Source organism: Mustela putorius, unplaced genomic scaffold (genome assembly GCF_011764305.1).
Source record: "Mustela putorius furo isolate JIRA1106 unplaced genomic scaffold, ASM1176430v1.1 tig00003932_pilon_pilon_pilon:0A:0A, whole genome shotgun sequence".
NCBI classification, from domain to species: Eukaryota; Metazoa; Chordata; class Mammalia; order Carnivora; family Mustelidae; genus Mustela; species Mustela putorius.
This window is the reverse complement of record NW_025422077.1, coordinates 5,462,636-5,534,724: the sequence shown is the minus strand read 5'-3', so window position 1 is coordinate 5,534,724 and position 72,089 is coordinate 5,462,636. Positions and strand designations below refer to the sequence as shown.

The window sequence follows — 72,089 nt, the reverse complement described above, 5'->3', positions numbered from 1 at the left end:
TCTATGTTGAGATGCATTGTACACTTGTTTCCCAGAGTGGGGGAGTGCTTCCAGTGGTGACACGGCTGTCCCCTCCAGAACGCCAGCCCCTCCCTTGGACACCCTCCTGTTGCTCACATCTGCCAGCTTCTGCGCTCGCTCCCGGACCTTCGGTGCCCTTCCTTCCGTCCTCAGTGGGCCCCACATTTCAGCTCTGAATCACCAGCTCACAACCCCTGCCCCAGTGCCCTATTTGGGACAAGCATCTCTGGCTGACCTCAGCCCTCTCCCCTGTACACTGTCCTGGAATATTTACCCTCCGTTCCCAGATGCTGCTCTGTCAAATGACATTAGTCATGCCTCTGTCTCGGGAATGTCAATCTTAATTGAAAATGTGTCAGTTTTACTAACATAAACACCGAGATAGCTTAATCCAGCTTCATTGTTATCAGCCAACTGTTTGTTTTTCCTTAGAAACTGGAGATGCTCTTTAACTCCAAAAGAAAAGTTGTAGTGAATATAGATTTAAGAGGTTCCGTGAGTGAGACAGTATGTCTCGCAGTAAGGGAACTTGTGAGATACTTTTGCAACCGTACTCTTTGGCTGTTTAAAGTTGTGGTTGTCTCTTCTTCCATTACAAAGGAACTCTAGTTTCTAAGGGTATTCTCCTTGGCTGGTTCTGTTTGTAGGCACTGTTCATTACATAAAAATTAACATTACATATGGAATCCAGGCTCCTGGAAGGAACAGTGCGCATTTTTAATTTTTCTCTATTAGTCTGTCTGTATTCTTCTAATCTACCATGCCAGGAGCAAATTTTCTATGATATGTGTTTTTCCTTATAGGCGAAGCTTCTAGTACAAAAAAAGAGCAACCTTCTGTAGAGAATAACTTAGCCAAGGACACTGTGCTCCATCTTTCTGATGAAATACATATTTCCCATTAAAAGGCAAATCTGTCATTTTAAAAGGTTGAATTGGATGTACTTTAAAAATAATTCCAGCTGGTTAAAATGAGAGCATTGAAAAAAAGCTCAATAAGAATGTTCTCTTGGTCTGTAGTATTTTCATTTTCCTGAAGTGTGAATTGGATATATTTTCTTTTATTTTAAACCTTTTATCCTCAGTGTTTGAGTGAGTGGAACAAGTTTTAAAGATGAATTGGGTTCAATAATGCTATTGCTAATATTTCAAGTTTCTATTTCTGTACTATTATCTCTAGGGGGGGGGAAAGGACTATTTGACCTGATCCTTTTTCCCTGATCATGCAGGAAATGTTGGTATTTTCATACATTGTTTTGTCCCACATGCATTATTTCTAGACCTTCTATAGCTCTTCCTTTGACATCTTTGTCTGTTTAATACAATATTTTCATAAACTAAATGTCTGATTACATCCTGGAGAAACGGAGGCAAAGTATAAAGTATATATAACTTAAACTATGTAACGATGTTCTATAAAAGCCATCTATCTATGTTTACATTACGTACGCGCACACATACACTAGTAATATACAACCAGCGATTTGAGATTCACACCTCGATTCTCACATTCATAGTCAACTTGGATGCTGAGCTGTTATTTGTTATTTTTTCCAACAAAACAAACAGAAACATGAACACACAGAGTTTTCCATCAATTTTCAACTCATTTAAAGCTTTGTCTAGGCACATGTAAATTTTCTCCACTAACCACTGATGACTTCTGCGTCTAGGCTGTTGAAGAATGAGACGTGCAGCCTTCTTCCTCCGTCCCTGATGGACCACCATCAATTAACCCCACCGTTGTTTCTGAAGTTTACAGTGACGTTTTTATGGGCTAGCTTTCTCCTCGATGTCCCAGCGCTTCCTGAACTACAGTTAAATTTTTCATGTAAATGTTGGTAATGTGCACTTTCATAGAGTTTTCAAGATGAGATGAACACAGAAGCAGGCAAGTGCCCCCATCTTCCTGCACCTTTTTGGAGCTTAGGACTCTGGTTTCTTCCTCCTGGATTCGACTTTCCTCTTCGTTTCAGTCTAACTTTTTACCACCTCCCCTGGTGCCTGTAGGTTCCATCTCAGACCATGCTCACACCGCTCTCAAATCACATTTTTATCAGGACTCCTTTTCTTCTTTTTTCTCTGTCCTTCCTTGTTGGGTCTTTACTGTCCTCGCAGCCTGGCCCCAACTGAGCCACTGAAAACATCCTTCTACTCTGCACCCCTGATACCTGCCTGCCTCCGCCACTCGCATCCGTCCCCACTGTCCTTGGGGTTGCCTGCTGGCTTCATTCCCCCTGACTCTCACCCGCAGCCACAAGCCATTTACATTTCACGCTATTTGTCTTCCTTTGCTCACCAAGGGGGCAGGCTGTCAGCAACACTCCCTCAAGCTCCCACCAACACCTGAAAGGGCTAGCTGGGTCAAAGCCAACCCGGGTCCCTGCTGACCTGGCTGGCTTTGGCAATGCATCTGGGTGCCCTTCCTTCTCATTTCCTTGACTTCACATATGGCCTTCCCTCCCCTGGCCCTCCAACCATGCCCTTCTTCCCTCAGTAAAAGTAATCTGGCCACCTGATTAAAGTAACTGACATAAGGTGTACATGACTGATAGGTTGATAAGCCATCTCTACAGGAAGTCCTTTTTGGGAAGTGACTAGAGCAAATGAATCTCTGACCTATAGAATGTATGGGGTAACATTCAGAGATCAGGAAGCTACTCTGGGTTTCTGACTGATTCTTTATCTCCTTGCCAAATAGGAGACTGGCTTTACCAAGTCAGCACTGCATTGTTGAGAAAGGCCACCCCAGATTATACGCAAGTATGCAGCTGCTCTAAATATGTTAGACGAAATAATTAAATTAAGGTTACTGTCACCATTTCAACCATTCATATGCAAAAGATACTTCCTTTTACCACAGTACCCACCGGTGACCCTTCATAACCTTACAGGGGGATACCTGAGCTGCAACTTACTATCTCCCTTTGCCATAACATGTTGAGATAATTATTCATGGAATATTTATTACATAGTTAAGGCAGTGGTTGGGAGACTCTTCTTTATCCTCTGGATAATATCCTTTGGGATATTATGACATGAACTCTTAGGAGGTAAAAAGCTCTTGTGCGAATGGGGAGTGTAACTCCCAGAACAGAGTTGGCTGTTCCCAATTCCGACCTCTCCTGGCCGGAGAGGGTCATGGGACACAGTCTTTAGCCCACGGCTAGAGAAATGACTTGGCTCTGAGCCTCAGCGCAGAAGAGGCTTGAGGAAATAGTGATGTGGTGCCTACCACAGCCCACATAAATGCACTCCTCCTAGCCTCCTGCTTCAGTGGGACTCTGTTAAAAAGTTTATAGAAAACAAAAATAAGAAAAACAGGGCTTGCCATTTGTATAGGAAATAGATTCTCAAGGAAAGCCGTAGGAGGCCGAATTGGAAAGCTTCTGGAAGGAATCACAGCGGCTGACTTGTGACACGTTCGCACTAACTGCACGAGGGCTTCTGAGGATGGAAGAATGGCGGCAGAGGGTAGACAGGGGAGAGACGGGCTGCCAGGAGCCAGGCGCGGAGTCCCTTTGCCGTTTTACAGCTGACCAGAACTGATACTCAGCATTTCACAGTGAGAGAAGCGGAAACACAAAGGCCCAAGGCAAGTAGGATATTTGGTTTTAAAGAAGTGATGCGCTAAAGGTGTTTTTGTTTTGGTACAGAGACATGAGACTAACAAGGTATGAGTGTCGTACAAACTTCCTGGCATGTTTCTTTGAAATGCATAGGACATTATCTATATGAAAGAGTCTTCAGGGATCACAATTGTCTAGAAATCTTTAGCAGAAGCAGGAATGAGCCCTCTGCTCTTTTTCCAGCCTGAGGCACTTCAGTACTGGGGGACTCCGGTCCAGATGGAACTTTCCATATCAGACAGCACGATGACCATGGAACAGAGATGGACCAGCTTACCTCCTGCCTCCACAGCCCTTGCTCATACTGATCGCTGAGATGGGGCTCGTCCTTCCCATTTGGTTTATTTCCTGCCTCCCAGATAAGATCTGGCCAGTTCCTGACCCTCTGAATTGGTAATCCTATCAGGACTTTCTGGATACCGCACCATCCACTTGTCCTACAACTGACCTGCTTCAGGTCTTCCTGGGGTATCTGAATGTTACTCCTATTTTATTTTTTTAAGATTTTATCTATTTATTTGAGAGAGAGAGAGAGAGAGAGATCGTGCATGAGCAGAGGGGAGGGGAAGAGGGAGAGAGAGAAGCAGGCTCCCCACTGAGTAGGGAGACTGATGTGGGGCTCGATCTCAGGACCCTGGGACCATGACCTGAGCTAAAGGTAGACACTTAACTGACTGAGCCACCCAGGTGCCCCTGAATGTTATATCTAGTAAATAGATGATCTTCAGCAACTCTGTGCAAAAAGCCTTCAGTTTGGCTTTGCGCCTCAAGGCAGGAGAGACTCGGGGAAATAGTGATGTGGTGCCTGCCACAGCCCAAGTAAATCCATTCCTCCTAGGGGATGCCACGAGAAAGAACGCACTGTTCCCTAGCAGTGCCATTCAGGGAGAAATTTTAGGAGGCTCCAAGCAGAGAGACACCAGAGAAGTAGAGCCCAAACAGGACTGTTAGCTCTTTTCTGGAGTTCAATCCAAGATAAGCTCTCTTTCTCGGGCAGTTAATCTTGGCCCTGAAAAGAAGTTGCCAGAAGGGTTATTGATTTCAAAGCTACAAGCTCCTTGCAGGAGTTGAGGTCTAGCCAGGGCCTTGGGTAGGTTTTCAAGGTTAGAGATTTTTCTGAGCATATAAAGGAGAACCACGATTTCCTTCATAAATAGTAATAATTAGTGTTTGAATTTAAGTGAGTCGATGTTTACAACAAACGCTAATCTTTTATTTTTTTGGCATTTGCTTTTCTTTTACAATGTCTTTACATAGCATAGTGACACATTAATTTAGGGTTATGATTAGTAATTAATATGCAAAATGCAGTGAAGCTGTATTTATACTGTTATTTCAAGAGTTTTAAAAATATTTTCTAAAAGCCATGCTTTGGTGTGGTGTATTCTCTCCAATCCAATTGGAAAGGACGGGTTGACCAGATGACCCTCCCCAACAACCAGGCCATCTAGAAGAAAGCTATCACTGACACGGTAGGGGGCAGGAAGAGACAATTTCCATGGGGTTTTCCTTGCAAATCAAACCCTTCTAAGAGGTGGCAGGTACCATGAAATATAATATATCAGAGATGGCTCATGTTATGTTGACCCCCTTAAAAAGAAACAAAATTTCTCCTATGTGCCTTGTTTGAGCACAACTATTAAAAAGAAGTCCTGAATATATAAATGTAGGAGTTCTTCTGTGAATGTGTAATAGCATTAGTTACATTTTTTTCATCTGTCTTGCAGTTATAACCACAGTCTAAAGCGACTGTATCTATCATGGATCGTCCCAGGGTAAAAAATAAATTTCCTCACAACAGAAAACTTTTAGGGGAAAAAAAAAAAAAAAACAAGAAAAGAAAAACACGCATAACCAGCCTAACCTTTTAAAGGTCACTCAGGAACTCAAATCTTTATTTGAATTCATTATGAAATCAATGGAACCTTTGGTTAGATTCATGTAATTATAAATAACACAGAAGACCACGAGGAGGAAAAAAAAAAGTTTCAGTCATAAATCTTTCATAACTTCTGAAACTTCACTTCTCATTATCACATGGTTACATTTTCCACACCCAAGCAAGACTATTGTGTAATTGTGGATTATTTGGTCTGGCTAGCTGGCATATGGCCCAAGCTTTTATGAGTTAAAAAAAGATCATATAATCTGTCCTTTGATATTTAGGTTCATGTTTTTAGCAAGCTTGTATCTTTGCCAAGGAATGCATATTGAGTTAAAATCTTCCCCTTCACACGTACCGCGGAAGTTGTCACAGGTAAACCAAAAGCACGGGGAAAGGCATTTATTTCTCTTTCTCAAAAAACAGAGTAAATCCCAGTGTCAAAATATATCCTGGTAACTGCACCAATTCCAGCAGGGGAAATGCCAAAGGCCTGGCAACCGGACACGCGTCGGTATACACCAGCAAGCCTGCCGCAGTGATTTTCAGCAGCATTCGGTTTAGTTACCCATCAGAAGGATCACTTAACAATTCTGCTCAGAAACAACGCGGACAAAAACCCTCTCCGATCAAGGATACCGTTTGATTTGCCTTCACTAATAAGTGCCATAAATTATTTACAGAACTTCAAAGTCTTGAAACTGGTGAAGTACACCCGGGCAAAAGTAGAATTTGTTTGTTTATTATCAATTATTTACACAGTATGTTTTACAATATCTGATGTGTAGAAAAGGCATAATCCTGAAGAATGGCGTACAATAAAATTTATATTATGTTAATTCTGTGAAAGCTTAACATGGGCTCTCAAGTTGTAGAGGCCTTATTATGCAGTATTTATAAAGGCTTCAGTAACCGTCTCAATAATACTAAACTCTAAAAAAAAATCCTAAAACATATATTTGTTGATAAAGTCTAGGTAAGTGAGAATCTCTACACACACAATTTCTTGCATAACCATTGCAAGGGGATATCAAACCTATGACAAGACGGTGACTTCGAGACAAAACGGGATTCCTGCCCGACTAATAAAATATTTGTAACACGGGGTCACACACAATAGATGAATCAAACCCACATCTACCCAAATAGGTCAGCCAAAAAATAAACATGTCAATCTTTTTTAATCAAGCCGGCACTTCAAATCTAATATAGTAATTATAGATGAAAATGTTGTTCAGATTAAGAGCTACACCCCTAGGACACAGAGAATGTGTACCAGGCTGCTATTGTTTTTAATGTGCCTCCGGTCAAATGTGGTAAACTTCACACTTTTAACCAGTGCTGTTTGTAATAGATTGAATGAAACAGGTCTACAAAAGAATCAATAAATGTAAAGACTGGAAAGAATTAGAGAGGCTTGCAGACCTGTACCTATTGTCTGGGGGAATTAGATGTCAGTTTCAGTATTATAACTTTGACAAAGGTTTCCGGGCTTTAATTTACTAGAACGTATAATGGGCAAAGAAGGGGCCGGGAAACATAGTCGGTCTGAATATATTATTTAACAAACACTTTAATGAAGGTTACACACTTTTTTTTTTTTTAAATGCTGCTGACATATTCTTCCCATTCATTTTTCAGAACCTTGTTTATCAATGAAACACTCTTCTCTAAGAACAGTCTCCTAGGTTCCCCACATGCCAAGCCCGCGATGGCGTACTTCATGGCGAAGAGCACACTTGTGGGCACATACATTGCTTACCTTAGTGTCATGATGAAAGGAAAACTGGAACCCTAGCGCTAAAGTTAGCAAGCACACAAAAACGTGGTAATGATACGAGGATTAGGTGAGTAATTCTTTGTCTCGTACCTATGTTTCAATAGAACGAGATTTCACAGGAATTCTGTCTCTGTTTTTCTAGTGACAGAGAAAAGTTTTGGAACGCTTGGCAGCTGGCATACAGAAGAAAGATCCACGGCCTTTTTACTCATTTACTTATTATTATTTTTTTTAACCTAAATCCATGGACTTAACCGTGCTTAGCCCACAAAGCAGTTGCTCTGTCCTTATACACATCCCAGATGCAATTTAGATAGGTTACATCCCCCCACACTTATCTTGGGAGAGGAGAAAACATTCCATTAATCAAAAACTAATGCAGAAACCCCCTTGGGAATAAATGGAAACCACATGGCAAAGTGAAAATTAGTGTTTTCTGTAAAACGGAAGAATGACATGTCAGAAAAGTAGCCAAAGTAGCCAGAGAATAATCAACAGATTGCTGGCCAAAAATGACTTGGGTCTCCGCTGACTTGCGCTGTATGCCCGTTGGTAAGGAAAGGCACAAACCTTCTTGAAGTAAATAGCCTTGTCTGCTGTTCCACAGGGCTCTGACCTGACTTCCAGTAAATGTCAGCCAACCCATCAATAAATAAATAAGAGCCAAAAAGCCGTACCTTCGAAGGGGGCAGCAGGAGACAGAAAGACATCCCTTGTCTTCTAAGGGATTACAATCTAATAAAATGTCTTTCAGAGACTCTAAAGCAGGGTGGAAAACCTTTCCTAGGTAAAGACCCAGAGAATTAGTTAGGCTTAGTGGGTCCCAAGGTCTGTCACAATGATAACAGCTCTGACAAGGGACACAAAGCAACCATGGGTAAGATATAAACAAATGGGGGTGGTTATGTTCCCGTAAAATTAGTCATGAATGCTAAAATTGGAATTTCGTGTGATTTTCCTATGTCACAAAATATAATCATTCTTCTGATTTCTTCTCATCTATTTAAAAATGAAAACTGATCCTTAGCTCAGAGGCCGTACCCAGCAGGTGGAGGGCCTGATTTGATCTGTGGGTCATTCTTGCTGAACATTTCCCTAAAATAATTATGTAATACCATAATGATACCTTGGCTCATACAATCATAACATTGCTAGTGTAAGCCATGATGGATGCAAAGGTAGGTTTAATATAGTCTATTCTAAAAGGCCATTATCTCTTTGAAGACAATACGATTATTCTGGGGGCAACCCTGGAAATAGAACCCCAATACAAAAAGGGCTTTGGCTCTTTGGCATATAGGAGGGTCCCTGGCATGCAGGTGAGTATTCAGGCTCAAGTTCAGCCCAAGAGGCTGGAAATCCATACTGATTTCCACTGAAACTGGGAAGCATTTATGGGTCACCATGATGTAGAGGTACACTAACCGGAACTGTTGCTACAGTCTAGGTTTCCAACCATCCTAAAAGGATAAACAGATACTTGTTTCAATAATTATAGATAAACCAGCTGCACGAAGTTTGGCCATTGAGTTATAACATGTGCTGGGAAACGATAATTCCCAGCGGGATGATCTGTCCCTGTATTTTAAGGGAGGCTGCCCTTGAGACCGTCTGGTGACCAAGGGCATGCTCCTGAATGGAGATGACGACAACGGGCCGTCTTAGCAGAGGAAGGGGCTTGAGAAAAAGCAAAGGAATGGGGAGCACACGGTTGTGAGGGGTCAAGGAAGACTCAGAGCACCTCAAAGGCTGACTTGGTCATAGGCAAGAAATAAGAATAGATTCTCTCATAAGAGGACTTTGAACACTACCCGGAAAAGTTTGGACTCAATTTTTACGCAAATGAATGCCAAGAATTTCAAGCTCTTCTTACACAAAGGAAATTTCAGGAGAGTTGAAATCTTCTTTATAGCCCAAGTTCAGTAATACTCTAATCACAAAACGAAAACTTTCATAAAATAATTTAACACCCTACATTTATTTCTAAAATCCTTCTGATACTGCTCTGAATAAAAATCAACTTGGCTTTTATAACACACAGATAAAATAGCTGAACGAAGTGTCGGTGGATTTCTGAATAGGGCCCAACACAGGGCAGGTGCTCGATAAATAGGTCAATGATTTTACATGACCTTTCCCATCTATACCAGTGTCAGGCAAACGAAACAAAGCCTAATTTTGACATTCAGGAGAAACTAAAAGAAATGTATCCTTTGATAGGATATGAAAATCTTGGAACCTCAAATAATCCCCATTCTCAACATATTTATTTGGATAGGCAAAATGTAAGTTATCCCTTGGTTACCTCATTGATGATGTCACTCTTAACTTTCAAAGAACAATTCCATTCAGTAAGACGTGGCATGTGAAAAAAAAATGTTAGGCTTAGAAACAGAACTGACATTTAAACTTGCCACATTCAGGTAACTTTAATTCTCAAATATCCACTGGTCTGTTCATTGTCATCAGAGTACAGTTATAAATGGATTATTGGCTTCAGCCGCCTGGTGAACCTTATTAGAGCACTGTACTATAATAAACCATATGAAATGACATGTTTTAGAGGACATCCGATTATAACTCTGCTGAATGAGGGGCCAGGAATTTTAGTTGTGTTCCTATGTTTCCTACCTCAAGCTTTCAGAGGTCAGTGTACGTACGAAACAGTGAATATTTGTTCAGATGTCTGTGTGCTGATTTGTGACACTGTTTTCTGTGCTTATCCGAGTCACTGATATACCCAGAGCTATACTAGAAATATCTGTACTGTCAGCGCAAATTAATTTGGGAAGTATTTGTTGAGCCTATTCTAGGTGTCTAGAATTAATGTTTAGGGGAAATAAAATTTAAGGAGTCAAGTGAGGGAATGACAAGTTTCTTCTACTTGAAATTTGTGACTACACTCAATTTTTATTAAGACGTGTATATGCATGCAATGTTATATTTATAGAAAAAAGAAAAAGGGAAACAGAACCCAAAGCACAGTATTTGTTGATCTTCCCATCTCATTAGTTATTTTTAGTGATTTTTTTAAAAGGAAACTACAAATCAGTTTTTAAGAATCACTAAAATCTTTAAAAGAAAACACCCTCATGGTAAAACCCCCCAAAAGTGAACTTGAGAAGGTAAGATACTCACCTTCTCAATTCATAAATCTGACTCTGAGTAGGGGACAGAATTCTGGATGGAGAGGACGTTAGCATCACTCGGTTCTCAGTAGGGCCCCCTGAAGGACGAGCCTACGTGTGGGCTGCGTGAGCACAGTCACGCAGGCGGGCATACGCGTGCACACACAACACGCACACACAACATGCACATACCAACACGCGTGCACGCACTCCAACTGAATTGCAGGCATGACTAATGATGCAGCTTCAGAAACTGCAGTTCACACTCTTTTGGAAGTGTTCCAGACCGCCAAACGCACCAGCTTCTGAGACGTTTGGGGGGGGGGCGATCTGAAACCATGTTTACGCAGACCTACGCTTAGAAAATCCTCAGTAATAAATCTGGGGCGAGTCTGAGACTTCGGTGCCACATGCAGAATTGGTCTCGTCTCCAGGTCACAGACTGCAAAGTCCCCAGGTCTTTTTTTCTAGTGGGTCTTCTCCCTCAACTTTTGACTTTCTTATCTATGTATATCTAAAAAAATCTACACCTTGGTGTGTCTGGTTGTGCTGTAATAATATGGGTGTGGTGTCTCGCATTAAAATCTCCCACTCATTACGCAGTCTATGCATCATAGAACTTTGTTGTTGTTGTTGTATGAGACAAATTGTAAAGCATTGATGTATGGTGACATGTGAACGATTATACCCATTAATCCAGAAAAGCCTCACCAAGTTTGTTTTTTTTTTTTTTACTGGACGTAAACAGTCCTCCAGTACAAGGGAAAAAGAGGGCCCCCAAGAACTGCGCATCAAAGTCACTTGTTAAAGTCTAGCATGTGAAAAAGTTGAATAGCATGATATCTCACAATAAATTTTGGTGGGTTTCGAACATACATGACAGAACTATATCAGTTTCAATGTTTTGATTTTTTTCATATAACAAGATGCTCAACTGATTCTCATTCTCGCAGTCTTACAGTTTTTCCTTAAATATGCCTTACCATTTAAATACTGAACATAATCCTCTCTTAATTATTGTATCCAGTTTTTGAAAAGCTGCTGAGGGATTAGCAATTAAGTTCCAGTTTCACATGGACGTGACATATGGACATGTGACAAGCAAAGCGGGCACGAGGCAATCAGCAAATAGTCATTCGGCAAATAGTCATCGCACATCTAGAATACTCAGCGGGACTGGGTGTTTTGGAGAAGACTGCTGGCTTGCTCCGAGAAGCCCTAATCATTAGAGGACTCATGTACCATATCATGCTTTCCTCTTTGCAATTACTTAGTTTCGACACCCTGACCATTTGATACTGTGAAGTCATTACCCTTTATTTCTTGTCACTTTTGCTTTTTTTAATTGCTCATTTAGTTATATGCAAAAGCACAGCAGCTCACAAAGTCATACTCAGTCCAGTTCAAAAGAGCTACCCCTAGCCATTCTTTGCAACTTATAAGTGATACCCACCTAGAGTAGGTTACACACCTCTGGGGGACAAGCACAAGATTTTACTAGGGCATTAAAAGTCCTGAGAGATATGGAGCCATTTCTGGGCTTTTAACTTAATGTTGGAAGATGACCTGAATACTAATAAAAATCTGGAGGTATCCTGAGATTTTTCAAAGAGGCATCTAAACCTCTCATCTACAAAAATGGAAACTGAGGCCCAGTGAGTTTAATCGACTTAGCTAACAGCATACATTTAGTGACAAATTCTGAGTTAGAATGCAGTTTTCCTGACTCTCAAAAAGTTCTTCATCTTATTTATCTAAGTTTTAAAATACCTATAACAAATCCTGTGAGGCAGAATGAAAAAAACATATTTTTCCACACATATATATTATGCGTGACTTATAACATGTATATAATACATGCTTACATTTGGTTGTATCTCATTTCACTTCTCCTAAGTTATCGAGGCTTTTACAATTATATTTTAAAACAAACTTTCAGAGTGAAACATTTAAGTATTACATTACGGTACAAAAAAGCCTTGGAAACACAAGCTTAATTTTTGGTGCTATTTCGCATAGGTTGTTGTTAACATGCCACAAGCTGTAGACACTTAAAAATACTGTTTAATTTTCTTTAATCCATTTCGTTTTATGGATCTAAAATGGCCATCAGACAATAATACAGCAGTTTCCATAAGGAATAAATTGTTACTGCTTGACAAAAAACTCTTTTTATGCTAGAAGAGGGAAATATAAAAATGTCTTTTTCATATAATTATATTAAAAAATGTGTTAGTATGTTCTCTCATATTACAGCTGTTGGAACGTTTTTTTTAAGCCCCTGACTTAAGAGCTTTCCTTTCCTTCCTCATTTTTTCCTAATTAATTTCTGTTCAACCAAAGAATTCTTTCCTTTTATGGCTTCTGCTATCATAGCAATGCCTTCGTAAAATGAGCAAGCCCATTTCTGAGCTCTACTCTTCAAATAAATAAATAAATAAATAAATAAATAAATAAATAAAATAAGGCAGGCACAGAAGGTAAAAAATGTTTCTAAGAAGGGTCCCCTTTAGGTGTTACTCCTCATTTCAGGGGAGTTGACAAATAAGTATGATTCTCTGGAAACACGTAAGTCTTCTGCTCTCCCAAGAGGGACACAGTGTTCAGAAACAGAAATGTAACCATTTTTAGATATTAACAGCTTCACAAACTTTGTCCTACAGGGAAGCATCTGCTATTAATAAATTTACTATATGACTTGTGATTATAGCCTTGCTTTTGTTAATAATTATTCATTAAAGTGTTAAAAAAAAACCTAGAATGAATTTAGAATGTCATTTCTTCAGAAGATTTGTATTCTTGTATTCTCTCGTATTTATTTTAGATTTTAGATTATAGTTTAAATATCCAGAATTAATGATGTTTCCTTATGTACTTTGCAAAGTTTACAGACCATTACTTTTAATCTCTTTTTTCTTTTTATGCTTTGAATAACTGCTTTTCTTTTTAAAGAATAAGGGAGGAAAATCTGTTTAATTAAATAATATAGTCAAACAACTGCTCTTTTTATACTGCAATTGCATCACTATTGAAGAAAAAGGCGAGGCATAAAACTCAACTAATTAATTTTATTAAAGATCTGAAGAAGCAGTGCTATCTTTGCCAATACCTCCTACCTCCATCCTCACACCAACTGCCTAGATATTAGAAAATCTGGAGAAACGAGATGCCTAACACAAATTATTCAACAGGGTAAAATTCTATATAAATATATACAATATTTATGAGATACATTAGTATATTTCCTACCCAAGCTATCTGAGCTCATATAAACAGAATTAAAAAAAAAAAATCTCACTGGCATGAATCAGCACTCAGTTAACACAAACGCAGTGATCAGTATCGATCAAGATGTCAATAAATTGGCCGCACTGAGATCTACTCCTTCCGTGCATGTATGTGCGGTTTAGCTTTACGTATATAAGCAATAGACAATAAATGTAACAAGTTCCAGAGAAGTAATTTGTTATTAAAAACATGCAAGTGATCTCCTATTATTAAAATAGAAGCCTATTTTCCTGCAGCATAAATTCAACAGTATCGATCAGTAAATATTAGAAGTTATTGTTTGAAATAGGCAGATATGTAGAAGGAGTAATCAAAACAATGTACATATTTTAAAGTGATAATCAATCAATTTTATCACAATATTATCCCTTGCGCACTTAAACCTACCAACTTTGCCTACCTTCTAACACATACTGACAGAAAGTTAGCACAAGTGTTATATATCCTACGGACTATCCACACACACACACACATAGGAAATTTGATCATCCTAATACTTGAGGTCAGAAGCACCATCTAACAAAGAAAGTTTTTCTTTTCTTTGAATTAATTGCAGCATTTTCCCATTTCAGCTCCCATATATAAAGGAAGCTTAACTGTGTGCTTACAATTATAGTTCAGGCTAGACTCCATTACTTTAATTATCTTACAATGAACAGAAAAATCTAATGTACGGTAAATGTAGCTCTCTTAATAGAAAAGCAGATTTTAAAGGCATTTCCTTTTTGCAAAAGTAGCTGGACACACTCTAGTCAGCTTTTGTATTTTCTGTATACAACTGGTGTTTCATTTTGAATTACTCGAGCACATTGCAAAGTGTACACACTGTAACAGGAGGTCAAGTTTCACTCGGTGAATCAATTCAATATGAGAAGCAGAAATTTCCACGGAGGGAAGGAAATTGCCTTAAAGTCCGTTGGCATCATTTGGTTTCAGCCTCTCGCCCTGAGTGCTAGGACCAAACGCGTGGAGTGTTCCAACCCTGCCCCGCGCTACTTCGCAGAGCACGAGGCTTGAAGGGCTGTTAGAAAGAGTAAGGGCAGAGTTGCCCCTGATGAGCTCGCTCTCAGTCTGGTGAGACTACCCAGGAAGGACTAACAGGACTGCGGTGGCTAAAAGGCCTTTGTTGTCTAGGTAAGAAAAGGAAAGTTGTTTTGTTTTCCTTTTTGATTTCGTTACTCAAATGCTGACCTCAAGTTCAGAAAAGCCAAAGATTCAGTGTGACTCACACAGCCTTTGATCAGCTTCCCAATATAGTCTGAATAACAGATCATTGTAAAAAAAAAAAGAAATATGTAAAACAGTTCTGTTCAAACAGGGCTAAGTGTTTGGAAAGAACTCTATGTTTCTGCAACTGTGCCATCCACTTAAAACATTGTTTGGGGGCTGATCAGAAGCCAAAGATGGCAGTGAAGTTCATGGAAGTGAGGAAATGAGTTATTTTGCTTCGAGGACCAGATAGATGCAACAAAGAGTAAATTAAATGATATCGAGACTGCTGGAAGATACGGCGCCCCTGGGTGGCACCATTAGTTGAGTGTCCGACTTTTGATCTCTGCCCAGGTCTTGATCTTGCGGTTGTGAGTTCGAGGGTTAGGCTGGGCTCTGTGTGGGGCGAGGGGCCTACTTAAAAAAAAAAAAGAGAGAGAGGCACCTGCGTGGCTCAGTCAGTTAAGTGGCTGCCTTCAGCTCAGGTCATGATCCCAGGGTCTTGGGATTGGGCCCCATGAGGGGTTCCTTGCTCAGCCGGGAGCCTGCTTCTCCCTCTCCCTCTGCCTGCCTGTCTGCCGCTCCCCTGCTGTGCTCTCTCTCTCTCTCACGATCTCTCTCCTTGTCAAATAAATACGTAAGATTAAAAAAAAAAAAAAAAGAAAGAAAGAAAGAAAGAAAAAGAAAAGGAAAGGAAAAAAACTGATGGAAGATAGACCAAGACATATTTGCAATCCTTCTTTTGACAGCTTCTGCCTTTCCAAAGATCTGAATGGAATAGTTTCCACACGATTATAACACACTTAATTCTAAATCAAGAGAGAAAAGAGACTAATATTTCCATTCACTGAGACCATATCATTTCTTCCCTGCGAGGATTCGTCAGAAAGTTCAATCTATACTTCCTCCAAAAGAGGACAAAGAATACTGGGTAATATAAAGACAAATAAGAGAAATAGACCAGCTCTGTTTATTCTGAAAAGGTTTGTTCAACTCTTCAAATACACTTTAATCTCTCAGACACTAAAAATCTGCATCAAAGCCATAAGAAATCGACTCCTTTTCTAAAATACATTCAACCATACATCCCTTTATTGTCCTAATGCTATTTTCAGCATCATCGGGTATGTTTTTTTTTTTTTTAAGTGCTTACATCTTTGATATAATGGTCATTTTTAGGGATTTTTGGTGCCTTTGTATGATCTTATCTTGCTTCTATAGCCAGTTGTAAACTCTTTAAGGAAAGAAACAGCCCACGTTAAGTCCCCAGGGGCCCGGTGGAGTGATTTGCATACTCAGTAAAAGGATTTGATTAACTTCTATCCCAGAAATTTCAGTCTTAAAAACCTGGGGATCTACTGGGAATGCACTTGTAATAACCTTCTAGTACAGCCTGTTTAAAAATCTTTGTTGTACAAAAATATTCTGCTTGTCTAACCTAAAGCACTCTTGTAATTTCAAACCATTTCTTACAATATTGAACTTTTTGAAGTTGGGGAATCAAACTGCTGGTCAGCATTTTACAAAATTTATGAAACATTTATTTTGGAATAATAAAATAGGCAGAACTACCAGTCTGTATCAAGATAAAAACTTATAACTATTGGTTTTTTTATATAAATGTAGCAAACTACATTTTTAGTTTTAATACAGAATATATTTTCAACTTTACTACAAACTTGGATACTGGAGGATACTAAGGTGTTTTTTATTCTCCACAAAAGATCAAGTACACTAGACCACTTGAATGAAAAAAAAAGAAACAAATATTTAAAATAAATGCATGTTGTAGTAATTATAATCTGGATAAGCTTTGCTGCTTAAAAAAAAAAAAAAACAACTTACAATCTTGGCATGTTTCTACTCAGGATGGTTCTGTAAATATGCCCATGGTTCAGGACATGGTAGAAATGAAAATGCTGATAAAAAATGGACATATGTTATCTGGTCTCTCAGTATGTTAAACTTCAGCTGAAATAACTAGAAAAGAAGGAAAGGAAATTATCCTTCCCAATCCATTTCTTATCATTCTTGGAGACTTCCCCTGAGTTCATGGGAGTAGAAATTATTTCTATCAGAGTAGTTCTTGGCTCTTCAACTGCATATTAATGAATTATAATCAAGGTCCTTTGCTCAAGCAAGAAATACAGACAAGGACCTCTAGCTCCATCCTTCCTGAGCACAAAAGCACTGAATCCTTTAAATAACGAGCTGGTTAGAAACAATGCAGTGTCTCCTAGCTGGGTTCTCTGGTGACAAAGGTAGCTTTTGATTATTTCTCAGGAAATTCTGGTTTCCTCCAAACTGCAGTTCTAATCTTTGAAAACCGATTTCACCCTTAATCTTCTGCAACGCCACACTATTTCAGTGGTTAATGTAAGTTAACTATTCAAGTTCCATCTAATATTCTCATCAAACTCCTCACGGGAAGAAAGACTCAATTCTACAAACATGTTTTTCTTCATCCAGTCTTATTTTTCTATAGATTACAAAAACAAACCAACCCAACATTTAATTCAGATTCCACAGCTTTTTGGCATTTCTTATAGCAATTGCTATTATTTCTTTCTTAGTCTCCTGAAGTGAAAACATTTTGGAGAAAACAAGAAGTCCCACACCATGAGGCAAATTGCTTCTAGTTGGGTTTAAGTTAAACATGTCGTGTTTAGAGATGTGATCACATCACCGATTCCTCGTTTCTTTTTACTTTAGGCTAATCATTTAAACCCTCAAAAATGTTAATCATGATACTTAGGTAAAAAAATATTGAAAGAAAATGTTTAGGATATTATAATTGGTAAAACTGAAGAATAAAGAAGCTATCTCTGCCAAGAATCCTGAAAGAGTTGCCCCAAAGTCAGATGAAGTCCACCCAATGAGCGAACCTCTTGTGGGAAACGTCCAGAAGTCTGACTCTGAGCAGCAAGTTTGTCCCCGCAGGTATGATGAAATCTAATATTTCCGTGTAACGAATCACAACATATGTAGTTTTAAGTTATCCCATTCTGGAGCACGCTTATTTGATTATCTTTGGAGTTCAGTCTTTGGTTTGTCCTAATTAAAATAATTCCATTAAAAAGAAACATGTATGCAACGGTGAAAAAGGGTTTGGCTTGGGTCCTCTTCAGCTCATCGGAACAGATGAGCGATATGTTGGGTTTACATTATTCTGCCTGTTTGTTCACAACGTTTGGATAATCTGAAAACCCAGATTTAAAATAACTAACCATGTGCCTTCCACAGTCTTTTCACATGTACGATCTCACTTCGGTCTTCCAATGATCCTAGTGGGTAGGTATTTTACAGAGGTGGGACTCAGGCTCATAGATGTTACCTGCCTAAGAACACACAAAGATAAATAATACAGCTGAGCTCGGAAGGCACCCAGGGGTTTCCGTTCAGAATCGTGCTCCTGAAGATCATAGTTTTAGTAGGTGAGCTCCTACTGTTTGCCATTTGGAAGAACTAAATCAACTAGAGATGCACATTATCTGAAAAATAATCCTGTCAGTCTAGGAATACACTGTTCCTATGCCAAGGACTTGCCACAACAAAATTTTCTATGATTAGTGATTATCTTGTGATTAGTGATGGTCCCTTTGTCCCCTTTGGTAACCCTTATTCTACCTCCTAGAACGTCCACATGGACTCCTAGAAATCTGTGCCTTCGTGTTCTCTGTACTGTGTCACCCTGAAGTTATTCTCTCCTTCACACAGGACAAAATTCAATATTTAACAGTTCAAACCTTAGAAATAAGTGACCAGAAGATATTACATATAACTGATCAGGAGATATTAACATTTTAATAAGGAGTAGTTCACTCACCCAAAATAGGAATGAAATTCTATTGGGATAATTTAGGTAGCACAGAACAAGTGGTTCTGAAAGGAAAGTGTTGCCCTTCAAATGATATCATAAAAAAAGCCAAAAACCAAAAAACAAAAAACCCAGCCATTTATTGTTAGAACCAAGTCTAGAATTTTCATATCCTTTCTCACTGCTGAACTAGGAGCGTACCAACACCCAATTGTACAATGCAATATTTTTCATCAGCAATAATTCTTCAAAAGGAGAAACTGCATTTTATACACGTCTGCTAGGATCTCCTTAAATCCGTCAGATAACTGTTTACATCTGAGCACACAGACATGAGACCCCGATTTACATTCTAAAGCCAAAGCACATGCTACCCAGTTAAATCTCTAATTTTCTTTTTTTAACAACCAAATTAAAACAAACAAGCAAAAACATCGGCCCAAATCATAATGGGACATTTACAACTGATTTATTTTTAATGAAATAATATTGGTGATTGAGTATGCATTGTATATATTTTTACACTTGTCAAAGGTGATAGGAAAATAAAGCAATGCTGAGCATAAATAATCTGACACAACCTGACCACCATCTTGTAAACAGCTGCCTTAAATTCATAAAGATGGTCTGCACATAAATGAAGGAGTCCATTTAACTACACTGACCTATTGGCTCCGCTGAAAATCAGTTATTTCTTTTTAAGTAAACGCCCTCCACAGGGTCAAACTATTGGAATTTTATATTATATTCTGGAATTTCCTTCCTGAATATTACATTCTGCTACTTTACTTTTTTTCTTAACAGGTTTGATTAACTTTATAAAGAGGTGGTCAAATGCTGACCATATTAGAGGTTTGGTTTTGATCTCCTCACTAATACTGGTTTTGTTAAGAAGTTGAGCTCTGCGGCTCCCGCAGAGAAAAAAGAGGAAAACAATTAAAGACTCCCACAGGAGGCCCCATCTTTCAGCAGAAGATTTGGGGAACATTCTCATTCATATCCAGTCCCAGCCAAATGTCTTTTAAGGATGTTCGTTTAGTGAGCCATAGCAGGCTTTGGTTTTCTATTATTTCGTATTGTTAGGTTCAAGGTTCAAGGGGAATCGTAAAGGAAGAAATGAAATAGTCCTGATTGGTTTATGTATACAGAATACTTGATTGCAATTCCTGAAAAGTTGTTTCATTCTTTCAAAATCTTAATTGCTTTGTTACTTTCTCTGGTTGCCAGGTTTTGATTTGTTTCAATGTTACAAAGCTGGCTCGTTCATATACCCATGCGGATTTAAAAAATGAGGTTATCCCTCACAAATTAAAAAAAATTCCTCAAGAAGTTTTCTGAGACTAGATGATAGTCCCTACGTGGAACAACAGTTGAAAATAAAATAAAGTAAAATAAATAAAAATAAAACAATTTATGTGTTTCAGGAAGATGAAAAACGAGATTTCATTAAAATGAAAGAACCTGAAATTAAATGTAATTTAACAAGTCTAAGTTGCTAATAAAAATACTTGGGGGGAAAAATACCCGCTATCCAGGAGGACAATACGAAGTAATTTATATGTTACATGCCTACTGCATCATATTGAGATGAAAAAGCCTGGACATTTATTCACATACAATAACTTTATGAAACGTATTCAACTTAAAGAACTATAAAAAAAAATGCTCTCTGTACCCTGTAGCATCTGGAGATGCTATAAAGGAAGACAGGAAGGCTTAATCACCGCATAAATGTACGCTAAAGAAAGATGTCAAAGTGGGATCTCAAACAGATAACTGAAGTATAGCAACAGATAAACATCACATTAACTCGACGCTTGGGGAAAAACACAGGCAAGCGATGCAGACGCATGGGTGAGATTATCATTCTCCACCAACGTGTAACTAAATCTCAACATTTTCAAATTCAAGTCATTTGGTAGAAACCAAGGAAAAAGCAAGCATTAAAATGTTACAAACGAAAACAAACTTTGCAAAGCCACATTTTCCTAATTCAGAGTTCACATTATTCCGAGAAGAAAATCCTTCATTGTTTTCGTTTTTTGTTGTTTTTACGCTGAAAGCAGGTTTTATCCAAATTTCTAATGTGCGTGCAACTGTAACTATTAAGGACCCCAGTCCCACAAATACTTAAGGAAATACTTAGAACAAGCTGTAATTTAGTGAAGTGGATTCCTGCCCGTAATACAAAGCTGAGACTATCTAACCTTCTGGGGGGGAGAGCACAAAAGTGGATCTGAATGTGAGGTCTGAAATAATGACAAAGGTTAAGGTTTCCTGACTAAGCCACAAACATACGCAAAACTCAAGTGAAAGCCTAAAATTAAAGAAACATTTTATCCCATAATATTCAATGTGACTCACTGGGTTTTAAAAAGAAACAATATTTAGGAGACAGAGATCGTATTTAAAAATTTTATATTTCACACATACACACAGATGCACAAAGACGCTTTTTGAACTTGAAAGTTGAATCAGAGGATTAAGTATTCTGTGAGAAGGAAGTGATGATTTCAGAGCGGAGAGTACTTTGAGGTTTGCAGTACATTTGGTTGTTCTGTTGTATAAATTACCGTGTTGTATTTCATAGTAATGAAATGTTTAATAGCAGACATGGATTCTTAAAAATTCCTGTTCTTTTACATGTTGTTATTATACAGCATTTGTCCCCAAGAGTGGATACAGCAGTTGAATTAAGAAGTGCCTCTGCATTATCATTCTTTCATTCCAGCTGTGGGACGGAGGGATATTTTAAAATTAATTCAAGGAACAAACAAGAGCACGCACTGCTGACCCACTCTGGTTTGGGTTCATCTGGGCCATACATTCCAAGTGAGTTTAAATGAACAGGCATTATGTAAATAAGCATTGCTAAATAAAAGGCAGCCCTCGTGTATTAATCCAAAGCCTGGGGTGCTTTTAGAGCAGGCTGGAGACAATCCCAGACACCTGGCTTTTGAAAGACCACCAAGAGAATAAGTAAAAGCGGTCCTTAAAAGCAGTTTGAAATTAAATCTAACTTAAATGCAAGATTCAGATATGCTTTTGCTCAGCGTTTTTTAAGATTTCTTCTAGTTCCTTAATACAAAAATTTTCACCTTGCAGACACTAAACTGTTCTTGAGTCAGTGAATATGTAAGAATTAAAATCCTATCAAGAACATGGCTGAGAACAAATGATTACACTTACTGTTACAAAATACAAACTCGGGTACATTTCCTTCACGTCAGTACTGACTTTCACTTGTGTCTATTTGGAATGAAAAAGTTACAGGTATGTCTACATGAAGTATCATCACCTGTGTAAAAAGCTGATCTATGGAAATTAACTAGAAAAAAAAATTTAGAATGTCTAATTGGTCCCAGGATAAAATACGTAGCCATAATTGTTTGGGAAAAGTGGAGAGCTTCACAGATACTATAGGAAAATGATTATGAAATTGTTTTTTTTTTTTTCTTCAGAGAAACAAGTAATGAGCTCAACTTATTAGTGTTTTTAAACCACTTAACGAACATATTCCAGAGCTAACAAAATTAGTGTTATTAAATTTAGAAGGGAAGCACACGTTTTATGAGGAATTAGAAGGCCTACAGAAAGAGAATTCCTGAACATGTAAGACATGGATTTTATGCAGAGTTAGGATGTCTATGTGTAGGTTCATATTTCTTTAATTCTATTAAACTTTTCCTTGGGGGAGAGCTACTGTCACATTGTTTGAATCACGACAAAATCCACGGAGAAGATCAACAATGCCATGAAGATAATGAACTTCCGTTGGCCTCTGTGGAGCAGGTTGTAAAATTTATAAGGAAAGTTCTACCCCTGGCCTGCATAATTTTTTGGTGAGGCAGTAGAAATTGATGCCATCTATCTAAAAGAATAAAAGTGGGCAATTTAGTTATCTGAATGTTCTCAGCCTCCACAAATCTTGGAGACATTTGGGCTTATGAAAGGCACAGAAGTTGAAGGTATGGATGTGTGATCCCATCATCTGTTTGTTGAGTAGCTGTTATGGATGAAATATGGTGTTCTGTTCTGTAGGATGAGAGAGAATCACAAATCACCATTCGCGGCCATGGAGTACTTGTAATCTATTAGGAAGACACACACATTCTGCATACATAAAGCACTTAAAAGGTGTTTTAACAGGCGCTAACTCTCCTCAGAGCAAAACCTTTATGCCCAAGTGTGTAAAATACTGTACAGAAGTCTGTGTCGTCTGTGTCTTTTGCCCATTGACTAAATCCTATGACTTCTCTGGAATAGTTTAATTGTTGGCTCATCTGAACCTCAAAACTTTCCATAAGCAATATCAACTTAAATATTTATAAGAGTAGAATAAGGAGCACCTGGTTGGCTCAGTGGGTTAAGCCTCTGCCTTCAGCTAAGATCATGATCCCAGGGTCCTGCGATCGAGCCCCACCTCAGGCTCCTTACTCGGTGGAGAGCCTGCTTCCCCCTCTCCCTCTGCCTGCTGTTCCCCCGGCTTGTCCTCCCTCCCTCTCTCTCTGTGTGTGTCAAATAAATAAATAAAATATTAAAGAAAAGAGTAGAACAAAAGAAAACATTGAAGCCTAATATTTTTTAACAAAAGAAAAATCATCTCTAATTTCAATCATGATTTGAAATCACATAATTTGAGAATTTCCAGAGTGTTAGCAGAAAATTTGCCCAAATACAAGGAATTAGAAGCATCTGCTTGGCTGAAGCCAAAGAATAGTGGGTGGAAACGGGGCCTGGAGACGTGATTCTCTGAGCAGCTCCAAGTGTAATGTTGAGTGGGAACTCCAGAGTCAGCTGGGCCGAGGAATTTGTTAGATCTATTTTCACACCGAGTACGGGGAAGTGTTGAGGACTCCTTCATCTGGCTCAATCTGGGATCCTCCTAAATGCACATCAAGAACAATTAACTGTATCGTTGAGTCTCAGTGCCTTAATCTGACGATGGGATGGTAATATCTCATCCAAGGCCAAAGGAAACAAGGAGCCTTTATTAAGCACCACCTGAACACCAGCATCGGTCATGCTGGGTGAACATGAGTCAGAGTCCTCTGCTCCTGGCTTGACCTAGGGGAGGGGTGGGGCAGGGCGGAGGGGGAAGTCTCTCATGGGCCAACTTATGTCACTCATGATTGATTCTCACAGGTCACCTCTTCTGGGAAATAACTTCGAAATGATCATCTCTAAAATCTGAATATCCCTCCTGCCCATCTCAACAGGCTTAAATAAAACGGTGTCTTTTATCTTAAAAATACACATATGGAAAGAGTTCCCCCAACTCTAAAACACTATTCAAAGGTCAGAGGCCATTTTAACAAATAATAGTAACAGTTTAAAACTTGTGATTCTAAAAAAATAAATATATTCACTTTCCAACCGAAAAACATTGGATGTATTCACTTCTATAATGTTAATAAAAAGTTAACACTTCTTCAGCATTAACTCTGTGCCAGCCATGATTATAATCTCTTTACATGTATTAAGTCATTAAGCCTCAGTACAAACCTCTGGGGTAGGTAGGTACTATTATTATGCCCACTTGAGGTACATGACATTGAACTACAGAAAGTATGTTATTTGCCCAAAGTCACATAGGCAGTAAGTGGCAGATCTGTAATTCAAATACCCACACTCTTCCCTCCCGTGCTCTACTACCTCTCCCATGTGTCATTTATAGGATCCTTCATTCTCTCACCATGTGTTACATGCCTACTGGAAACTAGGCTCTACGCTAAGCATCATGTCTTTTGTGGGTGACGATGCTGGTCTAATAGTACATGGTCACACACATGGTCACACATACATAGGATACTTATCCTATGCATTTCCTCAGACCTAACCATGAACTACAACATCTAATGCGTTTACGGCTTTGTTAATTTAGGCAAACTAAGTCATTCACTGTGCAACACACAAAGGGTGAAGCAATCACATAGCAATTCATTAACTGTCGGACAGAGAGTCATTTCAGTTGTAAGGACAAAACCGTATTGTCAGAGCCATGGAGGCGTCCCTCCCGAGTTCCACAGGCATCCGTGTGCACTTACGTGCGTTAAGACACGCAAAGGCATGTTGGATTTATTTAGAAGATGATTAACTCGTTTTCAACTCTAGGGGCTCCGCAGACCAACAACACTGCCTTTCCCCACACTGCCCTCATGAAGACAGACTTGGCTAAGCCTTACAGAAGCAATCACTGTCCATGGACGCACCGTTGTAGCACCATATGTTCTTACACCACGACAGAAATTGACAGTCAAACAGCTAACAGCTTTCCTGTGCTGCCAGTGTCTCTTTGGCAGAGGAAAAAGTAGGAGGGTCTCCTCTCAAGTTATTTTCAGATGTTTTAAATAGGCCATACTCCTGTGGGCCTCTTTCTTCTGGTGGCACTTCTGTGCAAGCACTCGGAGGGAATTTTGCCTTGATTTTAGAATAAGGCAGTGGAGTAAGAAAAGTGCAGAATTAAAAAAAAAAAAAAAGACACGGTGTGAAATATTTCTGTATGTTCACTAGCAAATAGACTTTCTGTGGTTTGCAAATATATATATATGTGTGTGTGTATATCTATGTATATGCATATGTACACGTTTATATACACATACATGTATTTAAATGAGGCTGACCCAGGACCTGAGATAATCAAGGTAAAAAAGGAACATGCCTGTAAAGTGTGAGCTTCAGTAACTCTCTACAACATCAGGGCTTGGCCAGCGGCTCGTGATATCCTTCAAAAAATACCACAGTGGGGCGCCTGGGTGGCTCAGTGGGTTAAGCCTCTGCCTTCGGCTCAGGTCATGATCCCAGGGTCCTGGGATCGAGCCCCATATCAGGCTCTCTGTGGAGCAGAGAGCCTGCTTCCTCCTCTCTCTCTGCCTGCCTCTCTGCCTACTTGTGACCTCTGTCTGTCAAATAAATAAAATCTTAAAAAAAAACCAAAACAACCCATAGTGGGTTGTGAAGAGTCACTCATAAAATGAATACCCAGAGAAAAGATAAAACATACATGATCATATTACCTGCCTTAAAACGCATTCTCTAAAACACTGTCACGTGCTAGATTCTTCCTGGACAAATTTAATTCTCACACCTTGCAAACCCAGAGAATAGACTGCAAGCTCGTTACACTGTTTGCTGTCTTGGAAGGCTTTTTTTTTTTTTTCCTACTTACAGATAGTGTGTAACAAATTGAATATCCAATTGAAATAATGAAAATGTCAATACTTGTAATAAAACTTTTGTAAAAAAAAGAAATTAAAAAATGAAAATGAGTAGAATGAAAATGTTTTTCTTTTTTTTTTTTCCTCCCTCCCTTTAGACATTCTTTCAATTAGAAAGGAGACCAAACTTAAATTATAGCTACCAATTAATTTTTCTGCTCTGGAAAGTGAAATAAGCATCTTTCATTAAATTGGATATTAAAGCTCATTGGTTATACAAGGAACCTCTAGATTAATGGACTAGAGTTCTTCCATTTCAATTATTTTCTCTACTTCCTAATTTCAGTTCTACTGCCCCCCTCTCCCTCGTGGGGCTCAATCTGACTCTTATTGCCCCAAAGTATTTAAAAGACTCTCTCCACCTTTGGATCAATCCCGTAATCTGAATTGGAAGGCTACAACCTCTTTGATAAAAGGTTGTGTGTGTGTGTGTGTGTGTGTGTGCACGTGTGCACACACACACGAGATTTAGTGGCCATGAAGGCTTTCTTTAGATGAAATCATAAGACAAAGAAGGAGAAGAAAACATAAAAAAAGAATTTCAGCTATGGAATGAAAGTAGGCAGTTATCCAGAACTTTTGCTCTGCAGCCGTATACACTTACATATGTTTCAAGAATCCCAAAAGAATATGGAGGGGAATTAAGAAATCAGTTCTAATTTTATACTGTATGTAAATTAAATTTCTAATATGACATATAAGTTTGCTTTTATTTTCAAAAACCTATTAATTTAGGAAACAATTCTTACTCTTACAGATACTATTACCCTTGGCATCAAAGTTGATTTAGTTAATGGGTCAAGAGACATTTCCTGAGACAACATAATTTGGTCATTAAGATAAACTAGATACACAGACCACAATCTCTGAGTAAATTAATCTTTATTTCTGAGTTATCAATTTGTATGAGGTTTCCTTCTCAAATGATGCTTTATGATTTACAAAAAAGCAACTATAACATGGTAATAAAAATAGCCGTATATATATTTTTTCTTTTTAGAACCACCAAAGAAGGAATCTGAAAGTCAAGATTTATGAGATCTAATGTTAAAAAAGCTTGATCAGTGCTCCAGACACGGCCAAGCAACTAACTGTCCACACATTATTTTTAAACCTCACAGATACTCCATTCGCTAAGCCATCACCTTGCTTTCTCTGTTGACTTCATGTAACAGGCTGTATATAGGATGCTCCCCTACTTCCCATATTTCACATCTCATGGTCACCCACTGGTCCTTGAGTCCACAGGCAGAAGATATCTCTTTCCTCCTAATCAAGTAGGAACACTCTCATCCAAACTTCTTCTTTAGAGCCTTTCCATATTATCTCTCAATCTTCCTGTTTTGAAATTTCCTGGCCACACAGGCCAATGTCGGTGCCTGTGGCCTTGACGCATTTCCAGAGTCTACAGACGTGACTTCCATTCCCAAGACTGGCTCCTCAGTTTTTCATGGGTCCCTCGTTGAAGACTTTACTTAAATGTTAGTCCCTACGCTCTCGTTTTTATCTCTTTCCAGAGACATGTTCACTCTCAGTGTTTAACCGGGTCTTACTTCTAAATGCATTTCACGAAAACTTCTGATGTGTTTTCCTCCAAACTCTCGTCATGAATTTTCAGACCTTCCTGGATTTTTACTCTCATGTCCCACTGCCACCTGCAAAGCCGGAGGGCAGAAGCCAGGGTTGACTCGACACTTCGGTTCAGAGCCATTAGTGTTCCAAGTGCTGTCTCATAGGCGCTGAATCCTTCTGTGCATTTGAATATTTTAAATGCTGCTTATCATTCTCCATGTTTATCTGATAAAACCATGAAAGTCTGAGAGTCAGATTACTAATAGAAATAACTTTTCTTTATTTTTCCTTTCCTTCCGTTTTTTTTGTTTTGTTTTGTTTTGTTTTTGTTTTTTTGTTTGTTTTTTAAAACACCTACTTTCAGGACCTAGGACAAACTCTACGAATCTTCTCTGGATTCTTCTCTGTGTCCCTATTCATGTTGTCACAAAGTCTAGACAACTGTGAATGTTTATTCATGTTGTTGTTCCAGACAGAATTATTAAATTATTAAATTTAATATTTATATTATAAACTTTATAATATTTATAATATAAACTAAATATTTATATAATTTAGTAAATTATTTAATTTAATTTAGTAAATTTTTAAATTCTAAATATTAAATTCAGGGCAGAATTATTAAGTTATTTGCCCCATCAGGCAAATCCACTTCATAATAGGGCAGTGAAGATTCTCCAGTAGAGAATGTAGTAGATAGTTCAGGTAGATTGTTCTAGTAGACAGTTCAGGTAAAATATTCAACAAAACACTAGAGTCATTACATTGCGTTTCGGCTCTGCTTATATATTTTAATACAAGGTCTTCACCACCTTGTATGTTTCCATTTCTCCTTGTTCCTAACACGGGTCTTTGTACATAGTAGGACTTGGTAATTTAATGAACTTGGGAAGATTTTTTAAATTTACCTAGTAACTTTATGATTATCATTTTGTCAGGTTTTTTGTTTTGTTTTATTTTGTTTGCGGGTTCCTTGATTGTCAGTGCCTGGAGTAATCAATAAAATTTTTTTGGACATGGGTTATTCCCCAATATAAATTAGTAAACTGATCATTTGTTTAGTAAACAATATCTTGTCCATTTGATTTCCACAGCCAGGGAAATGATCCAGCCAGTTTCTGTAAGGTTGATTACCAAACTAAAAATGGGTGGTAACTCTATTCAGAAATAGCCTAAAGCAACAATCCAACTTCATATTTTATTAATCTTTCTCATTTGACACCTAATTATATATTACTGTGTATTGCAAACTTTAACAGGCATGTCTTATCATTCTGAAGACTGTCTACTGATGAAGGGTTTCCCTCTTAGCTTTCTTTCCGTCTCCTCTCAGTTCTGTACTGTGTATCTACTAGGTTTGTAGCAAATACTTCTTGCATAAATACTCAGCATTATACCAAATCAACATGTTAATACAAATTCAACTTAAATATAAATGCATATTTTGTAAAAACTGAAATGATACCCTATGTAAGAGATATATATAATGACATTCACAAAGGTCTAAATAAATATTTATAATGGTATACTATAAAAGCCAATATAGATGTCTCAGTTAATATTTTTAATTATGTCTGTTCATGAATATTTTATTTCAAATCATTTCTTTCTCCTTGCCAAATGGAAATGATCACAAGGCCTCTTTTGAAGTCAAAGTAAACCTTTTGCTAATAAAGTAGAATAACAAAGAAAAATTATCAAAGAAAGAGCAAGTTTTAACATTTTCTGTATATTTGTAGTAAACCTAAGTTCCGCTCATAAAAATCAGTAAGCTACAAAAATTCATCTTAAACTGTTTAAGAGCCATGTGATACCAACTCATATGCTTTTACTAAGACTTTACTATTTACAATACATGATGTTTATTAAATTTTTCATTTTTTAAAATGTTTTAAATTGAAACAGACAGTGACGAGAGAAAACTTGATCTCTGCTGTGGAAAACACAGTTGGTACTGAACTAACCATGTTGCGAATTACAACAGTTCTATCTGGGTTGTAAATTTTAAGTTAAAAGTAACAATAACCTTGCGGAAAATTAAAAAAAAAGAAGCTGCTTAACATAACTTGGAAACCAGAAGTGAGATAGAATTTGGATCATAACAAGAAAGAAAGTTCACATTAGAAAAAGGGATTGAAAGAAGTAGAAAAATGCCCTAAATAAGTATCATCAGGCCCGAATTTAGTGCAGGACTCTGAAAGACTACTTAAACAGAATATTATCTATGTAATGCAAAGAGACATTACATTTTAAAATTTATTAAGTTCACTGATTTAAAAAGTTTGTGTAGGTTTATTTATATAGCATATTTTTGCATAGTTGTATTGTTGGCTGAAAAATATTTTGCATCCTGTTGAAAGTAGGCTAGGCAATACTTACATGTAAAATTTTCTAGACACGGTTTAGATCTAAATGAACTAAAGGTAATTTTCAAGTTTTTTTTTTTTTTTTTTTTAAATAAAGCTGCCTTGATTTATACTGGGCATGTTGAACCTGATGATCATTCTACTATAGCTTTTACACGAATAACATCAAATTTTGTTATGCAAGTTGTAGATACTACATTTTTAAAAGTAAGAAACATCAGAAGTTTCATTAGATTGCCTTAAATTTAATTAGTAAAAAACCCACTTTAAGATATTTTATGTACTAGCTCCACATGATGCACGTACATAATCACTGAAATTTTACTTTGCCACTTAACATTTTCCATAATTTGTCTAATGAAATTAGCTAATGTGATTTTATTATTGCTATTTCTGTTATAAATCTTACAGATGTTTTTTTCTTAACTTGGAAAAAGATCAAAATACTTGCAGATTTCAGATTGCTATTAGACGTAATAATTATACACTAAACTAATTACCACTAAACCAAAACCTGACTTACAACTAATTAAATTTTATTACATCAACATAGAGCCTAGACTTCCAATTTAACACAGGGCACAACGATAAACACAGGAGTCTATCAGACTGCCTATTTATTTCAAGTAAAATGTCCAGGTCAGATTTATAAAGTTTGAACTTGACAGGACTTGTAGACTAATTTGTCAGTTTCACAAATGTACTAATTTGTTGACTTCTAAGGAAAGGGAAAGGTGCTACAAAGTGAACACACTGGAATAAGCCAAATAATTCACACAATAGCTAAATGCACAATACATCCACATTATTATGTCATGGAAAAAAGGCAGTTCAGTTCAGACATGCATTTGACTTGTGACATTATTTAATCATTTCTGAGATTACTGACATACAACACGGCTGGGTCTTGGTTTCTTTTGTGCAAGACAGAAATAAAAACATGCCCGTTACCGTGGAGGAATGCAAGAAGCATGAAGTGCCGAATCCTTAGTTGAGATGAAAGTACCCAATTGTTTACTGTAAAAGGAGCCAGTGCGGGTTCAGCGGCAACACCAACTGCAACCCAGTATTCATCTCCATATAGTGGATACAGAATCTCCATTTATTTTTCATGAAACTACTTTTAAATTTGTCATTTGCAACAATTGGAAAGTATAAGAGATTCACTTTATAAACTTTAATTTTATAAAAAATGTTTACTTTCTACCAGATGGTAAGATTAAATTACATAAACACTGTCAGCAAGTTGAATCCTCAGATGTATTCATTCCCACCACAGAAGCTTCAAAACCTGTCTATAATTTTGTTACTGATGTTTAGAAACAGCTGTAGCTGACATAGCTACATGTTATATATGTCAGCTTTAAAGGATTAAATATTCTTAACCCCCAATGGAGAGGTCTTTTGCTGTTAACAAACGCTCGTGTAAATTACACCGGAAGTTGTAATTGCAGTAGAGAGAGCTCACGCTAGATATTTGATAAACAAAACGATCAAGGATCATTAAGTTTTTCACTGTTACTGGAAATTCTGTTTGATTGGGGCAAGAGAAAGATTTTAAATTCACTTTACTTTCTCATAATATAAGATAAATCCTCCTCTAAAAAGTCCCTCACATATATCTTCATTAATATTTTAGATGGTAGTAAATTATATATTTTTCTCTTCAGAAGAATTCAATCTACCTCAAGAGGATTTTTTTTTTCCTGGTGTAGATTTTTACTTGACTTTTTGAGAGAATCCTGGTGTCTCTTCCATTAGAGTTTAAAATGATCTTTACAATAGGTGTCCCAAAATGCTGGTAAAGTCAGCAGGGTTTTCTGACATGCTGCGCTGTGAATTTTGTGCTCAGTTAATCTAAGAGAACAGAATTAACCAACCTAACTAGCTAGACTGCAGGCTTCAAAATCACTTGATTTATGAATTAATCTAATTTTCAAGAAGTGTTGATTAATGGCAGTCAAATGTACAGATCTTTGGAGATGATATTCATCAACACAAAAGTACACACACACACACACACACACACACACCCATTCCCCCCCCCATATAATTCTCGTTTTTAAACTTTAATCACTGTGGACTTTATGAATATTTTTAAACCTATAAATATGTATATAAATTAATGTTCTGAAAAACCTGGGAAATACAATAAATAACGATACACAGGATGTTCTTTTGTAGGAACACAGTAAATGAAGAGTGGACCACATAAATAGGCTGATTGATTAGTGGCAATAAAAGAAGAAATCAGTGTAGAGAAGAAAATTCCACACAGATTACCAAAAGTAGAGCAAGCGCTTACCCATACAATCCACATTGCATTTAAAGTTACATTTTACATACAGCGTAATGACTTTATGAAGGTGACCTTTTTTTTTCTTGGTTAGTCACAATATGCTAACAACAGAGACATACTGAAAAAAGCTGGATGTGATTAGTTTCATGTGTGGCTTCTGAATCTCGTCTAATTTGTAAGTCTAACTGTAATCTCTAGCTGAGAGGTACAACAGCATCAGTGGAAATTCAAGCTTGTCTCTTGTCCTACATACCATTAAAATAATATCCAAACTTAGTGCCATGACTGATGTCCTCTCTCATAAAACAAGAGCGGTTGCCCAAGGGAAGTAACAAGTCATTTTTTTGAAAGATACAGGTAAACCCCAGAGTTCTTTTTTCCGCAGGGTGTCACTCCCATTCTTGATCAAATTCTACCACTGATACACTTTCTGAATCTACTTATATACTTAGACTGTGAATTAGGATAACATGTATTGCGGCGAGACACTTAACAGAAAAATGAAACTAAGTTCTGATTTAATACAAAGGAAAATATTTATTTCAACTCTACTACTCGTTGGACTTTCTAATTATGTGAAACTTACACTTTTAAGCATAATTGGGTGAAACAAACTTTTTCCAGTTTTTAAAAGGAAAAAAGGCATCCTTTCTGATAAATGTCTTCATTTTGTACTACCAGATGTCTTTCTGTATCCTCTCCTGCTTCCTAATTTTATTTTTGTAAGTGTGAGAACAGTGAAAATGCCAGCCATTGTAGTCAGTCAGCTTGGGCCCCAGCAAAGATTGCAGAATGAGATTAGTTATCTTAGTGGCTTTACATAAATACTGAACTCCAAGTACACTTGGCTTCTTGGGATCCAGTTAGCCACAGAACACACTGAAACCCACATTTGACTAGTTTCCTCTTACAGACAGCTCCCTCTAATATCCTCATTTTATTTTATTTTTAAAGATTTTATGTATTTATTTTACAGAGAAAGAGCACAAGCAGGGGGAGGGGCAGAGGGAGAGGGAGACGGTGAAGCAGGTTCCCTGCTGAGCAAGGAGCCTGATACGGGACTCGATCCCAGGACCCTGGGATCATGACCTGAGCTGAAGGCAGACGCTTAATGGCTGAGGCACCCAGGCGTCCCGAATGACCCCGTTTTAATTCCAGCATAGAATATCATGCACAAAACAAATTTAGCTAAAGTTAGAACATAGTTTGCTCTTTGTCTTTACTTCTCTGCGGTTTTCTCAGTCTTAAACCAGAATTTAACAATTATGCTAAATAATTACGCAGGAGAAAATATCTGGATTTTTTAAAAAGGGGTAGCAGAAATTTGGTTAGAAATCAATTCCCCAGTCTATTATAAAACTACTCAAAGGTATTACTTCCAGACTCTAGGCATTTCTGCTGAATGTTTTGTGGTTTGGGGGGTGAACTGCCACAGAGTCCCCCGGCAGCCGCAAAATGATGGCGAAATCTCTTCCAGTCTATGACGCCACGAAGAAGGATATTCCGATTCACAAGAAAGGCTGGACTCTGCGGTGTCAGCATGGATGTCGTCATCCCTCCGTGTCAGCGCAGAAGCAGGGTCAGGGGCTGGGTTGGAGCCCCTTCCCTTCCCCCCTTAGTTACAGCATCAGCGCCGAAGCCCCCCGGAGTGACTTATAAAAAGGGACACGTGATGTTGTCTGCCTTTTTAGTTTCCCGTGAACAGCGCAATGGCTGGAAGAAACGGTGTTTCAGAACCTGCTGTCTTCCCAGGCCTGTGGACAAATACCTTGCCAAGCAACTCCACTAAATTTGGTGATCTTTACCAAGGGGACAGCGGAGGACTGTGTCAATAAACTTTAAGAAGTCGCCTGTACACCTGCTGCGGCCCCACTCCACAGACTGAGGGGAAGCGGGAGTTACTCTGTGCATTTTCATTTCTTTTCAGTTTGCTGCATCTACGACAATGGGATACGACATTTAAGGAAGACGGGGCAGCGGTCAGAACATTTCCTCAAAGCCTCAGAGCTTCTGATGGAAAGTGGGTTTTCTAAGTCGTCTAAGAAAACATCTGCTTCTCCTGCTCCTTCTACCTAAGGATAGAGCATGTGAGGGCATCTGGGTGGCTCAGTCGTTAAGCGTCTGCCCTTAGCTCGGGCCATGATGTCAGGGTCCTGGGATCGAGTCGCACATTGGGCTCTGTGCTCAGCAAGGAACCTGCTTCTCCCTCTCCCTCTGCCACTCCCCCTGGTTGTGCTCTGGTGCACACTTGCACACACACTCTTTCTCTCTCTGGGAAATAAATAAATAAATAAAATCTTAAAAAAAAAAAAGGACAGAACATGTGCATCTCTGCCTCAGCTGATCACATGACTCAAGACAGCCCACTAGAGGGGAAGGAGTGAGATGGGGCAGATCAGAAAAATTTGCTGGTATTTCCAATCGTAGAGGCAGTCACAGTTTAAAAGACTGATGTTGGCTCATTAATCTGAACTCTTTGCCATGTGACCAGCGGTCATCAGTCAGATAAAAGGGTATTATCGAGTAACTTTTCAAGCCTCAGCAACTTTCTGAATATAATGCACAATCTCAGCCCTAATGGGTCTTACAACATTGGAATGGAAATCCTATAATAATGAACTAAGTCTTGACCTTATCACTGCTCCCCTGCACGCCCCTAAGTTCCAAGACAAAAATGGGCCATGTCTGAGTTTCCCTGGAGGAGTGGGTGTTTGAGATGGCACCTGACGGAGTCAAAGCAATGGTTTCTCAAGCCTGACTATGTGTTAGAAACACCTGGGAGACTTTTTAAAGTTACTGATCAGGACCAAGCCCTCACTCCAGAAATTCTGGATCAATTAGTCTGGGATGAAATCCTGGCATTGGCATTTTTTGGGAGCCCCCTAGGTGATTCTAAAGTGTGGTTGTGGTGGAAAAGTACTGAATAAACCAAATGTAAATGGGGATATCCTGTTTTCCAACACGAGAAAGAAGAGAATAGTAAATAATAGAATGGCATAGCCTCCACGTTCAGATGGTTAAAAGCTTTTGGAGAAAAGAATACAGAGACTCTAGAATTAGTGGGCTGAAGACAGGTTTTACAATCCTGGATCTTTCATTCATTTTGCTTATTCAACTAATGGATATTTATAAAGGCTGTGTCTGAGGTATCACGCACATTACCGATAAAACGAAGGCGAGCGAAGCCGACAACGTCCCCAGCTTTATGGGATTTACAGTGAAGTGTAAAAGGAAGATGTAAAAGGGGTTTTGTATTACACAGTGTTTTAAACAAGGAATAATATGATCCCTTTGCCTGCTTAAAAAATCACTCTGGCTGTCATGTGGAGAGTGAGTTGGAGAGAGGTCCAGATCGAATGCCAGTGGATCACTTAGAAGCTAATGTGGTAGTCCAGTCCAAATGTCATGGGCACTTGGATTATTAGCATGGCAGTGGTGGAGACAAAAAAAAAAAAAAAATGTATGGGGCGCCTGGGTGGCTCAGTGGGTTAAGCCTCTGCCTTCGGCTCAGGTCATGAACCCAGGGTCCTGGGATCGAGCCCCACATCAGGCTCTCTGTTCCGTGGAGAGCCTGCTTCCTCCTCTCTCTCTGCTTGTCTCTCTGCCTACTTGCTATCTGTCAAATAAATAAATAAAATCTTAAAAAAAATGTAGATAGTTTCAAGGAGGTATTCAGAAACTAAACAAACAAACCAAAAAGTAAACTAGGTATTACGATATACAGGATGGGTAAAGGAAACAGTCAAGGGTGTAATCAAGATTTCTGGCTTGATGACTTGATGGATAAGTGTGTCATTCTCTGAGTCTGAACCCAGAGCTGAGGTTTTCAGGGAAAGGTCACAAGTTCACTTCCAATGTTATTGTTAGGGGCACTGGCAGCATCCAAGAGTATATGTCAGATGGTTCCGTGTACCTAGGAAAACCTTAGGAATCTGTTGGCCCAGGACAGTTCATACCAGTTGTCCTGGCTTCCTGACATTTCGTGACCACTTCTGCTCCGAGCATCCCTATTTGGATGACAGATTATAAGCCCCCCCCATACCCTAGATATGCAGATCTTGAGCTAATAGGAGAGGTTAGAGTGGAGTATCTGTCAACTGTCTGTCTACGGGTGATCACTGAAGCCCCGGGAATCTATGACGTCACAGGGGGTTGGGAGACTGGTCACAAGGAGGCCAGCGGACGGTGTAATGGCTAATTTCTGAGACTCTCCCATATATGCAGACCAGCCAGAAGAGGACAAGACACTAACGCAGTAAAGAGAGACTTGCTGAGCGGCAGGGAGCAGCGTGCCATAGAGCAAAGCGAAGCTCGAGCTTCTCAGGGGATGCCGCTGAGGTCAAAGGCAAGGATGACTGGCAGTGCACATTGGGTATGGCTCCTGCCTTCTCCCAGCCTCTGTTTTGTCCCATTTTAAAATCAGGGACCTCACCTGTATGATCTTTGAAATTCCCTCCTATTCCTGCAACATTGTCATTCTAATAAACTAGAAGACAGTACAGAATGAGCTAAATGATAAATAGGGAGAGAAATACCTGATACAGTACAGGAGAGAGGACGAGAGTGAGGGACACAGACAGAGATGAGCAATGAACTCTACCAAGAGGACCAAGAGCGATTTCACAGAGAGTATTTAACCCGGCACAGGGAGGGGAAGGCTTGTCTGGTGCCCAGGGAGCCAGTCAGCACATCAACCTGTAAAAGCATATTGTGCACGAGAAACCTACTGGGAGGTGGCCTTTGCAGGGTCGGGGCTAGACCACGAAGAAATATACCCCAACGATCACAATGAGGAGTTTGGGCTTCGCCCTACAGACAAAAGGGGGCCACTGTGAGTTCATGAGCCAAGGACATGACCAGATCAGGATATCAGGAAGAATATTCCCTAGGGGCAATCTAGAAAAATGGATGGGAGAGACGTGAGTTGGGTGGCAGGAAGCCCAGTTAGAGGACATCGTTCGTCATCAAGATGAGGGATGATGAGAGCCCAAATTAGGAAATTGGCAGTGAGGATGGAAAGGAGCAGCGGCTCTGAAACTCCGCAGCACGAGAATCAGCAGGATTTGATGACGGGTCAGACGTGAGTAGGGAGCAATGGAACCATCCTGAAGATGGCTCTTAGACTTCTAGCTTGTGTGCTCAAAGATGGCTCGGACCCAGAAGGGGCAGCATTAGTCCTCAAGCCCGAGAGAAGAGCCACCGAGAATATTGTCCTGGGAGTGAGGAAGTTGAGGTGCTGGAGAACGGCTCCCACCCGACCTCCTCTCCCTTCCTTGAGTTCCTGTGGGGTGGACAGCTCGCGCGACGCCTTCAGATTCCACTCCAGCTCCATGACCTCAGGACCCCCATCTAATTCGTGCCTGTTTCTTCGGGGCTTCTGAAATCTACATCCTCTTCATTTTTGCATCCCTTCCTCACAAAGCCTGAACCAATGTTAGACTCATAACAGATGCTTAATAAATGATAATGTAATAAAGACATCAGAGCTCAGAAAAGAACACAGCAGCCACCTTCCGTTGCAGCCAAGGAACATTTCAGACAAATGTTTAAAATTTGCTTTTCAGCAAAACATTGAGAAATCCACTGGGCTAACTAATATGCTAGTGGATATGTTTTGTATCCCATCTATTTGAAAGAAACAAACAAAATATATCCAAATGCTAAGTAATTCTGTTAGTTAAATGGAAACATTTTCATTATGCTCTGCTTTGTTTTGTAATTATTTCTACTTAATATATCAGTAGGTTTTAAATTTGAGCACAAAATTTCCATGAAAACTTTCCTAGCATCTCTAAGTATTACAATTCATATATAATATATAAAATAATTTATAAATATATAATGCATATATATACACCATTTATATATTCATGTAGCTCATTTTTGTTATATTTGCCTATTATTTATATAATTCATACTATTTATTATTCTTCTATGTATATTTGTGTATACAAATGTAATTCTAACAGTCATGTGGGAAAAAATGACTACTTTCATTTTAAAAATATGAACCAGAATATGCTTAAAATGCTGACCCTGTCAAAATGGTTTTTCCCCCCTACAAAATAGCCTAGTTATCTGACATCGTTAAGGAATGTGTCTTTGAATACCTTTTAGAGATGAGTCTTATACTCCTTGAAATGCCAAAAATCTTTTCATCCTTTTCATGCAGATGTTTGGAAAATATCACAGACTTTGCCCTCCCTTCTTTCAAGTGAATCTGTACCAAACTGAGGAGCATTCGGGACGCGAACCAGTGCCCTTGTGCGCCCTGCTCTCTGGCTGGGCCCTTGCACGTGGACTTCCCTGCTTCGCCACAGCCCCCACCGGAGCAGGTATCTCCACCCCTCCTCCCCCTGAATTTGCCACTTCTAATCAGTAACTTGGCAAGCCAGAGAATCAATGCTGTTAAAAACTGTCCATTAATTAAGAGAGATCTTCTAGGTGACAGCCCACGTAAAGAGAAGGAGCTCTGTGACTGCTGTTGGTTCTTCTTGGCTAACTTAGAGAGCTAGAACAGCAGCGGTCCGGCCGCCGGAGAGCATGCGCTCCTCTCTCCACACACACACCTCCGCGCACACGCAGGATGTCCCATGACACCCCCGTTACTAGGTAATCCCTCTCCATGCTTCAGTTCTTTCAGATTCACACCCCCCCCCAAGCGGGTATGTCAGCACCCCAATTTTTGGATGAAGATTAAAGGAACCAAGGGGCCCCATGGGACTTGATTTGGGTCTCCCAATTTGATTCCAAAACTCAAATGAAGCCCTGAGCTAGTGAGCACCACATTCACTATCAGGAGTCAGCAACAGCCACTCCAGGGACAGCGATCACACCACCGTGGTATCTTCAGCGTGCAGGGCTGGGTACCAGGCTCTTGGCCATAGGCAGCAATGCCACCAGCCGTTATTACCAATCCTGTTGTTCAGAGAGGGAACTGAGGCTCAGAGACGGGGTGGGTTTACCCAAGGTCACCCAGGAAATCAATGACAGAAGTGGGATTTGAGCAGCCTTCTCTAGTTCCAAAGCCCAACTCAGTCAGCACAAAACAGTGAAAAACAGTGTGCCAAGCGAACTGAAGTGTTCTTTTTTATCCAATTAATGTAATGGGTCTGACCTAATCCAATATGTCCTCTTTAACTTCAGATTTTCCTCTCCTATAGAACGTAGTACCTGGATTCAGGGAATATTCAAATGCTGGTAGAAAAATAGATTAGCGGGGTGCCTGGATGGCTCAGTGGGTTAAAGCCTCCACCTTCAGCTCAGGTCATGATCTCAGGGTCCTGGGATCGAGTCCCGCATCAGGCTCTCTGCTCAGCGGGGAGCCTGCTTCCTCCTCTCTCTCTCTCTGCCTGTCTCTCTGCCAATTGTGATCTGTCTGACAAATAAATAAATAAAATCTTAAAAAAAAAAAAAAGAAAGAAAGAAAAACAGATTAGCTATAGCTTACATATTGCAGTTCCCGGAAAGTACAGGTGTATGAGAGGTATCAAGAGGCTGGTACCCTCAGTCCCTGGTGGGCAGAGGAGGGAGACAGGAAGAGAAGGATCTGAAGGATCTGAGGGAAAGGTCAGGACGGGTTATAACTGCTACTGTCACTTAACCCTTTCCTGACTTAGCATGAATAATGCTTCTAGAACACTTGCTGGCAACCTGAGTTTCTGTTTTAAAGCCAGAAAAAGTGTACTATGCATTGCAAACATTTTTTTTTTCCTCCAACATGGGTAGAAGACGATGACATTTAAGATAATCCACAATCTGGGCCCAAGCTCGCTCTCCAAACTCCTCACAGATTTTTCCATGGGGGATCCTCTGCTCGCTTCCTGCCGCTCACCCACGATCTCCCAAAGACATCCTGCAGATCTCTGCATCTCTATCACAGGTTGCAAACTGGTGGCCCAACTGCCAAAACCAGCCTGCCGACGTGTTTTGTTTTATCTGTGTGTTTTGTGCGTTGCCTTTTTTTTTTTTTTTTTTAATGAGCCAACATTTAAAAATCTAGCGATCTCACATAATTCATATTCCGGCATTTCTTGAACATTCTTGCAATCTGGCAACACTGTTTCACCCCCACATGGCAACAACCAGTCTAGAGGTGTGACGTGGAGTCTCCTTTTGGATGAAGCCTGTGTCCTTTGGTGCCCAGTTCCCATCACCCCAGGTCTCTGCCTCTAAGGTGACACTAATGTTATTTATTATCAAACTGGCTCTGCTGCTTTTCTAATAGTATAGAAACAGTTCTCTGTGTGCATGTCTCTCTCAAAAGTGGAAGAATGAAAGACAAAGAGAACTACGTATTTTAGGAACTAAGAAAGAACGTGCATCTGTGTAGAAGCACAAACGTGATGCGAAACTAACAATTTCATTCATCCCCCCTTACCTTGCTGGCACTGTCCTCACCTATTCACTAATTTGGCTTGCCATGGTCAATTGCTGTTGCTCATTTGGCTTCCCCTTACCTCTCCATGTCAACTGTTAATTTTTTCAGAGATCTATTGTCTTCAGCCCTATCTTGTGTTTTCATTAAATGCCAACAACTTATTGTGGGTACCCCAGACTTAACATGAATCAGAGGCAATCTTAAAATGACAGAATATAGACTCTGAGAATTTGAGTGGTCCCAGGGGATGGGGTAACTTAGGTAAGTCTAGAGACCTTTGGTAGGAAGGAGCTCTTCTTTAGTGAGGACACCTGCCACAGACATGGAGTGAAGGAACATTTCATTCCCACGTCACTTACTACCTGATGGGCCAGGCACTGTGCTGGAAACTAGCTATGCTGAGGATGGGAGAGTAGGGCCTCTGCCTTTGCAGCACTTTTGTGGATAAGATTACAACAAACATTTTGCCGAGTTACTCCATGGGGAAGGAGGCAAATGGCCACTCTTTGCTCTTCCCAGGTCACTGGCTCTTCATGACCCTTCTTGTCGGGTGTCTACGGCCATGCCTGCATGGGAGAAGTATAAGGCTCATGTTCTGATTCACTCGGCTGTCTATCCTTTTAAATACTTGTGAACCCCAGGGCACTTCTGTTGTTTGTCAGTAGTTACTGCTTCATGTCCCTTCCAACGTCCGTGGAGTTTCAAGGCTCTGCTAATGTCTGTAGGCTGCAGGCAAGCTGTGTGCTGAAAACCTTAGATGCTGTGCTCCCTTCAGTTCTCTGCCATTTCAAAGACCCACAGGCTGTTAGCGTATGATGTGACCAAAGCAGTAATTCTTCCAATACCTCTCTCAGTTGTCTTAATAACCTTATTAACTATCACTTATCTCTTACATCAGGCCTCACCTAGAAGTGAAAACTTCCTAGGGGTCTGAGATCGTGTCTCGATCCTTCTAATCTTCCCCAGGACACAGTCACTTAAACATAGAACACTGACGAAACACTTGGGGTTTGATTTAAATGAAAAGGGAAAATGCCTGTGGAAGTAAGGCACACATAAAAAAGAAAAATGGATGTTCAAATCTGGGCAGAGCTTTACTACATCTATATAGGCTCATAATTTTTATAGGAGCAATGGCAGCGGTTCACTATTAATTTCTATTACATTAAATATAAAAGGGGAAAATTTTCAAGCTTTGACGGGTAAGCAGTACATTTCCTCCTCTATACAATTCTCAAAAGCTTTCTGGAAACTAAAGTGCTTTTGGCTATTTTGGCTTTACATTCTGAAGACCCTCTCCCCTGATCAAGATGCTTACATGAAAAGCAGCAAAAACATAATGAACCACGTGTAGGCTTATCTATTCCAAATGAAGCCTGATTTATCCCACTTCTTGTCCTCCCCTCCCTGCTCCCCAAAGAATTTTTATCAGGCACCAGATATTCTCTAGAATCTCAAATGAGAGGAAAACAAAAATAATTGTGTTTCTATGCAACATCTTTGACACCTTCCTAAAAGTAAGTATTGAACTGAGTCATCTTCTACACTTTTCTAATCACAGGAGGTACCTTTACTTATTCCTAGAGATAGCCAATCCCGCTGTCTACAGAGATGGAAACATTCTGATAGTACGAGAGAGAGATATTATAAATAATGAAGACGGGGTGTCCTTAAAAGTTGACACGCTTCACATTTCTTATGGTTTATATATAGCTAGTTTCCAGTGTTGTTCTATAAATAATATTAATGCACGTGAATATGTTGAATTTTCTCCAGAAAGCACTCTAATTTCTGCAGGGTTATATCACTGTACATTTGTTAAGTGCCCATGTGACATCAATCATTCTCCAAGTTGGCACATTCAAATAAATGCAAGAGATTAATAAATTTCTCTCTACAATGTCATCTTCTAATGGGTTTTTAAGAAGTGAAAAAAAAAACTATCATATTTTGCTTAGAGTTTAAATTATGACCATCACTGTAGACATGTGACCCAAAGAAATGTGGAAACCACTCAATTCGGTGGTACTTCATAAAAGGGTACTTGTTGTCGAGAAATTTTCAGTGATTTTTATTGCTGAACATCTCTGAAGCCAAAGTTCCTGTGTTTTCATTTTTGTAATTCTTCCTCGTAACCACTGACATAATGATTTGAAAACACACAGAATCACCCGTGCACCTGTACACAGCCCGTCCTGCTGCCCTTTCATCTTCCTCTATAAGCATTTATAGGAAGTGAGGTGCACAAAACACATGTATTTGTAATTACGCTTGCAAAAAAAAAAATCCTCTAACAGCTGTGGACACAGCAAAGATTAGAATCTGATAGTGGCTTAGAATAATGAAGAAAGAGATTGTAAGGGTTCAGCTACAGAGCCGATGAAAGAGAAATAAAAAAGCCCCTGCTCTTCAAAATCCTTAATCTGTATTAGTTTTACACGTGATATTAAAACACATATATTCCAAAAGGTAAAAACAGGCAACATAATGACTAATGGTTTTCAACCGATTATTTTGCAGTGTGTTAAAACCTATGTTTTCCTAAAAATAACAAATTTGAAATTTGGACAAATATTATACAAAACATTTTAAGGTCTTAATTAAATTCTTCTAAAAGAATTTAATCTCTTTTTTTCTTATTATTTTTATTAACATATAATGTATGTTATATTTGCCCCTGGGGTACAGGTCTGTGAATCGCCAAGTTTACACACTTCACAGCACTCACCATAACACATACCCTCCCCCATGTCCATAACCCAACCACCCTCTCCCCAACCCCCCCACCCCCCAGCAACCCTCAGTTTGTTTTGTGAGATTAAGAGTCTCTTATGGTTTGTCTCTCTCCGGATCCCTCTTGTTTCATTTTTTCCTTCCCTTATAAAGTACTTGAAACTTTGTTACATCTAGCTAGTTTCTAGATAGTACAGTTTATTTTTTAACCTCATATTTATACGAATTATAAAACCCTAGAATCTTTTATGAAGGTTTACATAATCAATTATTTTATTAAAGTGATCATTAAAGATGATATGTTAAAATAACCTTTCATAAATCTGTTCAACATAATATTTAAAAATAAAACCAAGTTTTTAGATCCATATGTCTTTCACAATGGATATACATTTTTCTGTGTATCAAAGTTTAAGAGGCTAATAACTCAGAACAAGGACATTAACATTACAGAGTCAGCTTCTGAAGTTTATATAGTATGATTCAGTGAAAGTATACAAGAACTAGAATGACTTAAATTGTAAAACCATTTACTTACTTCCACACTTTGCAATTTTTATAGTAAACTTTGCATTTTTTTTTTAACTTTTAAAAGTTAGTAGGCTCAGAAATAAGAATTGTTTATTAAGGAAAACTAGTTGTATAATAAATTATGCTTTTTTATGTGGCATCACTGTGTCTTGCAGTTAAAATGTCTTAATTAACCAATATTTGATAATTGATTCTTTAGTAGGATGAATTGAGCATTCCATTTTTAATGTTTTTTATTAAAAAAATCTCCCTAGAATATGACACTTTTTTTTTTTTAAATCATACTCTTAATGCTCTGCAAGCAATTACTCATTCTGATGGGAATATAATCACATAACAACATATTCATTCTTTTTGTAAAGCCATGACCAAAGCATGCTATGATAGGCTCACGTTTTGCATACATGTTCAGAGAAAATTAACTAATAATAATGATATGCGATGGCTTCATTTTTGTATGCTGTTTTTTCTGTCACAATTTGCTTTGACTAGCACGAACACAGAAAAGCTCATAAGGAACTTCAGTCAGGCCAGACTCTGCAGATGGGACTGAGGACACGAACGACTTAAATGACGGGGTACCCCAAAAGAATCAATTCACTTGATTCACTTGTCATCCGGCTTCATTATCTTGCATCAAATGATTAACCTCTCTCTGGATTTTAGGAGTTGGATCTATTAATGCCTAAAATGTATATTTAGACTAAAATTCTACATAAATATTAGATTTAGGAAAGGAAGCAATTAACTTATTCAAGGAAATGAAATGATGGCCAAGCTAGTCCAGTGCTACTTGATAAAACCATTGTGTAACACATTCTGGGATCACAGATTTAGGGGAGAACGCATAATCCTTCATCAAAGAGTGGGAGCTTATCCACAAAGCTTCCTACTCCTGATGGGATATTCTTTTAAAAGTAATAATGAGGACTTAAAAACTATGTAACACTCTTCTACCAAAATTAGCCATTTATACCAATGCTTCTTAATCCTAAAAGAATCAGAACCTCACCCAGAAAGGCTTGAGAAACTTTCCTTTGGGGGGGAAAAAATACATAATGTGGACTAATAACTGACCTCTATTCCCAAGTCAAATGTTTATGTTCTAGATTTAAAATTAAGTGATAATACCACAGAAGAGACATTTTTTTTTGAAAAAAGGTAAAAGCAAGATAACACACAAAAAATAAATAAATGAAGCAGTCCCTCGAAGGCTTACACTGATAACAATTTCTAAGACTGAGAACTACTAGTAATTTGCTTTCAACATTTAAAAATTTTAATGTGAATTACAGGCTTTTCGAAGCTCAAATGGTAATTACACAACCAATTCATATACCTTGTATCACATTTAAATGAAATACGTGATACATTAATGATTTGTTTTAAGTAATTCAAAATTACCCTTTGCTGATAGCTTCATATGAAATTCGCCAACTTGATATGTTAAAATCCCTATCTGAAGTATAATACAGTTTTAAAAGCTACTTTCCTCAGATAATGTGAGCAGAATTAACTGATGGCATCTCTTAAAACAAGCACTCGGTCCGCTCCTTCAGATCTCTCCTTTGTCAAAATCTCAGAAACACCTGCACAGTGTGGATGAAGTATGTCATGGCAAAGTGCAGCTTTTACATAAAACTTGAAATAAAAGAGATTAGACTTTCACCATGGCTATACTGACTGAGGGCTGACTCAACTTGCTCACATCATACTTACATGAAATGCAAGATACTATGGATTTTATTGAGATCACTTTAAACCAGAATACCAATAAATGATGTACCTTAAAATGTAACTTCCATTTTACAAATGCATTCCTGCTGTGTGACTTAAAGAAAATAATATCAATACATCATTCAGCTTTCAGTTTTGTAATAAATGACTTTTTGGTGATCTGTGTGGATATTGCAAGCATATATATGAATGAATAGTCTCCCAGTGTTTAGACAATGCAACATGGGATATTAATTAAAGTGTTTCTATGATTTCTAGAATACCAGATTTACCTAATCATCTTAATTCCTATTGGGCTCTTTAAAAACTTATACTGGAAAAAAAATTTATATTGGAGTTAGTGTATGTTTTGATTACCAATATTTTTGGACTTCTTAATTGTGCACTATAGAGCCCAATATCCATTTAAATAAAAATATGAAGTTCTGATTAGTGGAACCATAAAAAAGATAAAAGTGGTAACTACATAATTTGAATTACTGAGCTCTAATTATTTATATCATCAGCAAAACAGTATTTGAATTTGAATATGTAAAATGAAGATTTCCATGGACACTTCATTTTTAACCAGAATGCATTGTGCTTCAAATCCTATATGAATAATTTTACATTTATTTTTTATATTATATCTTATTACCCCACATTATTTTCCTTCAAAAGCATGACACTACACATATACTATGCCACCTAATATCATACAAATTAAAACATAAATTAAGAAATTATATCACGATCAAAACACAAGAGAGAAAACATTTAAAAAGTTTTCTTATCTGCCACACATGTAACATTTAAAATTAACAACAAAGAAAGAAATCTTTTTGGCAAATTAACTTCACATGCCGATATTGTTTATGAAATTTTTTGTAATGGCAGGTTCTCATTCAGAGACTGTATACTCTAGGGCAAAAGTAACTCGGTAAGGGAGAATCCTGTTTCAGGTAATTTTCCAATCACAGGAAATGCAAAATAGGCTATCCTATTTCTCCTTGGCAACAAGTTACAGGGCAGCATAAAAATTACTCTGAAAGTGAGGATTTTAATCCTGGTTTGACAGCACAAATGAACTAGGAGAAAGAACTTTAATTTTTGTTTAAATTGAAACTTACTTTAAATGTTAAATATGCTAGCAGCTTCATTAGAGAAAGACTGGTTGAAAATTAAGATCGAAGTATCCACTTAGAAATATATTACAGATAGAAAACGTCTGTTTCCTTTTAATTTGAATGATAACATTCTGGCAGAAGTTCTCTCCACCTTCACCCCTTTCTGAACCCAAATCCATAGACAGCTTTGTAAGGCAACAAACATTTTTTGCTGGAACATGTGATACTTTTCGAGAGCTTTCTATCTCTAGAAATGTTTCTTAAGGAGGGCATGAAGAGGATTAATATTTTAGTTAATTTGATTGTGTCAAGTTATTCTCCAAACTAGTATTGATGGTATCATAAAATCCAGCAATATTGCTGTAGGAAGAATGTCTCATTTTTGTGACAATCAAGAGACAAAATATGGTTGTTGTTGATAGCTCTTATTCCTTTTTGATATTATACTGAATCACTTTTCTATATTTATTTAAATTAATTATGACTTGCAGTATTTTTGTCGACATTTGTTATCCTTATTACTACACAAAATTTAAGTGAAAAAGTTTACATTTTAAATATTTCATTTTTGGTTAAAAAAAAAAGGTAATAACACTGTTTAAGATGCTTTTTTGTTGTTATTCTTCAGAGGAAAAAAGAAGTCAGATTTGCTCTTCAAGAACTATAGGTCTGACAGCTTTCTTTAGCTGGAAGTTATTATAAATTCTGAAAGAAATAAAATTTACAGCTGTCTTCTGGCTTTCATAATTATTTTAAAAGACAAGCCTGTGCCAGCTTTTTTTTTTTTTTTTTGAAAAGAGCTATGCAAAATAGGACCAGTCCCTTGCCAATTATTTCCACCTACATGTTGACAAATTTCGAATTCTCTGATAAAGGTATTAGCATAGATGTCACATTTTAAAAGAGCATTTGGTAGACTGAGAATAAACAAGTACACTTCTCAGTAGGATCACTTTCATAATTACCGAAATAAACATATCCCAATATTAATATACTTGCAAGTGCTTCACGCAAACCCGTTAATATACTTCATGCATGTCTCACTGTGAATTAAGTTAATTCCGGTCCTGTCTCATCACTCTCTGCATAACATACCTTCCAACGTGCTGTCCCAGCATTTTAGCTCTCCTAAGGTAGCTCTCTAGCACGGCAGCCAAATACTGGCCACAATAGGGATGCTGGAGCTTCCTGTGGGGACAGAAGGACCTCTCTTAGGAAACGCCCCTGTAATCAAAAAGACACCTCACTTCCTCACAATGATGGGGGGTCCACAATCCTAATCATAAAATATTAGTTGGGTGTAACTGAACTCGAGATGAAATAATCCATTTTTATAAAACAATAGCTTTTCTTTTTTCCTTCTTTCTTCCTGTCTTTCCTTTTTTTTCCTGGAAAGAGCAGGAACCACGAATTCATGTCATCCTACTATTCACATGTGGTTCAGACTATGGCTGAAGGCAGATAGTCATTACCAAGCTGTTATTTCTTTCTAAATCATGGCAATGTGAAGAGGAATTATCACAAGACTCTGGCAAGTGTAACCAATAATCGAAGAAATGACAGAATGACTAAAATATATTGATTATGAGCTTTATCTTCAGAGATAAGTGACCTTGGAAGTCACCTCATAAATGATCACTTAAAGTAATCAGAGTGTTTGTTTTTAAGTCTCTTTATAAATCTGAGAATTATAAAATTATAATTTGGCGTTCAGTCCCACATGCAAAAAAAAAAAATACTTATCAAATAGAACTGTTAACACATTTTCTTTTCTCTTTCAATTTGAAGAACCATATACAATATTTGGAATTTCTTGGATTAATTTAAAAAAAAACTAATGATGCTCATATTCTTGGATCTAAAATGCAAATACTTAAAAGTGAAAAAAAAATCAGAAGTTAATTTTCTTCTGTACTTACCCAATTAACTTGCACTGACCAAATTTGCCCCTCATAGATTGCTTTTCCTGTCAAAAGCACTGCTACACACAGAAAATGCTCAAAGAACTATCACTCTTTATAAAGGATTTTCACATTCGTATTCTCTCCTCTTCCTCACTTCTCCCTCTTCCCCTCTTTCTCTCTCTGTATCTCCCATTGGTTTTGGCAGAGACCCAGTAGACCCAGTTATAAAAGAGCCGCTTATTATTAAATAATATGACCCCGCCCCAGGGCAAACCAAATCACAGCAGCCCACTGCTCCCCAACTTCTGTAATTGAAGTAAGAAGTCTTCCACCATACTGGAAATCACTTTGTCATCAAAGAGCATCTCATGATAACTTTTATAAAATTGACCATAAAAATACAAGTGTGAATATAGGCACTTGTTTCTCTCAAAACACTTCATTTTTAAAAGGGATAATCTTTTTTTTTTTTTGGATGTGCCACAAGGAGCCAGAGAGGATTGCAGATGTGGGAAAGATGGTTTTTAAAACTGCCATCTCTCCATTAGTGATCATCCACTCCTTAACTCACAGGAAACACGACAGCCATAGTTTGGGGATGTGATACACTACTCCACAGACGCTCCCGAAACATTAAAGCCATCTATTGATGTCTTGGAATTCAGTTAAGACTGCCACCTATCACAAACTTGTTTGAAAAGTCAAAGCCAACTCTAGACTGCCAGGGTACCCATGGAGTAGACTCCTTTTTATTATTACTATAATAATAATTGATGTAATTATTATTATATGATATGGTTTCAATCATATATTCATCTGGTTTGTGAGTACGTTCTAGGATACTGACGTTAATTTGCTCAGTAACTTATCTGAAACAGAAAGAAGCAGGTTTCAGTAGATTACTATCTTTTATAGGAATTCTATGGAGCAGTTCTAACTGCCCAGTCACCTGAGTTGTTTAATCGAAATCATAAAAACAAAACAAACCTACATTCCTTCCAGTGATCGAATCCTATTACGGTTTAGGTGTTTGAAACACCTATATATCTTTGAGCATATTTCTGCATTTTGAAAGTTTATATTCTAACGGGTGGCTAAGATGATGCTTTGGAAAATGGCATTTTTAAGTACATTATTTTGGCATTTCAAACTGTTTTAAATGAATGTTCTTAACTGGAACAGCACTGATTTGGTGTACATAATCTAACGTTACAGTGAAGAAAATTAAAATATAATAAATTTATTTCCTACCAAGTCTTTTTCTCCCTGAAAACATCACTACGGGAACTTCACACTCACTACAAAGCAGTTACATCTGTATTTAAAAATCCTATAAGTGGTGGCTATTTTAGAAGACTTATCTGTATTAATCTTATATTTTGTGCTTTTAATATTTTATTTTATTGAGACTATAAGCATACATCACAGTAAGCCATGCAATATGGTCCAAAGTCCAAGAAAATCTTCATGTGGTCTTTTGGAAGAGAACAAAATGATGATAAAGTTGAGACCAGACACAACTAAGGTACAAATGCAAACATCACCATAGGGATGAAAATATTCACCATCTTTCCAGGTTTCCAAAGAGGATAAAGAATTACCTCCCTATACATTACCTTTCTTTGTCAAGATTATACCTACCACCTACTAAAATAAAGTTATAACACATGTGTGAGATGTAGATCTATAATTCTAAGAATTCCTTGAAAAACTCAACTAGAATATTGATAGAAACAAAAAGGAAAATAACCTCGATGTATAATGTTTATCATTTATGACTCTAAGAGACCAGAAAGCCCTTTGATGAACAAGAAAATACACCTGAGGCAAATTGAATTTGGAGGAAAAAAAGGCTATTGTGGTTGAATATGTATTAATGAATTGCTTCCTCGTGGTTTATAGAATTCTTAGAGAAAGTTCAAATTAAGTCCCCAAAAGGATGTTTTAATTATAAGAAGCAATATTTTAAAACTCGTATAAGCCATCACACTTGTTTGGAAACAAATGACTTCTCAAGATGTAGGAGTATTACTATCAATCACCAACAAGTTAATTCTACATAATAAGGCAGGTTTGGATGCAGACTGACCCACTGTGGAATGCTGTATCTAAAATTGATTACAACAGCACTCAAAATGAATGCAGCCCTCTAAACCACTTCTTTGCTCAGAAACATTAATCTCAATTAGAAGGAGAGCTTCATAATGGTAATGCTTAGTATAAAAAAGTATGAAATAAATCAGTTTTTATAAGACACAACAATTAATCAGTTCTGAAACTTAGAAGATTTTTTTTTTTTAGTTAAAAATGTCCATCAGGATTCTTAAAACATCCAAATATAAGGGTTTGAATGTGTCCTAAAAGAAGCTTACATGACATAATTTTTAAGACTCAGTTATTAAAACTTTTAAATCGCATAACGTTATTATGCTAGCTTCTCAGTACACTTCTTTATTTTGAATGGGTGTTAAATTCTTCTCCAGACTATCATTCCACTTTATAAAACAAATATGGACCCTGGCTTTAACTGAAAATTCAAAAGAATATATAATGGGTATGGATCAGAGTAAAAGTTTAATAGAAAATTACTGTATTCTTTACTCATATTCTCAATCGAAGTAATGAGAGTATGTTCTGAAGGTCAAAATAGACATTTGGCTATTAAATGAAACATTGGGTAGATAAACGATGTGTCAATGGACATGCCTAACAGGTTTCTACTACACATCTTCAGGAAAAGGGCACACACTGGTGATCAACACTGTTGAATACATTGATTCACATAAGAATAATACCTTGATGACATTCCTCATTTGCCCAGAAATAAAATTTTAAAGGGATAAATAGAGCATATTAAAAAGGAGATAATGTGTTTATTAAAATGATCAATATTAATAAGCAAATAAAGTTGTCTTTATGGCACTTTTATATTAGACACTGACTATCTTCAGGACTGACTTCCCACTACCACTGTAGGAAGAACAAACTTGAGTATTTCCAAACATGCTTTCACGGCTATTGGAAAAACATCGTTTTTTGTACATCAAGCTCAAAGTTGATCAAGTATTCCTGATAGGTCATTCCACTCACAACGGTAGCCATACACTTTTGCCTGGTTTCTTATTTGCTTGACTCTCTACAAAGGAAATAATTTTAACTCTTGGCTTTCAGAAGCAAAGCTAAGGAAGAGGAGCTTGAACTTGTAACTGGATTATTACTGTTTAGCTGGGTTTTCTTCGCGAATAAATTTAAAACTTTTCACTCTATTTAGGTGCTTTCTTCTATTCAATGATAAGCATCTTTATCTTTCTTTGTCTTCACCCTAATAAAGCAGGTTCTCTTTTCTAACCAAAAGACTCACGACACGCCTACAAGATCATAGTAAGAAAAGCCTCTATAATTTACCTAAAACATTTCTTTCTAGAAAATAAACTCAGCCATGCAAAATGACTCAATTTGGAAAAAAATTAGTCAGAATTCTACTATAATTTTATCTGCTTTATTTTACATGATTAAGAAATCCTCATTAGGGTCAATATTCAATGAGTTGTTAACATTAATGTTGTTGGCACAGGATACTAAGGTATTTTTCAAATATATAAGCAGAGGCATAGTTATTAGTACATAAATACATTTTCATGAAAATTGTGTAGTATATGTAAAAACATACCTGTTTTGCTTAAAGGAACTACTTTCTCTCATAATATATATCTTTTTTAAATTGTCTAAAATAAAATATATTGACCACTAGCAAAAATGACATCTTTGAGTAAGAAGAATACTAAAATTCAAACAAGAAAAAAGGCAAGTTGCTAAGGAAAATGCAACAGGAAGAGAGATACATTCAATCCTGAAATACACAATAGAATAATTTAAACTCATTACAAACCCTTATCTTTGAAGAATTTAGGAATAATTTGTGAATGCCATGACATTTTAAAGTGGGATTAGCAAGTCTTATTACTGAACTAACCTCTCACTCTTAGAGCAAGAATTAAATATTTGCTCTGCATTTGGAATCACAAATCGAAAGTTTCAAGGCTCTTACAAGAATTTCATATATTAAGAAATAAAAGCTAGAAGTTTTAGATCATTAAGAATGTATTAAGGAGTGCACAAAACAAGACCGTTGGTGTATTGGCAAAATCTTTGTTTCCACTGAAATATTAAAATCTATAATGAGTTTTCAGTTATAGTCCCTTAATTCTAAACTCTGTTCCTAACATACTAGATAGACCACAAATACTTTTCCAGGTAGGCCCCCCGGGGTGGAAGAGGGTATGCACCGCATTCTAAACAAATTCACTAAAAGAATCAAACCACAAGTTCTGCTCAGTTGCTATGCCAGCTTTCAGGGTCCCCTTCCAGGCTTTCCAAAGATGCTAGCCCTGTCTTTTTGCTTTGTTTTGTTTTTGACAACAGAGAGGAAAGGTAATGCCTGAACATATTTCTATTTCTAGTGAAAAGACCACCCAGTGGATTCTGCCAGAGCCTACAGATGTTTGACAAATACATTGTCAGAAGATAAGAAATCAGAGTATTATGAAGACACAGTCCTGATCTCAGGAATCCCAGCTGTCTGGGGCCCCTTAAAAAAAAAAGAAAAAGAAAAAGAAAAGTGCTTGGACTGCTCTCACCCTTTCACTTCCACAGCACTTACCCAAAAGTACCTGGAAACTTTTCTCTAGCTTTAGACGATCTTGCCTTCAGAACGCAAACGTATCTGCTGTCTTGCACGGCAGAATTACCTGTTACCCTTCCTCCTCAGTAAGAATTAGTAGCAGGTTCCCATTAGGACTCCTTTAGAGGTGAGGCGGTAAGAATGGAATCCAAACCGCATCCTAAGGTGTTCGGCAGAGCTCAGACCCGGACCTCCACCTAAAACACTGGAAGCTTCTTCCCATGGGTTGTAGAACACGACCCGGTCTGAGACGGAGTTGCAGATTCCTAAATCCGTCCTGTTTCAAACGCCCGGGTCAGGGTGTTTGTTTGTTTCCAGCCCCATCCGGAGTTTCCAGATGAAGTTTCAGACGAGCCCCAGCGCTCCCCACGCCACCGCGGCCCCTTTCCCTCCCTCCTTCACCCCCACCTCGGCCCCCGGCCGTTGGAGCAGCCCCGTTTGCACCTCCCCCGGAAAGTGCTGACATCTCAGGGCTTCCCCCGCTCGCTGGAAGCCCCGAGGATCTTCTCAGACACCTTCTCAGAGGACGCGGCGCCGCGCCACCCAACTGGGGAGCCACCCCCCCCCCGTCCCCCCGACCCGAGCCGGGCCGGCGGGACTCCCTGCCCCCACTGAGCGCCCAGCCCCCGGGGTTGCCTTTCTCGGGGAGCCCGCGAGCCCCGGGGCTCCCCGGAACCGCGGCGCCGCGCCCGGCTCCTCGCGGGCCAAGTTCCCACCTGAGCCGGCAGCCCGAGGTGTCAGACGCCAGGGAGGGGCGGGGACCGCGAGGCCGGCAGCGGGGAGGCCAGAGCCGGGGCACCGCGCGCCGACCCGACCGAGGCTCCCGGGCCACCCCCCACCCCCCACCCCCCGGGCCGGCCAACCTGCTGCCGCCGTCCGCGCCGGCTCCCGCCCGCCCGCTCGCCCTCCCGCTCCCGGCGCCGCGCGGCCCGGGCACTAGGACCCCAGAACGGAAGGAGGGCGCGCCGGCGGCGGCGCCGCACTTACCGCGCTCGGCTCGCCCGCGCCGCCGCCTCGCTCCCCGGCCGCAGCCGCCGCGTCCACCCGAGCAGCGCGCACACCCGGCGCTTGGCCGAATTCAAAGGAGCCGGGCGCGGGGGAGGGGGCCCCGCGGCGGGCGCGGAGCGTGGGAGCTGGGGGGGGGGCGGGGCGGGGGCGGGGGAGGGGGGCCGGGAGGGGGCGAGGGCGGCAAGTGTTACAACTTCCTTCCCTGCCCAGCGCCCGGCCGCGGCGGGCGAGGGACGCGGCGAGGGGAGGGCAGCGCGCGCCGGAGCGCCAATGAGTTCACTTTCTTCTTCTCCCCCGCGCGCTCCCCCTCTCCCTTCCCGCCGGCCCCTCTCAGCCTCCCGCTCGGCCCGAGAGGCCGGGCCGGAGTTTTCGGTCCCCGGCCGGGGAGGCGCCGGGGGACACGGCGGCGGCGCGGGAGGAGGAAGAGGAGGAGGAGAAGGTGAGGAGGCGAGCAGGGCGCCGTGCCAGGGAGCAGCATCCAGGACCTTAATTGTGTGACGGGGGGACGCGCGGGGCCGAGTGTGCCCGCGACACTGGCGCGTACACGTGTCCGTGTGTGTGTGTGTGTGTGTGTGTGTGTGTGTGTCTGCGCGCGAGTGTGTGCGAGAGGAGAGGAGCCTACCATGCGCTTCCCCCAGTGCAGATCGCGGGAGAGCCCAATCACAAGGCGAGCCGGACCGGGCTGGGATCATTTATAATCCTGGACTCCTCCGCTCCGCCACTTGTCAAGATGACAGGTACTTTATTTCTTCTTCTTCTTTATTCAAAAAAAGAGATTCCCGGTTTACTGCCTTTTTCTGTCAAATGGGATTTGCCGGACTGAACCACGTTCGCCGCCCCTCCCTTCTTCCCTCCTCCCGGCCGCGTCGGGGACTGGAAAGCTCCAAGGCTCCCATGCTGTGACCAATCAGTGCATCTACTACTCTTGCCGTGATTTAGGGGTCATCCGTGAATAACACTTCACGCTGATGAATGGCTCTTGCCGGCTTTCGGCTCTGATGAGGGGTCTGCCCGCCGCTGATTGCAAACACTAATGAACTTACAGCGCCATTTGAAATTCACACGCACCTACAAAGTGCGGGGGTACGTGCTTGCTGGGGGGGGGTCTGCCCCTTTCTTCTCTGGGTCGCAGGCGGGGGGAGGGGGGATTGGGTGAGGGGGGAGGGACAGGAGGAGAGGGCGGGTAATTGCTTTGGACCAAAGTGGAAACACTTCTCTGTGTAATCAAACCTCTAACCTTCTTAGAAAACTACTTTTCTTGATCTTTCATAGGGTGGGCATTTCAGGTCAGCTGAGTCACCCGAAGAGGTAGGAGTGCAAGACACTGCCGGGAAGATGGATTCCGAAGCAGACGGGTGTAATTAAGGATTTCCACTCTCGGTAGGCGGCCCGTCCTTTACAAGAGCCTCTGAAAATGACCTGGACCTTCCCTTCCTGAGTGTCCTCTCGTCCGAAACTGAAAAGCGCAAATGACCTTCGCACGCGGAAAGGGGCTCTGAACACCAAGATTCCGTGCAAGCCCCAGCTCTGGGCTGGCGGAGAACAAGTGTCCACCCTCCGGTTCAAGCACCGGGACCTCCCCAACGAGCGCGCACTGGCCGGAACCCGAGAAGCGGGCGGGGGTTCCGCAGTCCTCCACAGCCTGCACCCCCCGCATTCTCGACCCCGCCCCCCCACACCCCGTTCTCCCCTCGATTAGCAGCCAAACGCTCCCTCTGCGTCGACTTGGTTTGCTGTAGGAGAAAAATAAAAGTTTACTGCTCTCCACGAGACGCTGCCTACTTTGTACTCGCTTAAGTTCCCCTTCACACCGTTCCGGTTCCCGACCCCCGGCCCCAGCTGGCCCCGCGTAAAGAAAGCCAGCCGAGGCAGTTTCAAGTTCCGTCTGCTCGGGAGGTTTGGAATGCCCAATCCGCGACCTTCGCGGAGCCGCTCTCCGGCTCTTCGCCCCTTGGGAACCTGTTTCGCATCCAGAGGCAGGAAGGCTGGGGCGTGCGCGCTTGGGAAGGGCCAGTCCCCTGGGCTCCTCTCCCGGCGCCCTAGCGTACCGCACACCCATACCCTGTAGCTCTGAATTAGTGCCCCAGGCCTTAACGGGCCGCTGGCAAACCTGACCTAGGAAGCCTGGCAGAGGAACTAGCGAGCCCCCAGCCTTCTCACGCCATCCTCCACTTTTCAACTTCAGAGCAGAGGATTCCAGCGCCCTGCACCTAACGGGGACTCGGGCTGGAAGGAAACACACCTGTATTTGTTACTACGTGCAGAACAAGAAACAGACTTAGCACTTTGAAAACAAGAGCAATGCCCCCTAGGAAAGCCTGAGGCTACATGATACAGTTTCTCCAAAGTTTGGGGCAACTGACAAGGAGAGTCCCCGAACTTGAATTAGTGTGCCCAGTCCCACCATCTGACTCCCCGAAGTTGTTAAATGACCAAACGCGGTCCACCTACTCGTTAAGAAATAACGGTAATTCATGACCACCACGACCCCACTGCCGGGGCGCCAGTGACGCTAAGAACTACAGGCACATTTATGAGGCAAGAATGTAGAGTCGCCCTGGGATGATTAGTCTCTTTCCTGCTTTGCGTGTTTCACACTTGGAAAAAAAAAAAATAATAGTAGGGCAGTGGAAGCAAAGGAATGATTATTCCCCTCATTCCAGCCATTCTCATTGTCTTAAGAAAACTTCTGAATTGTGGGGGTATACCTCAGATTTACATGACAGGCACACTAACTACTTAAAATTTGCATCCCTGATCAAAGGGAAACTTGAAGGATATTTCGTCAATTACCTCTGTGGCCCAGTTCCCAGAAAAACATCTTAAGTGTTCGAAACTTTCCTAAGCGTCCATGTAACACTCCCCCCTTGCTCTTTTGTACCTTACTATCTAGGAATACACACACACACAAGAGATAAGACACATCTTAAAGAGGCCAGACCAGAAGAACTAAATTGCTGGTAGAACAGGCAGGAGCTGGGGTCAGGGTGGGGGTGGGGGGAGTGGCATGTTTCTTCTTTTCAACTCTTTTCTCTTTTCAGCCCTCATTATAGCTAAAGCTGGTAATGAGCATAGGAAACAAAAGAACTCATAAAATTTAGAAATGGTAATAAATCTTGAAGCTTGTCTCTAGCCCAGCCCCCTGTTACATGATATTCAAAGTTTTTCAGTGTGTGATGTTGAACATTCACACTAATTGTATGCAATACAGACAGAAGACTCTAGAACTCCTTCAGACCGCCCCGTGCACCCTAAGCCAGGCATCACTGGGGGACGAAACGTGCTGGGTGTCCTCAACCACCGACCGCGCGCAGATGGCAGCCCGAAAGGCAGGCAGTTTATGTGTGTTAAGTTTGAGGCTCCGCGGTTTTTTTTTCCCCCTTCCTCTCACTAACAAAGAAGTTCCATCATTTGAGGTCCTTAGGAAAAGCTGATGTTGTACAGTGCCCAACTCTACCAGACGCTTTCTCCTCCGAATGCATCCTTGGAAAGCAGAGAGGCAGCTTGCTACGTGACCATCAGGCTTTTTGCCTCGCTGAGCTGCTGTCGCGGGAGGGCAGGGAGGCGGGGTAGATCACACGGTGCCCTGGGCTGCGATGAAAACTCAAGCGGGAGAAGAAATGCAGGACGGGGCTTTCTGTTTTTGCAAACCTCTGGCCGCTTACAACAAACTCTGCCAGGCGCGGCTGGTGACTTTGCCACGTTAAGGCAGCCGGTCGTGCCCAGGATCATGGGGCCGAGCTGGCGGCATGGCCCTCCCGTGGGGCCCCCTTGTCACAGTGATACGCAGCTCTCCGGAAAAAAAAAAAAAAAAATGTGGCCGAGCTCCCCTTGCAGCCTCTGCCTCCACACCTGCAAATGCACGCCCAGCGGCCCGGGCAAACCTCTCCAGTTCGCTAGGGAGGAAGATAATGAAAAAACCGGGCCACTTTGGGATTAGGAAGAAACTGGTTGTGCCCTCGGGACCGAGGTGGGGTGGGAAAGGGATCTGCTCTTTGCCCTGCTGCGGACGCTGGGCCCACAGCCCCTGCTCTGCCGGGGTCCATCAATTCCTCTGTTACCAGGGTCACTTCCCACTTGCAGGCGATGCCCATCCATTTTCGTCAGCATCACGAAAGGAAGCCTTCCCAGGAGGCTGATGTTTAGGAGACTGTCAGTTTCCTCCTCCTGTCCTCAAGGTCCAGCCTGAAGCCGCCACAGAGGCTGGGTGGCAGCTGTTCCCTCCTCCCTCCCGTGGGGCGCAGCGGGTCTCCACCGCTACTTCCTCCTTTGACAGGCGGGGCTTTCAGGCGTGCAGAAGGGGGGCAGGGGGTCAGGCAGGTACGAGGCTCTCCAAGGAGGCCCGTGGGCACCGCTCCACTTCATGGGCATTCTTTGGACTTATCATGACATCGGCTCTAGCAAACTGAGGCCCGGATGGCCTGACTGTAGGGCTCAAATCCAGCTCCAACCTCTCTGGACAAGGAGAGAAGGGTGGGGCGGTGGTGGCCAGAATGACAGAGGGAAGCACAGTGTGGACACTTAGACCTTCACATTGACCCTCTGAAAAGATCAGGCAAGCCAACAGTCTATACTTCCAAAAAGAGGTTCTGTCTCAACTGAGAACAATAAGCAGTTGAAAACAAAGGCTGAAGGCTGGCAGTCGGAGGAAGAGGGTGAGTCCTAGACACCTGGAGCACCGCTGGTTCAACAAAGCACTTTGCATGTAGCAGACCCTTAACCTAGAGCAATTTCCAGCACTAGAACTTGACTTTGACACAGAAGTCTCTCCAGTAGCTCTAAAGTCATTATCGGGTGTTCCTTGTTTCTTCCCCTGAGAAAATAAGCAACTTATTTCCCTTGGCTGCTAGGCGGAGGGAAACCGTAAAACAAATATTCTAACTTGATCGCTGATCAAGTCATAAAGTTAAATGACTACTGGTGGTGGGAAATATGCTTCCACTACCTTCATTAAAGCATGGTAGACCTCTCTCAATGCACGTGCATTTGCAAACTACCCAGTGAATGGGCGATCAGGCAAACTGAACTTAAAACGGGACTATGTTTTCCCAGGACATTGGTTTGTGTTCCGCCACCCAAACAGAGCCTCCATAAGGCTTCCACCTTTGGTGAAAAGGCGTCTGAGCAGCCCACACCAACTGCTTACTTGGTTTTGCTTCAGTCACGTAGAAAACCCAGTCCCTTGAAGAATTTTGAACACAGAAGCATCTTTTCACATGGGGCACTTTCAAATTTTGGTTTAAGTCTGCATATGTGTTTAGAACGTACCACATTATTCCGCAATGAATGATTAAAAAACCTTTACAGTTAATTGTTAGCGTGGAACACCCTTTAAAACCCATCATATTTTCTATGGACAGCTTTTTGATAAGCAGTATACATACTATGCTTACGGTATGCAGTATAGACAGTGTTTGGTGTATTTAAGTTAGACACTAGCTGCTGGCAAGGTTTATAAAAATTCAGGACAGAGGACAATTTTGTTTGTAATAGGATGCCCTTTAAACGTTTCAGGATCCTGTCTAGAAGTTCACTTGTAGACCCAGATTAAACACTTGGCATCCAGTGATTACTTCCCCTTGCAGACCTACCGAGCACCTTCTCATTTCCTGGAAGTTTCCTACTCTGTCTTCCCTTTGCCCACTCCTGAGTCTGGGATGTCCTGTATTCTCAGCCTCGGGAACACTTGTTTATTAACGCACCCATTAATAGTACTTCCCTCCCTTGGAAGAGCATCCATAGTATTTTCTGCATGTAATAAAGGATGGCACTGTTTTATTATATGGGCCTTTGGCTCTTTCAAAACCACAGGGTCTGGCACCAAAGGGCTGACACCCAGAAGATGTTCATTAAGTGGTTGTTGAATGAATGAGTGAATGCATGAATAATATATTTTCACCCTATACCGTCATTCCGACTTTTTTTTTTTTTTGAATGATAAGTCATAAATAAAATGGACTTTTGGGGATATACTTATTAAGTACACTATCTCCTTTTCTGCCCATCCATTTTTTTAATGGCACATGATTGAAAAATTCTAGCCATGATATCCAGCCACATCAGTTCACAGTTTGAAATAAAGACAAAAATAACGGGGAAAAGCAAAGAGATCTCATTTTGTGTTCCTCTTTTTCAGCAAGATGTAGGCATATACAGAAATTTGGAAAAATCTGTAGTATGCACCTATCAAACGCAGATACTCTAAGTATTTTCTATTAAATATGACACTGTGACAACCCTATTGTTTACCGAATTCCTTTGGACTTTTAATGGTCAGAAGTGTGGAGCCTAAGATGACTGCTTTTCATTTCTTCAAGACAAGGGTTCAGCTGGTATTGGGGAAACAATCTGTGTTTGTTCCTGTCTGCTCAGGAGGACTGTTTCTAATTGATCTGGCATGGAATTTAGTTGGTGATGTGTACGTAGCAACCAAAGCGCAGAGCCTGTATGCTTTGTAAAGTGATAACCATATGGGCCTTATTTGAAACATTTGAGGATTTTCGACATTAACCTGGGTTAAATTGAGCTATAAATTCAACTCAAATGTATACGTCCTGAAAAATTCATCATCACTTCGGATCGATCCAATCCGTGCTCCCCTCAGATTAATAAAGACGATGACCGCTTATCACAAATGCGGAGGTTCCTTGTGATAAACTACCCTAATGTTGTACTTTGCACTGTTTCGATGCAAATTGCCCATATTAAGCGGACATTTTCTACTGCTATCACTTTCAGTAGAATGGAAATGTTTAAAAATGATCTCTGGGTAAAGAAAAAGATATATAGTCCAACTGATTTCCTCTTACACAATTTTCAAGTGCACTTCGCCACCGTCATGAAGATTTAATTAAGCAAGCTCAGCTATGGTAAAAAGCTAAAGCGGCTGGAAGTTACTACTTATGGAAACATATTCAGGGCTTATCCAAAATAATTTATTTGCTATTCCTCATTTAGGGATCCGCACAATCACAGGAGGTTCAAAACACAATCGAATTCTAGAGCTTCCTTCTCCCGTTTTGGAATATCAAATTTCGAGCTCACACTTTGTTACAGATAATAGTACTGAGTTATGGATGTTGATGTTCCTTCCCTTGCAGCTTTAAATTGCCTTGAAAAAGATACAGTTTCTTTAATTAAAAAAGCTGCACAGAACTAATCCCTCTAGCTGAAAAAAGAAAAGTTTTAAGCAATCTCTTTCTGCTCTGAGAGAGAAAGGCAGACAATACCATAACAGATCAGAAACATAAGCTATAGTGTGCAGCCAGGAGCACAGCAGGAAACTGAATACTGCTCCGACTGTGTCATTTTTTAATCCCCCATCCCAGTTTTCCCCGTCTGACCTCATGCTGAGATGAAGTTATCACAGAAGACAGCTTTACTCTCACCAATGAATCCAACCCTGGATCTGTATTATCCTTAGCAGATCAAAACACCGCTTTCATCAAATAGCATTATCTGCATAAAAGGCATGCAATTGCCCGATAATTTCACCCAAACTATGCTATTCATTTAAAGGACAAGAAGAGAAATGTAATTCATTCCTTTTTGAGGGGGTGGCAGAGAAGAAGTGGGACCTGGGGGAGAGGAGAGGCTGGAGAAGCTCACTGGCCCCCTTCACTCATGGGAACTTTTCTGTTTTTGACACAAAATCCCAAGAAGGGGTCCGTTTAAAAGTCCCCCTTCTCCTGCGCCCGAAGATTAATTGTTGGAGCAATTTGGTGCAGTTTGAGTGACAAAAGTGTAAGTTGTGTAGAAAACTGGCAGTGAGAGATTACAAAGCTTGCTGATGTCATTAGCCATGCTTCCCTGAACCCCAATAAAAACATCATATCCAGTAAAATTGGAGAAGCATAAGAATTAGCTGAACAATTGGATGAGGTTTAACACAACATTGTGTGTAGAGGGGGGTTCTTACTGGAAGATCTTTCTATGCATTACGAGAAGTTTGAATCCCGAGATTGGGAAAACAAAGACGTATTCCACAATTTGGGGTTGATATTGTGAAGAATATTTTTTAAAATCTTAGGAGTAAAGACCAGCTTTTTTTTTTTTTTTTTGGATTTAGAAAATACTTAGCCTCCTTCAGACTTTTCTCCCCATTTTTATGTTTAAACAGGGTTCTCATTTGCATTGTAGATTATATAAAATGTTATAATGGGCTTCTCTTTAATGGATCCTAACTCTTTATTGAATGACATCAGTTGTTTTGCTCAAGGTATCATGATAGGTTAGAGCAATCAGACAAAACCATTTATGTCAAGTAAATGGAATTACTAAGAAGTACTGAAACTCTGCTGTGGGTGTAGGTGACCTATTAGGTGTACGTTAATATCCTTATACGATGCATTATTCACCATAATTTTAGTGATTTAGCTTGAAAATGTAAATCATGGGCTCAGTCCTTTCTGAATTTACTCTGTAAATTGACCCCGTAAGAAACCCAGCTTAATCCCTACCTTCCATCACCCAGACAACATCTACACACAAAAATGCGTAAGACAAACAATCAGAAGTGCTTGGGAAAAAAAAAAAAAAGAACAACATTCAAATGCTTCAAATTGGAGGCTGAGGAGAACTCCTGGGAATTCATCAGGCAGGTGAAGGGGCAAGAATTTTCCCCTGAAAGAAAGACACTGGCTCTGCAAGAAATTAATCATGGCACTATTATTTGTCATCATTGGCATTTTAATTACATGTATGTATTCTCTAAAGCATTTAAGTATAATTAATAAATAGGTATTTTTTCTACACCATCTTCCTCCAACTACAACCCAATACAGAAGTGTTCCAAGGCTAAAAGTCTAGGTGGGTATATGGTCAGCTCAGTAGGAAAGTTCGCATTCATGTTTCCAAAATACAGCTTCGTGACATACAAATTATCTTAAATGTAATGTGATTAAGCATTAAACTATGGCATTTCCTTGAATTTAATGACAGTACTATTTTCATGTCAAACTTGATTACAAGAACCAGCTTTCAGAGGGAACTGTTTAAAATCCCAAATCATTAACAGATCACTTAGGGTTCAGGCTCACAAAACTTCTTGTCTGTGAAATATCAGCTAAAGACATGTAAGCAGAGAGGTGTGTGTGTGTGTGTGTGTGTGTGTGTGTGTGTGTATGTGTTTGACTGATTTCAGAAGTCCCATTTCTGTCTGAAAACTCCAGGAAGGAAAACTGTTTACATCATGATGCCACTGCTACTCTCAACGGGCTCACTTATGATGCCGTTCATGCTCAAGACCCTCTTTTCTCAAAATAGCAAGGCATATCATGGACCATTGTACCTACTGGAAATGGAGATCGTGAGACACATGGCTTGCTTAAGACTTCAGAAAATTTAAATACACACAGGATTTTGGTATTTTGTGTCATCTTTATTTTCACTCCAAGTCTGTGTTTGACTCAGAACTGATTTCTCTAAGACTGCAACTGGATCATTCATAAACCAGATTTCACAAGTAAATGAGATCAAATTCACATGAGTCTGTGTCTGGAAGGCTAAGCAATCATATTTATGTGTAGTGAAATTGTTGATTTGTTGGTGTGGTTGTTTTAAAGATGACACCCGAGATAACATTACTTCCAGAGCACCAGCTTCCCAAATGGGGCACAGAAAGGTATTTGTAGCAACATTTTAGGTATTCTTCTGGCTGAAAGTTCAGTGTACTTGGCTTGCACTACATTAAGACAGCAACCCCTAGTTTGTTCTGTGGTGTGATAAATCCCTAAGAGAGGAGAGCTGTAGATTAAGGCCATGAAATGTCTAAAGAACTCAGACTGGAATAAGCAAGTTCTGACAGGTCATAGGATCTGAGTTTTCATCTCTCGGAAGAAGACGTAGCTCTGGGTTTTGGTTTGGTTTAGGGAAAAATGTAAGAAGCCAGGCATTTTTCAAGCAAACTGGGAGAAGAGTCCAGGCTGGCCATCGGACCATCCAAATTTCTCTCTGTTTACCTAACACTTTTTTCCTAGCCCTTGCCTCCAAATCCACCAGTTTTAATCCACAAAATCTATGAAAGGCCTGGATGTACCTTCCCCTCTTTTATCCATGGATAAGATATCTAGGAGGAAAAAAAAAAGTAGGTCATGAGAAGATTATGAGCTAAGAGTCTCTAAAGAGGGAGGAAATTGGCAGAGAGAGAATCTGAGTTAGGGGAGAAAGAAGGAAGAACCAGCTTAAACTGAAGCTAAACCACAAGGATGCTGAAAGGAAGAGAGGGTGTGTATGAAATTCGTAGGTTAGAGTCCTGGTTTAATGATCCTGGTTTAATGGAGTTCTGCATTCACCTCTGGTCTATTTACAATGATGAGTGAGTCCTGGAAACTTGCCACAAGAGTTTATGATGTTACTTAGAAGCTACATTTACATCAGGCCATGATATGAGTAATATTCTTTTTTTCAAAATTATTACACTCTGAAGTAGATTTTGAAAATAAAGAGGTTCTATACTAAACTGTGAAGATTATCTTGATAATAAACATGGTGACAAAAATCTATGGCAGCCCTAGATCAACAGGGTTCTAACTGCAACTTTTAGAACACCTGTATCAGAATCACCTGGGAGTTCTTAATAACAGGCACATTCCCGGGTCCTACCTCAGCTCTATGGAATCAGAATGTCTAAGGATGCAACCATTAAATTAGCAATTTTAACAAGGCTTCCAGAGTCTTCCTATTTGCAGGGAGGTTTCAGAAGTATTGCCCTGGGCTCAATATTTTGCATAAAGCAAATAGATATTTCAGTTTTTATCAGAAGCCTATTAAAGAGAGGTTGTTGCAAATATATGTAGTTGAATTATTTTCAAAAGTGACACATTTCCATTTAAGGAAGAAACCAAAATTCACAATATTAAAGAAGGTGAGAATATCTGTCTGAAGAAATTCCAACTGAACATTCAGTGACACTTCAAAATTAGATCTTGAATCATTCTTTCTAAGAGTAGTAAAATCAATAAGTTGTAAATTCAAATAGAATTTTCAATTCTCTTCTGTAGTTGGATTATTGGGTACAAATTTTTGCTGACTATATTGTTCAATAGCATATGTATGAGACCAAGCTTATATAGATTTTGAATGAAACTTTAGATATGTATTAGTTCTGTTTATTACTGGAAATTAAACAATTCTTTGTGTGAGATGGTATAGGAACTGACTCAACATGTGTAGCTTTCAACTAATTTAAAATATAAATTTAAAATATAAATATAATATATAAATATACTTATATATAAAATATATTATGTTATATATAATGCATATTATATATAAAATATAAATATATTTTTTAAAAAATTAAGAGCAAGGAGAAAAATGTCAGATGGCAACACAGATTGTTCCTGACATCACTCCCTCACAAGAAGAATAACTAACAACTACTCTAGAACAACACATCACTGAGTAAATTCTAGAACATGGAGATAGGGTGTAAGGCTGAGCCCATCGAATAAGCATGGCCAGAGAATGCAGGAAACCATGGAGCTCATTCTTCAGCCTCATTTAGGTAGGGAACTCACATGGCAGTCCTGTTCAACTCTTCTCAGCCAGTGGCACCCCCATAACTCCATCCTTAAAGCTTCAACAGTTCCTCATCCCAAAATAGACCATAACTGCAGGCCCTACTGGCCCAAGGGTATTACCGCTAAACACACCTAGAATCCAAAATGAACTTACTGGTGAAAAACTGTTCCTGTCAGGGGAAACCGGTAAAGTCTGGAAGAGGAGCCCCATTACTCAAATGCATAGATAACCAATGTAAAGAATCTAATATCATTTAAAAATCAGATAAATAAGATACCAAAGGAAGATAATAAAGCTCCAATAATTGATCTTAGAGTAATGGAGATCTATGAATTGTCAGACAAGGAATTCAGAATAATCTTCTCAAAGACATTTAGTGCATTGCAAGAAAATACAGATAGATAATAGAAAGAAATTAGGAATACAGCATATAAAATGAGAAGTTCAACAAGGAAATAGCAACCATCCAGAACACACACACACTCACACACACACAGGAATCCTAAAGTTAAAAAGTATGATAACTGAGATGAGAAATTCAACAGTGAGTTTTAAAGGTAGACTCAACATGCAGAGTGACCTAGAGGGTAAGGCATTAGAAATTCCCCAATCAGAGGAGCAAAAATAGGAAAAAATGAAAAAGAGTGAAGAAAGTGTATGGATTATGGGGCACAATGAAAAAGAACAGTAGTCACATGAAGGGAATTCCAGAGGTAGAAGAGAAAGGGATGGAGAGATATTTAAAATAATGGGGAATGCCTGGGTGGTTCAGTCATTAAGTGTCTGCCTTTGGCTAGGGTCATGATCCCAGGGTTCTGGGATCAAGCCCTACATCCAGTCCCTCATCAAGCCCTGCACTGGGCTCCCTGCTTGGCAGGAAGCTTGCTTCTCCTTCTCCCACTTCCCCTGCTTGTGTTCCCTCTCTAGCCTTGTCTCCCTCTGTCAAATAAATAAAATCTTAAAAAAAAAAATTAAAAAAAAATAATGGCTGAGAATTTCTTGAACTTGGGGAGAGAAAGGGACATCCAGACCCATGAGACCCGAAAGACCCCAAGCAGATTAAACCCAAATAGGGCTACATTGAGACATGTTATAATTAAATTGTCAAAGGTCAAAAGCAAAGAAAGAATTTTAAGAGCTACAAAAGAAAAGAGAGAAGTTACTTAGAAGGGAGCCCTCATAAGACTGCCAGTAGACTTCTATGCAGAAACTTTTCAGTCCAGGAGAGAATGGGATGATATATTCAAAGTATTGAAAGAAAGTAACTGTCAACCAAGAATCCTATACCTGGCAAAGCTGTCCTTCAGAACCAAAGGAGGGATAAAGACTTTCCCAAGCAAACAAAAGCTGACGGAGTTCCTTATCACCAGTCCTACCTGACAAGAAATGCTAAAAAGAATTCTTTGGGTGGAAGCAAAAGAATGCTGTAATTAACATCATAGTGCCCCCAAAAGGTAGTGTAAATCTCCCAGGTATTGATAAATATATCATAATAGATTGTGGAATATAGTAATATTGGTAATAGCGGTGCATAAATCTCTTACTACTACTTAATAGTGGTAATAGTGGTGCATAAATCTCTTACTACTCTAGTTTAAAAGGTTAAAAGAAAAGAATGTAATAAAATAATTATAATTACTATAACCTATTATTAATTTCACAGTATAAAATAGTAATAACCTAAAATTGTAACAATGATAACCTAAAATGTGAGGGGGAGATGTAAAAGGGTGAAATTCATAATTTCTGTGGTCATAAAGTTGTTATCAGTTAAAGTAGGGTGTTATAAGTTCAAGATATTTTATGTAAGTCTCATGGTAACCCCAAGGGAAAAATCTTACAGTTATTATACAAAAAATAAACAAACAAACAAAACCCTGACAAAAAAGTCCAAGCAGGATCAGAAATAAGGAACAACGAATCTATAAAACAACCAGAATGCAATTAAGAAAATAACAATTGTAAGTAATTACTTTAACCACAAATGGATTAAATTCTATAATTAAGAGACATGGAGTAGCTTAACAGATGAAAAAAAAAAAATCTAACAACATGCTATATACAAGATACTTTGACCTTAAAGACATGCAGACTGACTGTGAAGAAGTGGGAAAATGTAAGCAAATGGGAACCAAAAAAAGCCAGGGTAGCCATCCTTATATCTGACAAAATAGACTTTAAACTGAAGATGGTAAAAAGAGACAAAGAAGGTCATTAAAAAATGTTTAAAAAAATGGTATCAAGGGGATATAAGAATTGTAAATATTTATGTGCCCAAGATTGGAGGTAGGGTGTCAAAAAGTACAAAATTCCAGTTTTAAGGTAAGTCAGTACTAGGGACAGGTGGTACAGCATAGTGACTATAGCTAGCACTGCAATGTGACATGTAGGGGAAAGTTGAGAGAGTAATTCATCAGAGTTCTCATCACCAGGGAAAAAATTCCTTTTCTCCTTTTTTTTTTTCTTTGTGTTGTATCTATATGAGAAGATGAGTGTTGGCTAAACATACTGTGTTACTCCTCTCAGAATACATGCAGATCAAATCAGACCATGTTGCATACCTTAACGTCACACATTGTTAAATACATCGGTTACTTTTCAAGGAAACTGGGTGGAAAAATTAAGAGCTTCATTTGGAAGCTACACATTTGAAGGTCAGCATCCCACACTATTTCCAGGATAATTTTCAGAAGTATCGCTCCCATCAAAAGTCTTCACCTTTTCATGTATATGATTACTTCTACCCTGCCAGCATCCCTTCCTTCTCTGAAGAAGTGCTATTAATATTGGAAGGATGGCATGTTGTTCTCCCTTACATTGCAAATTGGAAGTCCTTATCCCAGATAGTGGGAAAAACATTAAAAATAAGTCTTTTTATGTTGTCTTCACTATAATTATCGCTAGTATACCTGGTTCTCTCTCTCCTCTGCCCCCTCCTGACCCACTGTGCCTGCAGACATTCAGACCTTGTGCTGAGCGTGTAAGATGCACGACTTCACATACTCCCCATACCAACTTCAAAACGAGTTCCTATTTTCACCCCATTTTAAAGATGAGAACATTGAATAGTGAGCAATTTTTTCCAGTGTAAGTGGAAGAGCTGGGATTAATAAGCTTGATTCCAGACCCCAAACTCTTAATACCAACGTATAATTCCTCTTTATCAGAAATAGAAATAGAATCACGGGGTGCCTGGGTGGCTCATGGGGTAAAGCCTCTGCCTTTGGCTCAGGTCATGATCCCAGGGTCCTGGGATTGAGCCCCAAATTGGGCTCTTAGCTCAGCAGGGAGCCTGCTTCCCCCCCTCTCTCTCTGCCTGCCTCTCTGCTTACTTGTGATCTCCCTCTCTGTCAAATGAATAAATAAAACCTTAAAAAAAAAAGAAATAGAAATAGAATCAGTTCTGATCATAAGTTCGCTTATATTTTATTTTATTTTATTTTAAGCAGGCTCCTTGTCCATTGTGGGACTTGAACTCATGACCCTGAGATCAAGAGCCAGATGTTCAACCAACTTAGTCCTGAATTAGTTTACCTTTTATACCACGTACATAAAATCATATAATGACAGAAATAGAAACTTGAGCTTAATGAAAGAGAATTACCTCTTAAAAAAACACAACATGGCCCTAATGAGAATTTCACAAAGGTGACGTCTTTTTGTGGTTTGAGTCTGTTTTTGAGAAAAGTTACTTATTTCACAACGTGAAAAAATTCAACTGGACAAATCCTTAGGCCTTGTTCCACAGCAAGATTATTCATCCTTCCATATTTTATGTGTTGTACAGATTTAAAATAAAATTGCCCCAAATAGAACATTTTTTCACAATTCCCCTACCTATTTCTCTAAGTAAAATTACTGCAACCATCAGCACATTATTTTAATATGATGATTTAAGGCTAAAGTGGCAAAAGTTTTCAGTTCCAGAATGACGGTTCTCTCTTCAGTCATGTATGCAGGATAGAGTTAAGCCAGTTTTAAGGAGTGGATGTAGTTTGGGGATGATAAATATTTGTGACTCTGATGCAATATTTTCAGGAAGGCTGTTGCTGTTCCAATGGCCTTTCACTTGCAGAAGTTGATAATCCTCTTTAAAGGACAGGAAAGTTAAACAGAGTGAATTGTAAGCTTGCTGCTCCTTGAAATTACAAATCATTGAAAAACTGTCCATGAGAACACCTTAGGGACTAAATGTGGATGATAATGGTTTATATGTGGTTGCAAAACAATAATGACCCTGTCTAATCAATTGTTCTGAATGGCAATAATCACAGTGGAAAGAAAAATACACTTCCTTATTGACCTCTTGTGCATTCTGTTAGTTTTTATTCTTGTGACTTTCGAACAGTTTCCTTTTATATTTCATCATGCAGTAACAGATTAGCCCCCAAATTGTTCCCCATAGTGCTTCCTAAAAGCAGAATTGAATGTAAACAACTAAAACTGGAGTAGAAAATAAACCCATGATCTTTACTTCTTTATGGATATAATATCATATGATGGGAGAGTTGTTTTAGAAAGAACTTAGTAAATTAATTGGAAGAGAAGTGAACCATGCCTGTCTTACTCTTTAATTTTGATTATCTTCATAAAGGATGCATTTTAGTACAGATAAACATATTTTGTTGTGATCTGTAATTACCGATAAACTATTATATGATTGTACTGGGCATAGCAGCTTCACATGTGATGGACATGCGGTATGTCCAGAGTTAAACTGTAGAAAAAAAAAACTCTGGGCTCTCACTCCCTCACCCCCCACCACCTTTAGATTTTATGTTTATGTTAACACATTCATGTAACAGAGAACTAGTGAAAGGGTTAGACTGGTTTATGAAGACGATCGTGGCCAAAAAACCCACTGGACACACCAATGATCTCTAACATCACTGATACACTGAACTGTTTGTCAAATAACAATTTCCTTTCAGCCTTAGTTAAACTGACCACACAAGAAGTTACAGGAAGTCCTCTCTCTCTCTGCTGATGTCATAAGGTTGTATGAGAATCCAATGAAATAGCAATTTTAAGTTTTACAGGGTTCAAGTTTATTATTAATAACTTCCATTTATTAAGCAATTCTTCTTTCATTCAACTCATGTAACAAAAACCAAAATAAAGTACTTTAGTCAGAGAGTTACTATAGTAATTTGTGTGAAGTGATGCTACTGTCTTTCAGCTTTGTCTTAAATATTTATTTAACACCACATGCACAGATCTAAAGGTGCAAAATAAAGCATATGGGACTGATAAACTGGTCCTCTCTTCTTGTAATACATTATGTTATTATGTAATACATTATGTTATTATGTAATACATTGTTATTATGTAATACATTATGAGCCCTTCGTACTCATTCCACAACTCCTTTTAATTAGTGATAAAAATGTGCCACCTGCGTGAGTTTAGTGTCTTGTAGAGAAGTACGCTTCTCAAAGAGTGGCGTATGTAGCATTTCATAGGATGCCTTAATTTATTACACTATTACTCAAACACCTGTACGGCATTTTGGTGACAGTTAACACTGTATGGTTGAGTATTAATCAGCTAGAAAAAGAAATGTGATTTGTATGTATGTGACTGCGATCCATTTAATCTTACTGGTATTTCTCTGCTATGGGCTTTTTTGGTGTCAAATTTTGGTAAGAATACCAGTTGTTAGGCATCTGCCTTCAGCTCAGGTCATGATCCCGGGGTCCTGGGGTCGAGTCCCGCATCGGGCTTCCTGCTCAGCGAGAAGCCTGCTTCTCCCTCTCCCACTCCCACTGCTTGTGTTTCCTCTCTCTCTGTGTCTCTCTGTCAAATAAATAAATAAAGTCTTTAAAAAAAAACTGCTTTGCAGTTTAGTGTTTTAATTCAGCTAAATCTTTAGTTAGAAGTGTCATCATTTCTTTAATTTTGATAACTAACTTGTCACCAAATATAAAAATATGATTTCTAATTAAATTGTATTTATTGGGCGCCTGGGTGGCTCAGTGGGTTAAGCTGCTGCCTTCGGCTCAGGTCATGATCTCAGGGTCCTGGGATTGAGTCCCGCATCGGGCTCTCTGCTCAGCAGGGAGCCTGCTTCCCTCCCCCCACTCCGCTGCCTGCTTCTCTGCCTACTTGTGATCTCTCTCTGTCAAATAAATAAAATCTTAAAAAAAATAAATTGTATTTATTAAAATTGTACTTATTAAAATTATTTTTATAAATATGATTTCTCATTTCTCTCTCTCTTTTTGAAGTATATTTAAGAAAAAAGTTTGTTTGCTTAAACTTAGAAAAACAATGCAATCT

The 72,089-nt window shown here is 39.5% G+C and overlaps 1 protein-coding gene across 1 annotated transcript; it reads left to right on the top strand.

Moving 5' to 3' along the window:
- The first annotated feature begins 33,662 nt into the window (after window positions 1–33,662).
- Window positions 33,663–56,057, top strand: LOC106006319 (translation initiation factor IF-2-like). The gene is made up of 6 exons (XM_045069446.1): window positions 33,663–33,786; window positions 34,135–34,227; window positions 54,028–54,726; window positions 54,931–55,024; window positions 55,560–55,595; window positions 55,672–56,057. Exons 1-6 carry the CDS (start codon window positions 33,663–33,665, stop codon window positions 55,697–55,699), a joined length of 1,074 nt encoding a protein of 357 aa, XP_044925381.1. The 3' UTR covers window positions 55,700–56,057.
- The last annotated feature ends 16,032 nt before the right edge of the window (window positions 56,058–72,089 follow it).

Bases quoted from the DNA above. Each gene is read 5' to 3' on its own strand.
- LOC106006319 (XM_045069446.1), top strand. From the start codon at position 33,663: ATGATGGCGAAATCTCTTCCAGTCTATGACGCCACGAAGAAGGATATT. The intron at 55,025-55,559 runs GTACTTTATTTC...GATCTTTCATAG, and splicing joins GCCACTTGTCAAGATGACAG to GGTGGGCATTTCAGGTCAGC. The intron at 55,596-55,671 runs GTAGGAGTGCAA...CACTCTCGGTAG, and splicing joins CAGCTGAGTCACCCGAAGAG to GCGGCCCGTCCTTTACAAGA.